The 72,089-nt window shown below is 39.3% G+C and overlaps 1 long non-coding RNA gene across 1 annotated transcript; it reads right to left on the bottom strand.

Annotated features, from left to right (window-relative positions):
* Window positions 1-52,173: 52,173 nt before the first annotated feature.
* LOC122441035 lies at window positions 52,174-71,248 on the bottom strand. The gene is made up of 3 exons (XR_006269180.1): window positions 71,180-71,248; window positions 62,367-62,375; window positions 52,174-52,215 (listed from the first exon to the last, which is right to left on the bottom strand). It is a non-coding gene; the product is annotated as an uncharacterized LOC122441035 (long non-coding RNA).
* Between the last annotated feature and the right edge of the window lie 841 nt (window positions 71,249-72,089).

Raw genomic sequence — 72,089 nt, 5'->3', positions numbered from 1 at the left:
ACTGTTGACCACCTCCGCGCCACACCCCCTCCCATGCTCTGCTCACATTTACTAGAACAAACTCCATAATTTAATCTAGTACATCAGTAAAGTTGCTCCAAACAATTCAGAAAGTGTATCTGAGTTTCTAGGTAACCATATAAACAATCTAGGATCCCAGCAGGGAGTTCCAATCATCTGTTTTATCAGCTTGATTAATAAAGAAACAAACAAAATGAGCAATCAACAACAAATAAAAAAAAGATGAAGAGGAAAAATGACCCATATCCATATGACCTCAAAAATATATAGCTTTTAAGACTCCATATTTGTTAGAGGTGAGAGGAACCATTAAAAAAAAAAAAAAACAACAAACCTGCAAAGAGATCTGAATTTTAAAGTCAAATGAACAGTGATTAACTTAAATCCAAAGCACTTATTTTGCTTTTTGTTGAGCTGCTTTAGTAAATCCCCTGAATGTGGCCTTGCCCTTGAGAGGATGTCTTATGCTGAAATTCCCAGTGAAAGGAACCTCTCTCCTGAAGCCCAGATTCCTTCCAAAGCAAAGCAGTTCACCCAAAGGGCCAAGTCAGAGAAGCCATCAATATTCGCCTCTCAGCCCCCTGCATAGCTCAGAAGCCAAGGGGAAGACCGACTGGGTGAGGAGGAAATGCAATCACTCCTCTCGCCACGATGATCAAAATCCCTTCCATGGATATCAAACAGGCAGCTGCTGGGGAAAAGTTCATTTAATCATTTAATCCAAAATTCATTACTTACATTTAAGGTTATGTAAACCACAACATTCTGCTGATGGTACAGGCTTCAGGCCACGGAGGGGAAATGTGTCATCTTCTTACCTTTCCCTTTCCTGAAAATGAGTCATTGTGTTCAGTTTTGAAAGTCATCAGCATACTCTGTTTTCACTTTCCCCACATTTTGATAGGGTTAGTTGCTCAGTCGTGTCCAACTCTTTGCAACCCCATGTACCATAGCCTCCCAGGCCCCTCTCTCCATAGAATTCTCCAGACAAGACTGGAGTAGGTTGCCATTCCTTTCTCAAGGGGATCTTCCCAACACAGGAATTGAACCCACAAATCCTTTGCTGAAAGGCAGATTCTTCACCGTCTGAGTCACATGGGAAATCCCTGGTGGCTCAAATTGATAATTTGATAAGGGTTATGCCCGATGTCTGAATCCCCGAGCGGGAAGAGAGAAGGCCTCCAAGACAATGCAACTCGCAAAAAGGGAAGTTTATTGCTGACTCGAGTCAGGGCTCCTGCCGCATCCAACACAGTGGTGTGGGGTCAGAGAGCCCCGAGCCCAAGCTGTTACACAAATTTATAGGGTGAGCACACGCCGTTGGTAATTGGTTTAAGCGGATTGCAAAGCAATTTCATTGGTCAAAACTTTCATGCACGCGGGACTTTCCCGGGGGTTTCTGCCCTGTTCCTAATTGGCAAACAGCGGTCAGTGTTAAACAAAATCTGATCCAGGTGGCCTGATAATCTTATCACCCAGAAGTAGGAAAGCCTACTCCTAATCTAAGCTGCCTGCCATGGCATTACTTCTGCTCGCCTCACAAGATACAATCAATAAAACGTCTGTAATTTTGACTGAGAATGAACACCCTTCAGACATGATGATTTGTGTCAGATAATTCATTTGGCTCTAACAGTGTGATGTGAGATCACAAGCAATGTAAGCAATCAGTCTGCAAAATGGAATATCTTCAGGTCCAGTTGCTGCTCAGCCACTCAGTCATGTCCGACTCTTTGCCACCCCATGGACTGAAGCACTCCAGGCTTCTCTGTCCTTCACCAGCTCCCGGAGTTTGCTCAGACTCATGTCCACTGAATCTCTATCCAACTGAATGCCATCCAACTGTTTCATTCTCTGTCAGCCCCTTCTCCTCCTGCCTTCAATCTTTCCCAGCATTAGGGTCTTTTCCAGGGAGTAAGTTCTTTGCATCAGGTGGCCAAAGTACTGGAGCTTCAGCTTCAGCATCAGGCCTTCCAATGAACATTCAGGACTGATTTCCTTTAGGATGGACTGGTTTGATATCCTTGCAGTCCAAGGGACTCTCAAGAGTCCAGCACCACAGTTTTGAAGCATCAATTCTTTGATGCTCAGCTTTCTTTATGGTCCAACTCTCACATCAGGTCCAGTACTATTCATCAACTACATATAGAAAACAGCTCATGCACAAAACAACTCTAACTACAGGCAAGCAGTTCAGATTATGATTTTTGTTTGTTGATAGCATCACTGTGATAGTTGTATCAAAATGGAGAAGTGGACCTATGAAGAGACTACAATTTCAGTGTTAAGAACTTTTAGAAGCTGTTTGAAAGGACACTGAATCTGCTATTCAGAGGACAGCTTCTCGGCCTAATTCCATAACAATGCTAGGAAAGTCATCTGATTTTTTCTGAAAATTTAACCTCAGTTCTTACCTAGAATGTTGCTTTACACTGAAACCATGAGACTTAAACCACTAAAACTTGTTATATTCTCTCTCTTCTCCATAATAAATGAGACTTTCTTTAAAAAAAAATCATTTATTTAATTGGAGGCTAATTACTTTACAGTATTGTAGTGGGTTTTGCCATGCATTGACATGAATCAGCCACGGATTTACATGTGTCCCCCATCCTGAACCCCCCTCCCACCTCCCTCCCCATCCCATCCCTCTGGGTCTTCCCAGTTCCCCAGCCCTGAGCACCCTGTCTCATGCATCCAACCTGGACTGGCGATCTGTTTCACACTTGATAATATACATGTTTCAATGCTATTCTCTCAAACCATCCCACCTTCGCCTTCTCCCACAGAGTCCAAAAGACTGTTCTATACATCTGTGTCTCTTTTGCTGTCTCACATATAGGGTTATCGTTACCATCTTTCTAAATTCTATATATATATGTGTGTTAGTATACTGTATTGGTGTTTTTCTTCTGACTTACTTCACTGTATAATAGGCTCCAGTTTCATCCACCTCGTTAGAACCGATTCAAATGTATTCTTTTTAATGGCTGAGTAATATTCCGTTGTGTATATGTACCACAGCTTTCTTATCCATTCATCTGTCAATGGACATCTAGGTTGCTTCCATGTCCTGGCTATTATAAACAGTGCTGTGATGAACATTGGGGTACACGTGTCTAAATAAGGCTTTCTTCGAAGAAGCTCTTCCCTCCCAATCCTGATGCTTCCTTCCATAAAGGTCCACCGGTATGATAAGCCTGGACCTGCTCCACCCATCTGAGTCATGGTGGAGACTGGTACAGTTGAAAAGAATAAATGAGGCATAGCAGGCTGAGTTCCTCTTCTCTTCTCAGGCTGAGTAGCTTGCAGAGGACTGGTGCTTTCTTCTGATGCACCCACTCTTACTCTTATCTGGGACAGCCCCTCTAAGTGCAGAGGACTAACCTGAACCAAAGAGGTTCCATGACTATGAAAACAACCCTTTCTTTCCATTCCCTCCTCTCTTCTTATCCCCCCCACCCCCATCCTCCTCATCACTGGCTTCCCCACAGGTAGCAGCAATTCTCTGCACTGCCTTCAGGATTAAATATCATGTCGGGCACATCTATGACTATTAAAGCTGTCCAGTCCTGGGGTTCGATATTAGGAAATTCATTTGCCTTTCACACTAAGCTGCACCTTACACCTTACCTTTATCGGCAAACTGGGGTTTAGTCACTAAGTCGTGTCCGACCCTTGTGACCTCGTGGACTACAGCCCACCCACCAGGCTTCTCTGTCCATTAAATTTTCCAGGCAAGAATACTGGAGTGGGTTGCCATTTCCTTCTCAAGGGGATCTTGCCAATCTGGGAATCGAACCCTGGTCTCCTGTACTGCAGGCAGATTCTTTACCAGCCATGCTACCAGGGTCAGAAAACTAGGTAATATTAGTATTTAGATTTCCCATCCGCTTTTTCCTTGCCTTATTTCTCAATGAGTTACCCAGCTAGGGAAGAAAGATACTTTTTATTTGAAACCCAGAAATCTCAAGACTTATACCTTTGTAAAAAAAAAAAAACTATATGAAAACGCTAAATAAGAAATCTAGACTTTTGATTAGTGATATTCTATTATAAATGGCCACATGCATTAGTTCTCTAAATTTCCTTTGCTTTGCTGCACTTGAGATCTTCACATTAAGAGAACAATATGAATTGGTGTTGAACTCAATGGCCTCTAAATGGATGGTCATTTAATTCAAACCAGAAAATATTTGATAATTAAGGGATTGGGGATTGGGAGAGTTAATAATGATCTGGGATAAGTCATGTACACCACAGATATCTCAGGAAATAAGGTCCTGCTTATATGGAAATTTCCAACCTCACATTCTATGAATTCTTCATCATTTGTCCTTTTTGCCTTATTTTTTTTTCACTCCTCCTAAAGAAATTTTAATGCAGCTGCCTAACTTAAATAAGAAATTTTATTAACATAGTTTTTAATTAACTCAACACTGTCTCGAGTGGATTAAAATATCTGAACCATGTCTTTGTCCATGCATTTATTTATGTCACTGTCTGTTTCTCTATGAAAATTCCCTACAAGTGAGTATTTGACTTGTCAAGAAGAGCATTTAAAAGGTTGGCGGTCCCATGCAACAGCAAGATAACTATGTCCCAGGTTGTTTTGTGATTAGCATAATCTGGAAAGCTGTCTCAGTCCCCCAGTCCATTTTGAACACAGCCATCACTTGTGGTTTTGAGAACATCTGTTCCCATTAATTCCCAAGAAGAAAATGTCATGAGTCACTGATCTCCCAAAAGATTTGCATTTTGCTAAAAGTTGAATTCAGTTTTACTTGAGGTCTTAAAAGTCTCAAGGTATACTTGAAATTCACTGCCAGGGAATTTGCAGTAAACAATTGATGTTTTGTAAACAGCACAATACTGATAAAAGCTACCCTGTTGTTTCAGAAAAGCAAAATCAATGGAGATTTTCTAGGGCAGTGGGTTATTATTTCATTCCCCCTGTCTGAAGACTCAATATTTTTTGGAAAATTCTCAGGGAATCTGAAACTCAGAAAAGTTATTTATGCCATCAGTGAAGTTCCAGTTCTCTCCTCTAAAGGAAGTTGAGTGAGGGAGTGAAAGTTGCTCAGTGGTGTCCGACTCTTTGCCACCCCATGGCCTATACAGTCCATGGAATTCTCCAGGCCAAAATACTGGACTGGGTAGCCTTTCCCTTCTCCAAAAGAATTTTCCAACCCTGGGATTGATCCCAGGTCTTCCACTTTGCAGGCAGATTCTTTACCAGCTAAACCACAAAGTTAGAAATCTTTAAAAAGAAAAAGACTCTATATTTTCATGCCCTTGAAAAAGTTTATCTTATTTCATGGAAATAAGAGTTGCAACCCTCCATAAAGTTTGGTAATCTAATAATTTCCTCCATCCTTTGGATAAGAAAGAAATATCTTCAGTGAAAATATTGTCTGTATATTGAATTAAAGTGGCAACACCAATGAGCCAAAGCAGGTTGCTTAGATTTTGAGGACTTAATATGATGTGGGATGAAAGAGAAAGTTTGTCTTTAAATTTATTTTCCTTTCCCCTGTTATAATTTCCTTTCTAGATTAATTATAGACAGTATCATTTAACTTGTCTAGCATCAGACCCTTATCTGATATAGAAGTACAGCAAAATTAAAAATAAGATATTGTAAAAGTTGTTCTGCCCAGTTGTCTCCATATTTCTGTCCCAAAATAAGATTATTATTTTCATTTCTTCTATTTGTTGATGCCACTTCAAATTTTCTCTAATTTTCAGGAATAATTTTAAACAGAAAAGTGAAGATTTTACCTAGTTAATTTTTATAGAAACTTTAATATTTGGAATAGTTTTATAGTTCTATAAATTTGTTGAGACAGGACTCAGTGTTTGTGAATAACTTGCTTGAATTTTATCTAGTATTAAACTCATATGGTTTATTTGATATAGCTTATAATACATATTGGTACATTACTATTAACTAAGCTCCAGCCATCATTTGCATTTTATTTAATTTTCCTCCACTACCCTTTTTTTCTGTCCCAAAGTCCCATTGAGATATCACATAGTATTTTATTCTTCTTGTCTCTTTAACCTTTTCTGGTCTGTAACAGTTTCTCAGACTTTCCTTATATTTGATGATTTTGCTAAGTCAGTGACTTTGGGGCATTCTGGTCATATGTTTTGTAGAATGTTCCTCAGTTTTGGGTTTGTCTGATATTTTCCCTATTAAGAAAGGTAAAGGTTTTTGAAAGGAAGACCACAGATGTGAAATGCCATTCTCCCCACTTCACATTAAGGACATAGATCATCAACATGAGATATTAACCTTGATCATCAGGCTGAGGTAGTATTTTTCAGATTTCTACACTGAAAAGTTAATACTCCTCCTTTTCATACTCTACCTTTTAGAAGCAAGTCACTAGGCACAACCTACACTCAAAAGATGGAGAATTAAGCTTCACCTTTTGAACGGGTACTATGGGGTCACAAAGAGCTGGACACAACTGAGCAATTTCCATTTCACTTCATAGACTCCTATGAATATTTGAAGTTCTTAATTATAGGAGATTTGCCTCTTTACTTCCATTTATTTATTCCCTCAACCATTTGTTTCTATTGGTAAGGACTCATGGGTATTGATTTTGTAATCTGGGTTAAAATCTAATAAAATGGATTTACACTGTTCAAACTCTTTCATCTCTCACCATTGTGACTCGATCAGTTACCTCTTATATCCCTTTTGCATACCCCCATCATTTTGTTTTGAGAATTTCCTTACCTTCTCACACGATCAGGTGTTTCTAGTTTGTCTCGTGCATTCCCTCCTATGGCTCTGGAATCAAAAATCTCTCAGAGGAGACATGATTTCTTTTCTTGGATATTGGTATTAGAAACTAATACCGTGAGCCTGGGTGAACTTGACATGACTACTAGAGTGTCACAGTTTCAAGGTCCTCTCAGCAGACAGAGCTAAGAAATGGATATATGCTCTGATATATGGATATATCTATAATTAGCTTTTTATTTATCAATTTGTATCCATATTAAGATAAATATAAATTCCTACTGATGCCTTCAACTTTAATCCAATACCACATGGTTCATACTAGCCTTACTTACTCCTGGATTTATCTGCAAGTTCCCACTCCCACCAATATTAATTTTTCACTTATTTGTTCAATCCCAGCATATGTGTGTAATGGTTTGAGAATTAGATTAACATGTACTCACTTAAGAAAAAAACTTTGTTACCTAGAGTACAGTGTTTGTGTATATTTCCTTTTGCATTTAGTCTTACAATTAAAACTCAAAGTTTCAAAGTTACTTAGATCAAAGCCTTTTTGCTCACCTTCAGTGAGACTATGTCATATATGTATAACACAGCTAGTCTTATATCACAGTCTGCATTCCCTCTTGGGACCTGAATCTCCCGATTGACTTTTTTCAGTTTGTAGATACTAAGGTACACTATTTGGTACTGTTAAGTTCTCACGGTTGTAAAAACATAGTGGCATATAGGCACAACAAATACCATATAAGTAAGTACCACTATTGAAAGGAAGGAAGAGTAAGAGAAAGGAAGAAAGAGGGAGGGAGGGAGGAAGAGAGAGGGAAGAAAAGAAAAAAGAGGAAATGGCAGGACAAAAGAAAAAAGGAAAAAGAAAGAAGGGAGAGAAAGAAGGGAGGGAACATGGGACAAAGATAAGGAAAAGAGGGCAAGTCATATAAATAAGTTAACTATTGAAACCCATGATCTTATTAGACATTTCGTCACAATTTCTTCCACTGAATCACTTTACCAACTCAGACATTTCAGCTACATAAACTTCATTGTGTGTCTTTTTTTTTCTTATGTCCAGTACTTATGTTTTATGTCTCAATAATAGTTCTCTTCAAGGCTGTCATTTTACAAAGGAAACCGTTCTTAAGACTGATCTAAACCAAGTATTAAATGGTGGCCAGACTGAGGCATCTTTTTCCCTTGTTAGATGCACTGTTTCTCTTATTTAGTGTCAGCCTCAGATAGACTGTATTTTCAACAAATGAAATTTTGTACAAACTCTCACTTCAGGGTCCAGAAGAATTTATCTCTTTTAGGAAGCAATTTCTAACCTCAAGATTAGAGTTTATATCACTTATATCCTTTTCTTACTAGGATAGAGAAGGCATCTGGGGCATAAGAGTAGGTGATTTGTTTATATGGATCAAGCAATCATTTTGAATTTTCAGTTTCCAATGTACACTCTGCTACAGCTAGACTAAGAATTTGTAGAGATGAGCCAGCACTCTGTTCAAAGCTTCAAAATGACAGAGACAAGATTAAAAATATATTTACTTTATTTGGATAAAAGAAAATTAGAACTACAAAATTATATAGATTGTAGTAGTATTTAATTTTGTGATTTTTTACTTTTAATATCAGTGGGCCTGAAAGTATTTTACCAACTCTTCACCAACAATAATGTCTAAGAAAGTAGCTGGCTGCTTACCTGAATTTATCAAGCAATTATGTATGTAGATGAAACTTAATTTTATTCCACAGAATGACTATGAGTCATAAATTCTCTTTCACTTGAGCCACTCTCTCAGGTAATTCTATGTACTGAATGCAAAAGTATTCAGTGAACCTGTGGCACCAAAAATAGACAGATCCCTTCTCTAAAAACTATGCTCCTTTGCCAAGCATCAGCTTGAGTTTTGCTCTCTGTCCTTTCCATCACTGGGATTTTTCCCTTGTACTAAAATGCACAGCACTTTCATGACCCTCAGTTCTCCCAAGCTTTTCATGACAGAAACCATCATGATGACTTGCAAGTATTTTGCAGAGGACCTATTTTCCTTTTGCTAAACAAGGAGCTGAAATCATATTAATTTTAACCCAAAAGCACACTAGATGGAATGTCAGTAATCTTTGTTTCAAGAGATCAGTCTGCTCCAAACTGGCTAAGGAACTTGAGTTGAGTCAGGCAACTTGAATGTCTTGCCTTTTATTTTTAAAAATATAGAATTTAGACTAATTATTGGATTTCCTTTTGGCTCCAACATTCTAAGACTGTAGTGTTTTTATACAATTAAATATTAGGAGTTATATGAGTAAAAGAGTATTTTCTCAAAATGTGTCTGCCGAAACAATGCTTAAGTGTGCCGTGTTAACCTAATGTAACATATGTTGTTTATGTCACGGTGCTTGTCTTGCCTCTGCTCCTGTTCCTAAACCATCTCCATTATCAGTTCAGTTCAGGTCAGTCACTCAGTCGTATCTGACTCTTTGTGACCCAATGGACAGCAGGACGCCAGGCCTCCGTGTCCATCACCAATTCCTGGAGCTTGCTCACACTCATGTACATTGAGTCACTGATGCCATCCAACCATCTCATCCTCTGTTGTACCCTTCTCCTCCTGCCTTCAATCCTTCCCAGCATCAGGGTCTTTTCAAAGGATTTAGTCCTTTGCATCAGGTGGCCAAAGTATTGGAATTTCAGCTTTAGCATCAGTCCTTCCAATGAATATTCGGAATTGGTTTCCTTTAGGATTGACTGGTTGGATCTCCTTGCAGTCCAAGGGACTCTCAAGAGTCTTCTCCAACACCACAGTTCAAAAACATCAATTCTTTGGTGCTCAGCTTTCTTTATGGTCCAACTGTCACATCCATACATGACTACTGGAAAAACCATAGCCTTGACTAGATGGACCTTTGTTGGCAAAGTAATGTCTCTGCTTTTTAATATGATGTCTAGGTTTGTCATAGCTTTTCATCCAAGAAGCAAGTGTCTTTAATTTCATGGCTGCAGTCACCATCTACAGTGATTTTGGAGCTCAAAAAAATAAAGTCTGTCACTGTTTTCACTGTTTCCCCATCTATTTGCCATGAAGTGATGGGGCCAGATGCCATGATCTTAGTTTTCTGAATGTTGAGCTTTAAGCTAACTTTTTCACTCTCCTCTTTCACTTTTATCAAAAGGCTCCTTAGTTCTTCTTCACTTCTGCCATAAGGGTGGTGTCATCTGCATATCTGAGGTTATTGATATTTCCCCCCGGCAATCTTGATTCCAGCTTGTGCTTCATCCAGCCTGGCATTTCACATGATGTACTCTACATATAAGTTAAATAAACAGAGTGACAGTATACAGCCTTGATGTACTCCTTTCCTGATTTGTAGCCAGTCTGCTGTTCCATGTCCAGTCCTAATTGTTGCCAGGAAAAGGTGAATTTAACTCAGATGACCATTATATCTACTACTATGAGCAAGAGTCCCTTAGAAGAAATGGAGCACCATTTCATATTCAACAAAAGAATCTGAAATGCAGTACTTGCATGTAATCTCAAAAATGACAGAATGATCTCTTCATTTCCAAGGCAAACAATTCAATATCACAGTAATTCAAGTCTATGCCCCAACCGGTAATGCTGAAGCTGAAGTTGAATGGCTCTATGAAGACCTACAAGACCTTTTAGAACTAACACTCAAAAGACATGTCTTTTTCATTATAGGGGGCTGGAATGCAAAAGTAGGAAGCCAAGAGATACCTGGAGTAACAGGCAATTTTGGCCTTGGAGTACAAAATGAAGCAGGATAAAAGCTAACAGAGTTTTACCAAGAGAACACACTGGTCATAGCAAACCCCCTCTTCCAACAACACAAAAGCTGAGTCTACACATGGACATTACCAGATGGTCAATACCAAAATCAGATTAATGATATTCTTTGCAGCTGAAGACGGAGAAGCTCTATACAGTCAGCAAAAACAAGACCGGGAGCTGACTATGCCTCAGATCTTGAGCTTCTTGTTACCAAATTCAGACTTAAATTGAAGTAGGAAAAACAACTAGACCATTCAGGTATGACCTAAAACAAATCCCTTATGATTATACAATGGAAATGACAAATAGATTCAAGGGATTAGATATGATAGACAGAGTGCCTGAAGAACTATGGACAGAGGTTCCTAACATTGTATTGGAGGCAGTGATCAAGACCATCCCCAAGAAAAAGAAATGTAAAAAGACAAAATGGTTGTCCGAGGAGGCCTTACAAATAGCTGAGAAAAGGAGAGAAACAAAAGGCAAAAAAGAAAAGGAAAGATATACCCATTTGGATGCAAAGCTCCAAAGAATAGAAAGGAGAGATAAGAAAGTCTTCCTCAGTGATCAATGCAAAGAAATAGAGGCATACAATAGAATGGTAAAGACTAGAGAACTCTTCAAGAAAATTAGAGATACCAAGGGAATATTTCATGCAAAGATGGGCACAATAAAGGACAGAAATGCTATGGACCTAACAGAAGCAGAAGATATTAAGAAGAGGTGGCAAGAATACACAGAAGAACTACACAAAAAAGATCTCATGACCCAGATAACCACGATGGTGTGATCACTCACCTAGAGCCAGACATCCTGGAATGTGAGGTTAAGTGGGCCTTAGGAAGCATCACTACAAACAAAGCTAGTGGAGATGATGGAATTCCAGTTGAGCTATTTCGAATCCTAAAAGATGATGCTGTGACAGTGCTGCACTCAAAATGCCAGCAAATTTCAAAAACTCAGCAGTGGCCACAGGTCTGGACAAGGTCAGTTTTCATTCTAATCCCTAAGAAAGGCAATGCCAAAGAATGTTCAAACTATCTCACAATTGCACTCATCTCACAGACTAGCAAAGTAATGCTCAAAATTCTCCTAGCCAGGCTTCAACAGCATGTGAACTGTGAACTTCCAGATGTTCAAGCTGGATTTAGAAAAGACAGAGGAACCAGAGATCAAATTGCCAACATACTCAGGATCACAGAAAAAGCAAGAGAGTTCCAGAAAAACATCGATTTCTGCTTTATTGACTACACCAAAGCCTTTGATTGTGTGGCTCCCTACAAACTGTGGGAAATTCTTCAAGAGATGGGAATACCAGCCCACCTGACCTGCCTCCTGAGAAATCTGTATGCAGGTCAATAAAGAACAGTGAAAACTGTCCATCTCCATCATAGCGTGTCCTAAAAAATGCCTGTGCATGTGTGCTAAGTCACTTCAGTCATGCCCAACTCTTTATTACCCTATGGACTATAGCCTGCCAAGCTCCTCTGTTCATGGGAATCTCCAGGCAAGAATACTGGAGTGGGTTGCCATGTCCTCCTCCAGGGGATCTTCCCAACCCAGGGGTCAAACCCATATCTCCTGCAACTCCTGAACTGTGGGCAGATTCTTTACTGTCTGAGCCACCGAGAAAGCCCAAAAGATGCCCATCACTTAGCGATAATGAAGAAGTGGAGCCCACCTGGTGAAATGTTAGGAACCCTCTCTTCCAAAGTGACAGGATGTACAGGTAGCCCATATAATATTTTACAACCATTTCTTATCCTTTTCAAGAGCATCAAAAGGAATAAAAAGAGTTGAGGAGCAAGTGACCAGACCACCTGCAACTTCAAAGAGCAGGGAAAGTAGAATTTAGTTGTAGGATTATAGAATTTAGAACCTCCACATCTTCCAGAAAATAAGACAATGAGGTGAGAGTATGGCAGTCAATTACAACAGAAACCAGTTGGCTGTTCCCTGGCAAATGAGCGGGTAAGACCCCAAAACTGTGGGAACATTCCTGGGAGAGGTTGAAACTGCAATTAAGTCTTTGTTTGCTGTCCATTTTAGGCCCGTTGTTTCTGGTATTTTTTGTTTGTTTGTTTGCTTTAACATGAGAAAATGAATTATTTCTATTGTTTAAGCCATTCAGTTTGTGGTACTTCGTCATGGCAGGCCTGTAAACTAACATATATGAATTCCCCAGAAGAGTACTAAGTTAGGTTCCTGGACTCAGTTCCAGTGTGTGTGTGTTTGTGTGTGTGCATGTATGTTGTAACTTTCTCCTAAACAACAAGCAATTCTCAGACACCTGGAGATGATACTAGATTCCATAGGTAAAGGGCTCAGTTCTACAAGACCACCCTCCACTTTAGATGCAAGTCCCAAGGCTCTACAGGTTGTTACTTGTACCCCTGACTGGTTATAAATCAGAGGTTTCTACAACCTCCTTGGGTTCAATTAATTTTCTAGAACAGCCCACAGAACTCAGGAAATCTCACTTACTTACTAGATGACTAGTATATTATGAAGGATGTTGTTCTTCAGTCGCTAAGTAGTGTCCAATTCTTTGTGACCCCATGAACTGCAGCAAACCAGGCTTCCCTGTCCTTCACTGTCTCCCACAATTTGTGCAAACTCATGTGCATTGGGTCAGTGATATCATCCAACCATCTCATCCTCTGTCGCCCCCTTCTCCTCCTGCCCTCAATCTTTCCCAGCATCAGAGTCTTTTCCAATGAGTCAACTCTTCATATCAGAGGCCAAAGTATTGGAGCTTCAGCTTCAATATCAGTTCTTCCGATGAATATTCAGGATTGATTTCCTTTAGAATTGACTGGTTTGATCTCCTTGCAGTCCAAAGGACTCTCAGAATCTTCTCCAGCACCACAATTTGAAAGCATTAATTCTTCAGTGTTTTACAGTCCGAGTCTCACGCCCACACATAGCTACTGGAAAAACCATAGCTTTGACTATGTGGCTCTTTGTCAGCAAAGTGTTGCCTCTGCTTTTTAATATGCTGTCAGTTTGTCATAGCGTTCCTTCCAAAGAGCAAGTGTCTTTCAATTTTGTGGCTGCAGTCACCATCCTCAGTGATTTTGGAGAGGAAAATAAAGTCTGTCACTGTTTACATTGTTTCCCCATCTATTTGCCATGAAGTGATGGGACCGGATGCCATAAACTTAGGTTTTTGAGTGTTGAGTTTTAAATGAGGTTTTTCACCCTCCTCTTTCACCTTCATCAAGAGGCTCTTTAGCGTCTCTTCACTTTCTGCCATTAGGGTGGTGTCATCTGTATACCCGAGGTTGTTGATATTTCTCACAGCAATTTTGATTCCAGTTTGTGCTTCAGTCAGCCCAGCATTTCACATGATGTACTCTGCATAGAGGTTAAACAAGCAGGGTAACAATATTAAGGGTATTAAAAGATATCCCCAAAGGTATTAAAAGATATTCCCCAAAAAGGGGGGGGAAAGCTAAAGGAGATGATGGCTTTCTGCCTTTTGCCTGAAATAAAAGGAAGAGATCTGCATGGATTTGAAAAGGTTATTTTTTTTTAAGCCAAAATAGTGTCGAGAAAAGTATGAAACTTTTATTCTATAATCAAACTCTAAAAATGTGTCAGCAAACACATGACTATTTTAAACCATCCAAAATGAGCTTAGAATAAATCATTTAGGCAAAAGAAATAGGATTACTGAGTTTAATACAGCTATCAGGAAGTTGTTTTTTATTATCTAGAAGCTAAATTCTGAGTGACACAAACTTGGAATATATCAAATATTCAATCAAATGAAAATGCTATAGCTTCAGAGAATATTCTTGTTGGCACTTATCTTTCCTGACCAGCATTTAATCAAGTAGGATTATTTTTAAAGAAATCATGTATTGCAGTGAAAAGATCTGTTACAAGTTTAAATCTCAGGATGCTTCCTCCTGGGCATAGCTAAAGTTCCAATCACCTTTCTTATCTTATTCAGATAAGATATGTGGCCTGCTTAACACTAATATTCATCTTGTTCTTCCACCATCATTCTCTCTATCCACAACCCTCATTCTTTTGAAGAAGAGTCTATTATTTTCCAATTTCTTCACCTGACTTGTCTGAAGCAAAGCTCAACCCTTTTACATTTTTGAATAATTTCCTTAAAGTTCCAAAGGCAAAGAAAAATATAAGTAGTAAGCAAAGAAGAAGTTATAACAAACTGTTGAAGTCCTGGTATTAATGGTCCCTGGCCTCTATGTACATTGGAATGGGATAAGGGGGCTTCATTTGAGGCTGCTTTTACCATCTTCCAATTATTTATTCCTTTCTACTTTGGATGTTAACCCAGTCCAGAATGAAATTGGCATAGGCTCAAGGTACTTCAAGGTACTGAGTAGAACTAAGAACTTCCAGTCTCTTCCTCCTAGTCTTCTATCTGCATATCATTCCAAGGAAACTTCCTCTGAACTGGGGTAGGCTGCATATCTCTTATGTCAACATTTTGATACTCTTAGCTCCTGCCTTAAAGACCAAGTTCTTAGGAAAAGAAAGGCAATTCTCTGTTGACCGAGTAAGATTCCTGGCTTGTTTTTTTTAATTATTATTAAGAATTTGCTTTATAAAGAAGTTTTAGGTTTACAGCAAAATTGAGGGGAAGATGTAGAAATTCCCCATGTACTCCCCTGCCCCCAAACATAAATAGCTTCCTCCATTGTCAACATTCCCCATCAAAGTGGTCATTTGTTGTAATTGATAAACTTATATTGATACATCATAATCAGAGTCCATAGTTTATGTTTATGGTTCATTATTAGTATTGCACATACTGTAGATTGGACAAATGTTCAATGACAAGTCCATCTTTATGGTGTCACACAGAATATTTATTTTTTCAAAGCAAGAGTGCTTTGGACTGCAAGGAGATCAAACCAGTCAATTCTAAAGGAAATCAGTCCTGGATATTCATTGGAGGGACTGATGCTGATGTTGAAACTCCAATACTTTGGCCACCTGATGTGAAGAACTGACTCATTGGAAGGGACCCTGATGCTGGGAAAGACTGAATGAGGGAGGAGAGGGGGATGACAAAGGATGAGATGATTGGATAGCATTACCAACTCGATGGACATGAGTTTGACCAAGCTCTGGGAGTTGGTGATGGACAGGGAAGCCTGGTGTGCTGCAGTCCATGGGGTTGCAAAGGGTTGACCACGACTGAGTGACTGAACCAAACTGAAAGATCCATTATGCTTTGCTTATTCATCCCTCCCTTTTCCTCTGCAACCTTTGGCAACCACAGATCTTTTTGCTGCCTCCAAATTTTGCCTTTTCAGAAGTTAATTTAACTGGAATCATTCAACATGTAGGCTTTTCAGACTGGCTTCTTTCACTTTGTACCATGCATTTAAGTTTCTTCCATGTCTTTTCCTGGTTGGATATCTCAATTCTTTTTTAGCGTTTGAATAAAATTCCTTTAGTATGAATGTTTCATTCTTTATCCATTCACCTACTGAAAGACATTTTGGTTGCATTCAGGTTTTGACAACTATGAATAAACCTGTAATAAACATATGTGTTCACGATTTTTAGTGGACATGTTTTCAACTCTTTTCAGTAAACATCAAGTATTGTGAATTGTAGAATGTGTGACCAGCATTATGCTTAGTCTTATAAGAAATAGCTGCCTGCTTTCCAAAGTGGCTGTATCATTTTACATTCCCACCAGCAATGAAAAAGAGCTCCTGTTGCTCAATATCTTTCCCAGAATTTAGTGTTGACATTGTCTGGATTTTGACCATTCTGACGGGTATGTGGTAGCATTTCCTTGTTTTAATATACATTTCCCTGATGACATATGGTGTGGAATATCTTTTCATATCCCTTTTGTCACATGTATATCTTCTTTAGTGAGGTGTCTAGAAGGTCTTTGGTCCATTTTTTCCATATTTTTTCATGTTTCTTATTGTTGAATTTGAAGATTTCTTCATATATTTTGGATAACAGTTCTTTATATCAAATGCGTGTTTTACAAACATTTTCTCCTAATCTGTGGCTTATCTTCTCATTCTCTTGACATCTTTTTTAGAGCAGAATTTTTTAATTTTAATAAAACCGTGCTTACCATGTATTTCTTTCATGAACTATGTCTTTTGTTTTTTGTCTAACAAGTCATCAACATGCCCAAAGTTAGGTTTTCTCCTATGTTATATTCTAGAAGTTTTATGGTTTTGAATTTTTCGTTTTGGTTTGTGATCCTTTTTTGTTTGTATTCAGTGTTTTATTTTGTATTGGAGTATAGCTGATTAGCAATGTTGTGATAGTTTCAGGTGGATAGCAAAGGGACTCAGCCATACATATATATGTGACCATTCTCCCCCAAACTCCCTTCCCACCCAGACTGCCACATAACATTGAGCAGGGCTCCCTGTGCTATACGGTAGGTCCTTGTTGGTTATCCATCTTAAGTACAACAGTGTACCTGTTGAGTTAATTATTCTGAGGGTTGTGAGACCAGTGTCTAGAGTCATTTTTGTTGCATGCAGATGTCAAGTTATTCTAGTACCAGCACCATTCATTGAAAAGTCTGTCTTTGCTACTTGGTGTTGCCTTGGGCCCTGTGGCAAAAATCAGTTGACCATATGTATATGGCTCTATATCTGTACCCTCTAGTCTGTTCCAATGATATACTTATCTATTATTTTGCCAGTACCACACCATCTCGATTACTATAGCTTGTCTTAGTAAGTCGCCAAGTCAAGTCCTTGAACTTTGCTTTTCTCCTTCAGTATTATATTGGCTGTTTTGTATGTTCTGCTTCTCTACATAAACTGTAGAATCAGCTTGTCAATATCCACAAAATAACTGGCTGGGATTTTTACTGAAATTGTACTGAATCAATAGATCAATTTGGAAAGAACTGACATTTTGACAGTACTGAGTCTGCCTGTCTGTTAACATAGATTCTCTCTCTGTTTTGTTCTTCTTTAAATTCATCTATCAGAGTTGTGTTTCCTCATATAGAGCTTGTAAATATTTTTTTTAGATTTATATCTAAGTATTTAATTTTGTGGGGTAGTAGTATAAATGTTCAGAGAAGGCAATGGCACCCCACTCCAGTACTCTTGCCTGGAAAATCCCATGGACAGAGGAGCCTGGTAGGCTGCCGTCCATGGGGTTGCTCAGAGTCAGACATGACTGAGCGACTTCACTCTCCCTTTTCCCTTTCATGCATTGGAGAAGGAAATGGCAACCCACTCCTGTGTTCTTGCCTGGAGAATCCCAGGGACGGGGGAGCCTGGTGGGCTGCCGTCTATGGGGTCGCACAGAGTCGGACACGACTGAGTGACTTAGCAGCAGCAGCAGCAGCAGCAATATAAATGTTATTGTGTTTCTATTTCAAATTCCACTTGTTTATTGCTGGTCCTGCCTTGATTTTGAAGTCACCTCTTTTGTCCTCTCCAGGCAACAACAGACTGCTGAAAATTCTAGCTTCTCCAATGTACTCTATTCCCGAGAATCTGTTCAGTTTACTCACTTGGCCAGCCAGTTATTAAGGTAGTGCTTATGCTCAGTCATTCAAACATTCTGACTGTTTGTGACCCCGTGGACTGTAGCCTGCCAAGCTCCTCTGTCCTTGGGATTCTCCAAGCAAGAATACTGGAGTGGGTTGCCATTTCCTATTCCAGGAGATCTCCCCAATCCAGGAATCAAATTTTCATCTCTTGCATCTGTCTGTTGCATTGGCAAATTACAGAAAGTGGTTTATGTGCCAAGCACTCTACTAGGCCTGGAGTTTGCTATAGTGAACAAGTTTCTTGGAAGGAAAACCGTGACATACCTAGACAGTATATTAAAAAGTATAGACATCACTTTGCCAACAAAGGTCCATATAGTCAAAACTTCGGTTTTTCCAGTAGTCAGGTATGGATGTCAGAGTTGAACCACAAAGAAGACAGAGCACTGAAGGATTGATGCTTTCAAATTGTGGTCCTAGAGAAGACTCTTGAGAGTCACTTAGACAGCAAGGAGATCAAACCAGTCCATCCTAAAGGCAATCAACCCCGAATATTCATTGGAAGGACTGATGCTGAGGCTGCAATATGCTGGCCACCTGACATGAAGAGCGGACTCACTGGAAAAGACCCTGATGCTGGGAAGGATTGAAGGCAAAAGGATAAGGGGGTAGCAGAGGATGAGATGGTTGGATGGCATCACCGACTCAATAGGCATGAATTTGGGCAAACTTCGGGAGACAGCAAAGGACAGGGAAGCCTAGCATGCTGCAGTCCATGGGGTCACAAAGAGTTGTACAGAACTTAGTAGCTGAACAACAACAAATAGTGAACAAAAAGACATAGTGCTAATGGGACCTAATAGGAAAAGCATATAGAATGATAAATGATATTACAAATCACATACAATGAAAGACAAGAAAAAGATCCTATGAGAGAGAGTAACAGGAATCTACTTCAAGTTGGTTGTCTGAGAAGAACTTAACCGACAAAGTAAGATTTTAATTGAGACATTAAAGATAAGAAAAAATATTCGAGAAATGAATGGAAATTGTGTCGGGGCATAGTGAACATCTGAGACAGTGCTAAAGCACGTATGGTGACTTCATACAGTTACTCAGGTTATATAGTGACACAAGTTCCTAGGGACAAAGTTTATTCCATGAATAGGTCTCATTGTCTTATACTGGGTCTTAACCTGACTCTAAGTCAGGGTTTGAAACTATCCCACACGTGGACTTGGGATTTCTGACGGCTCCTACAGTAAAGAGTCCACCTGCAACGTGGGAGACCTGGGTCTAATCCCTGGGTTGGGAAAACCCCCTGGAGGAGGGCATGGCAACCCAGTCCAGTGTTCTTTCTTGGAGAATCCCCGTGGACAACTAAGCACACAGACACGCGTACCCGAACTTGATACCTGTGCCCCCATCCACGATATCAGGCTACTGTAGTCCTTTGAAAATGCCAATAGCTCTGTGCCCCACTGTTTCAAAGCTTTTACTTCTAATAGACCTCTGCTGGACGTTATTTCTAAACACGGAGGCACGCCTAGCCTCAGCTCATTTTCAGAGCAGACATTTGTGAACCTTTCTTATTCAGGATGTCAGCTCTGCTCCCTCCCCTTTCCCTTCCAGAGGACCTAGGTCTGAGGACCTGTCTATGGTGTCAGTAAAATATTGGAAAATATGAGCGACACTTTAAAAAGTAGATTTTTGTGGAGAACTAAATATACATTTTAACTTGAAAAAATCCTAGTTTTCATTTCTTTTGGAGAAGGTTGCTCTCATTGCTATAAATTAGTTCCTATAACAGGAAATTTAATAAGAGCACAGAGACCATGTCTCATGGGCGATAGTCTAAGGACTCAGTTTTTTCCCAGTAATTTCCCTCCAGCATACGAAAATTGAGTTATAATAAAAATTTTCAGTGTCACAAAATAGAATTTCAGAGTGACAGATAAGCATAAGAAAAAAAAAAAAGATAGGAAAAAATGGTTAATGCAACTAGAATTGTTGATTCAATTTGAAAATGGATAATAAAATGTTTAAGCAATCAGTAAACACAAAAGGGTATTTTTCTAATTCCTCTGTGTGAAAGTGTCAAAGAATATGTCAAATATAAAGTAGAGACAATCTTAAATTATAAATATAGTTAGTTAACAGAGGTGTTCTTATAAACTGATTCTAGAAATGCAAGTGAGTCATATCTAGAACTACTGGCACGTTAAAAATCCTGTTAATGATAGTGTGAGTGATGTTGGCATATTTATATTTAAGAATGACACTTCTCAGCATAAAGCGTGAATTTTTGCATTTCATGCTTATGAGTATTGGTTTCTCTAGTTCCTCATGCCTAGACTATACACAGATGCTATCATAACAGAGTGAAACCCTAAGGAGATTATTGATTAATTAGCCTTTCTGTTTATTTGTAAATACGAATTTTGTTTCCAAAATAAAACCAGATTGAGTATGCTTACTAAATCTCTGAAATTGAGGAAACATAATTTATAAAATAGCTACCATTGTATACAAGTTTATTTTAAAATGAATGTACCATTCTTGAAATATTTACTTCCTATAAAATTGAACTACGAATAGGTCATTTCCAGATTTAGTAGATTTCTTTAAAGGCTCTTTATCATTAAGACTGTAAAAATCTTTTAAATTAGTTAATAATATACAAGTAACACATGAGGAATGGAATGACGAGAATAGCACTCATTGGCAATATTCCTGTAATATTGTAATCAGGAAATTTTCTAGACATACCAGCCTAGGTAGTAAACACTGCTTATGTGTATTTAAGCTGTATTTGATGACTGTATAAGAGCTTCCCTTGTGACTCAGACGGTAAAGAGTCTGCCTGCAATGCAGGAGACCTGGTTCGATCCCTGGGTTGGGAAGATCCCCTGGAGAAGGAAATGACAACCCACTTCAGTAATCTTGCCTGGAAAATCCCATGGACAGAGGAGCCTGGCAGGTACAGTCCATGGGGTCACAAAGAGTCGGACACAACCGAGCGACTTCACTTTCACTTTGATGACTGTATGTTTTCCTTCTGTTTCTTTTGCCCTGGAATCCCCTGTCTTTTGCTTGTTTTTTATTTTTTACATTTGGCCTTGCAAAGTCTTAGTTGTGGCATGCAGGATCTAGTTCCTTGATTGAAGAGAACCAGGCCACATGCTTTGGGAGTGCAGAGTCTTAACCACTGGGGTGTCCTGGAAGCCCCAGTCTTGAAGCTAAAAACCTTGCCCCAACGTTGAGAAACCCCTTGACTATCTCACGTGCCAGTGCTAAACCTGAGTTACAGTGGAGGTGATTCCTGCCTCTGTGTCTTCATATGAGTTAGGTCTCCATCTTGGACTGCTTTCCTTTCTAGTTTTCATCTGTTTTTTATTTCTCTGGTTTGCAGGGATTCTTTTCCCACACACAGTGCACCATTTTAAAAAAAATTCTCCTTAATCCCAAAGGTTGAGACACGAAATGAAAATATGTGACTTTTGACAACTGACTAGGAGCTCTGATTTTATCGAAACAAGATTTCCATATGGAAACGGGGAAGAAGTGAACAAGATACAAATTGCTCCCCGTTCCCCCCACCAGAAACCATGAGCCTTTCTCTGGCTCCCTGCGTACTACTTGAGGCAGATCTGCGGGCTTAAGGGGTTTAGACCTCCCGTATTTCAGAGGGGAAGCCCAAGGGGAACAACGCTGCTGAAGCTTGATACAGCACATGTGGTGGCCTCATGGCATTAGTCCCTGGATGTCTGCGGCACCAAATAATAGCTCACACATTAAAAGCAGGTTCTTCATTGAATGAACTTTGTGAAAAGACAAATAGGATTGATTAATGAAGATTTGGGTATATAATCTTTCAAATCAGTGAATGGCATGCCTGGGGCTGATTATCCAAATAATCATTTGGTCACATCTTCTAGGCTGCAGAGTTCTACCCAATGTTTATTTCCAGGAAGGCAAAACATCTTCACTACTGATGTGCCCCAGCACAGTCTTGGCAGTACCAGAGCCTGAATATGACTTTATAGCAACTGTGAAAAGTGTGGATAGTCACGTTTAAACTTTCTGAGCCCTAAAATCTGGTTGCAGTTTTATAAATATGACTTACTCCTCTGTTGGAGAAGGAAATGGCAACCCACTCCAGTATTCTTGCCTGGAGAATCCCATGGGCAGAGGAGCCTGGCTAGCTACAGTCCATGGGGTCGCAAGAGTCGGACACGACTGAGCAACTAAACCACAACCACCACTCATCTGTAATGCAATCATCTTCATCCCAGCACTTCTGATCCTTCTGACTTCCCTCCACACCAACTTTATTTACCAATTATATCACCCTCATGCAAATACTGAGTCATGGTTTCTCACATTTAATAGCCTAACGCATAATTTGTGAAGTTGGAAATAATTACAACTCTAAGGCAGGGTTTTAGAATTTACACTATTTCAGATAGCTTATAACAAGCCCATGAAATTTGAGAGTGCCTATTCCGAGGTTGATTGAGTAAAAAGGTATGCCTCCAAGCAACAATATTTTAATTCTAGACCTGTAATATGTGATATCATTACAATTTAAATGATGTCCAATGTTATACATTTCAAGGGCTTATAATCAAAATTAGTTAATGTCATCAATTAGAGAATCTCTTGCCATATTTTCCTCTTTTAAAGGGAAAAGCTAAATACTTGTGAAATATCCAGGATAGCATTCTATGTGAGGTTGCTCCTAGCCACATTCCTATGCAAAAATCCTCGATCTATCATTTACTAGCTGAGTAACCATAATCATCAAAGGCTGGGATTCTTTGGATTCCTCACCTGTGAAATGAAAATATTAAGAGTGTTTGCATCACAGGTTTCTAGGGTGTTGAATGAGTCAATGTAGAAGAATACTGGGTTCATACCACACACTTAACAAATGTTAAAACAGCATCAATATTTGGAAACATACAATGCTATGTATTTCCATTTTTCAAGTGGCAAAACAGTGTAAGCAGCTGGTCAATCAAAGGCTCTGTAATTGTGTGTCTGATATCAGTAAGAATAAATTAAAGATGGGAATCGGGAAGTTTAGAGTTTAAAAAGTGATTCAGGCAAATTTCTAATCTATAGAAACAGCTAAAATATATAGCACGGGATTTAACAATGGCTGGCATGTTTTTGTTGAAGAAGGCATCATTTTGTAAATATCTAAAAATAAATTCCCTGCAGGTAAGATGGTAAGGCACTTTAACTTCCATAATATTTTCTCATTCAGAGGAAAGCTGCTGAGTATCCTATCCAATGCATCTCCACTTTTCAAACAATAAGCAGGAGCTGGAGGTATCTCTATCATCCTTCTCACCTTGCCTTGTCCTAGCTTCTCCCCTTCCACAGCAGCGACTCTGCTTCAGCAGCAAGTCTTTCACATTTTGGAAATGTCCAACTCTTTGTGACCCTATGGACTATAGCCCACCAAGCTCCTCTGTCCATGGGATTCTCCAGGCAAGAACACTGGAGTGGGTTGCCATTCCTTTCTCCAAGGGATCTTCCCAACCTAGAGATCGAACCCAGGTCTCCCCCACTGCAGGCAAATTCTTTGCTCTCTTAACCACCAGGAAAGCTCAATATGTATTATTATAAATGACTTATTTTATGGAAAAAAAGCATATTCTTAAAACCAAAAATATTTAGCAAGAGGAGTGTTATATTTTTCCAATCTTGTAAATGTGTAGCTAATAGACATTTAGCTAGATTTTCATATCTGCTTAACATTTACTCTGTTACAACACCACTAGTTATATAGCCTCTGGAAAACTCTAAAGAAACTCGAAAAAGGCAAATATTTTATTATTACTCTTAAATTATTTGAACTCTCAGGTCTCCTCCAAGATTTCCTTAACTCCATTTTAAAAATCACTGTCCTTGAGAATTAATTTTTCCTCTAACAAGCATTTACTAAGCAGTGCTATTCAGTGTGGGGTATACAAGAAAAATAATATACACAAAACCTCTTCAGATATGTATATTCTTGCTAAGGAGATTCAAAATATACATTTTCAAAGCAAATAACACTTTAAGATCATTCCTCTTCTTCTTTCCTGTTCTATAATATACTAATAAATTTATATACAATTTTTCCTTCAATGATATTATCAATTTATGTCATAAAATTAGGGGTAAACCCATAGTAATTCAAAGTAGAAAAATATCAGTGAGGCCAGACGAGACTTCAGGAATGGAGAAAGAGCCTGAATTGAGCCTAGAATAATCAGTAAGAAATAAACGAAATTAAACCTTGGTAAAGAGATTTCAAACAGCATGGCATAATATGGTACATATTGTATACTTTCAAGAAAAGGTTGGAAAGGAAAATGTAGATAGAGGCAAAATGAAAGATAGATTAGTCTGAGACTTAGTTGTGGAAAGATTTGAATTTTTCAATGAGAATATAGAGGTTCCCTTATGTAAGTAATGGGACTCTCAAATGCTTCTGAGAAAAGGCATAATATGAAAAATGTATGTGGAGATAGGAAGGAAAGAGAATTGGAAAGTGAAAGACCAAGTTGGGAGGGGATGGAGTAATGTAGGCACTGCACAACCATTGGAGAACATTTCAAGGAATTTTAGATTAAGTGGAATTAAGCGGGATGGAATATTTCACTATCAACTCACTCCACTCTACCAGTATCCCTGAAAAACCCCTTGCTATATACAAGGCTGAGAGACACTGGAGAGTAAGTATCACAAATACCCACATAAATTCTGAATGGCAACAGCTTGAAGAATCCATGTACCTCCCCATAATTTAGTCCTCAGTGATTCTTCATCAATCTGAAAATGCCACAGCAAGTTATGGCTTTAGTCCTTGCCATGAAACTTCCCTGTCTAAGATGGACTAGATATTCTTTGGGAGACTTGCAATAAGATATGGTTGCAGTTGGCACCATCTGCTAGTTTCTATGATGTGCTATCATTAAAGAAAATCTATGCAACTATTGTGGTTTCCATGGCAGGCAATGTGTTTTGAATCCAAGGAACAAGCAGGAAACGGAAAGTTAACGCTAGCAGTCATCACTTTATTCTATGTTCTCTGATCTTTCAATAATAAAATTAGTACTAACTATCATTTATTGAGTGTTTTCTGTGAGTCAGCCATTACCCTAAGCACAGGGAAGCAAAACCACCTTCTTTTTAAAAATGCTTTTACAGACATACTACCTACTGAGTTTTTTTATATCTCATCAGCTGAAACTCAACACATGCCACTCTTAACTGCAAGAGAATCTGCAGAGTTTGAATGAATCTTCTAGTTTTTGAACTTTTCAAATACAGTTAGTCAGGGGAAGAGGTGGCTGTGAAGGACTTTGGTGCCAACAATCACAGAGTTTGTCATAGGACAAGGGAAGGCCACATTCCGACTTTTGTGGGCCCATGGTACTTTTGCTTTTGTGGGTCTCTTCTTATTTGCCATTAAATGAATAAATATATGCATAAGTAAAATTATATTTTGTGAGTACATTGGTATAAATACATTAATATTGTACATAAATAAAATTTTTCAACCTAAAGGTTTGCTTTCTTTCTTGATTTAAAAAGAAATTAAAATTTTTAGTGAGCTCCTGAAAGCACTGTCAGTCATAAATCTACTTCATTTAATGTATCTGATGCATTTATATAACTTACTCGCCAATATCTTCCTCCCTCTCCTCTCCTATAAACTCTACTGGTTTACCTTTATCCCAAATTCCTACTTTCCCCCCTAATAGGAGATAATTTGGGCTTCCCTGATGATTCAGCTGTAAAGAATATGCCTGCAATGCAGGAGATATGGAATCGATCCCTGGGTTGGGAAGATCCTCTGAAGGAGGCAATAGCAACCTACTCCAGTATTCTTGCCTGGAGAATCCCATGGACAGAGGAGCCTGGCGGGCTACAGTCCATGGGGTTGCAAAGAGTCGAACACAACAGAGCAACTGAACACACACATTTGATTTCCAACTTTGTTCTGAAAATAATGCAATCCTATCTAAAAGGAACTCTAGGTCAAAAATCTTGTCTCATTCATTTCAATACTAGCTCTATTTCTATTAATTAGGATTCTTTCTTATTTTTTCAAAAAACCCCTCTGATCCTGGACCAGTTTGACTCTGTTATGATTGGTGGATAATTCTTTGTTCCAAAGGGCCATGTTCTCAGTCTTTACAGAATAGAACCTGGTTTGCTTGTTCTGTTTTTTCAAAAGTAACAAACCTAACCTCCCTATCCCCGGGCCCATGATTTCTGCTGGCAAACTTCTATTTTATTGTTGTTCAATTGCTCAGTTGTGTCCGAATCTTTGTGACCTCATGGACTGCAGCAAACCGGACTTCCCTGTCCTTCACCATCTCCCAGAGCTTGCTCAAACTCATGTTCATTGACTCAGTGATGTCATCCAACCACCTCATTCGCAACCACAGATCGTCCCCTTATCCTTGCTTTCAATCTTTCCCAGCATCAGGGTTTTTCTGAGTCAGCTCTCTGCATCAGGTGGCTAAAGTATTGCATCAGGTGGAGCTTCAGCATCAGTCCTTCCAATGAATATTCAGGACTGATTTCCTTTAGGATTGACTGGTTTGATCTCCTTGCAGTTCAAGGGACTCCTGTATCCCTTGACCAGGTCTCCGGATACTGCCTTATTCCAGATTTGTCTGCTTGTGCACTTGTTTGAAAAACTAAGACAAGATTCTTGGTTATATTTCACTTAACTTTAAAAACAGGATTTACTGGCTAAAGTGGACAGATGAATTTAACATTTGGTTAACTAGTGCCAGGAAACTTAAAGGATTTCATCTACATACTGCCTTTCTTTTTGACCTTTGGCTCTGTCTATTTTGATGGTTTTATTCCAAGGCAATCTCTCTTTACAAGGATTTTATAATCCATGAATTTAGCAACCAAGCAAAAAAGAAAAATTTGTATCAAAATCAAGGATACTTTTATTGGTTCACCAAGATCCCAGGGCTATACCCAAATCATTCACTATCCCTAGGTAAGTATAGTACTTCTTTTGCTCAAGACTGAAATCAAGATAAAGGTCATCTAACCATGAATTGGGAATGTGGATAAGATGGTTCCACAAAGGAATATCAGGTAGATACTATTACCATAGAGAGGACTCCTAGTAAGCAAACAAATAAACTAAAAAAAAAAAAAAAGTCTATTCAGTTATTTCTTCTTTGCTCACTTTTTTACCTGGTTACCCATCTATTGTCTAACGCTGAATTATCTGGATATTATATGCTACCTATTTAGTTAGATTTCCTTTGGCAACTTGCAGATTTATCTACCTAAGATGTTCTCTACCCTAGAAAAGCTAGTCCTATCCCCTTCGGTCCTCTACAATGCTATTGTGATCTTAACTTAGTTTTATTATGAGAAAGAACGTGTATAAATTTCCCTACTGCTTATCATTGACGAAGCAGTGTGCAGGAACTCCATACATTCATGGCATAATTCAGCATGGGGGTCCTGGTCAAAAAGCAGTGAGAATTACAAGCATTCATTATGAATGATGGAGATCATTGTGGAAGCTAAATGATGAACACATCCTGAGAAAGATGAAGCTTGTCTGTGGCACCAACCATCAGATCCCAAGAAGGATGACAGCAAACGAATACAATTTCTGAAACTTTGAGAGATGAGTTGTAAAGGAGGTCAGAGATTTACGCCCATAACCTAGGAGATGACACTTTTGCAGTAAATAGAATAGCAAAAATTAAGAGGGAAGCTTATATTTAATATATCTGTAGAGTATTATGTTAAAATTCTGGGCTTCCCTGGTAGCTCAGTTGGTAAAAAATCCATCTGCAATGCAGGAGAACTGGATTCAATCCCTGGGTTGGGAAAACCCCCTGGAGAAGGGCGTGGAAACCCACTCCAGTACTCTTGCCTGGAAAATCCCATGGACGGTGGGGCCTGGTAGGCTGCAGTCCATGGGGTCGCGAAGAGTCAAACACAGCTGAGTGACTAAGTACAGCACAACATATTAAAGTTCTATGGAAAATTTTCAAGAATGTGTTATTACATTTTATAGAATACATTGGGTTTACTTTTTATCTTTTGATTAAGTCTAGGGCTCATGACTCAGGAGTCAGACCAAAGGCTTTATGTGCCAAAAGGCCATGTCCTTCACCTGCAAGGTCCATGGAGGAATGCGCCAAGCTGTTCCAGAGATTTTCTCATCAAAGAGAATAGGAAACACAGTGTTGCTCAGAGGTCAAAAATGAGCAATAAATCAGCCTCCGTCATATACATATTTCACAGAAGTGCACTCTGAAAGGCTGAAATAAAATAATGTTAGTGCTGAAGAAAAAAAAAAACTTTCTGCATTAACATGTACACTCTCCTGTGTCATCAGGCAGAAAGAAGCATGAAGGGAATAAAACCATGTAAAGCACTAAACCAGGAATTCAAACTCCATATTTTGAAATCGGGCAAAACCCTGATGATGACAGTTGAATAAAAATTAACAACTGATCTTCCTCTAAGTTTACAAGCTATTTGAGGACAGAGGAATATGTTAAATGACAATTGGCAAATTTCTTCAACAAATGACTTGTAAGGAAAATAAAAAAGAGAGAGAACCTTTGGATTACAATATGGGATGTAGAGGGAAAATTGAAAAAGCTGAGAAAGTTGGGCACAATTGAACACTAGATGGGAGAAGGCAATGGCACCCCACTCCAGTACTCTTGCCTGGAAAATCCCATGGACGGAGGAGCCTGGTAGGCTGCAGTCCCTGGGGTCGCTAGGAGTCGGACAGGACTGAGAAACTTCACTTTCACTTTTCACTTTCATGCATTGGAGAAGGAAATGGCAACCCACTCTAGTGTTCTTGCCTGGAGAATCCCAGTGACGGGGGAGCCTGGTGAGCTGCCGTCTGTGGGGTCGCGCAGAGTCGGACACGACTGAAGCGACTTAGCAGCAGCAGCAGCAGAACACTAGATGACATTAAGAAATTAATGTGAAGTCTGATAATATTTTGTTTACAGTGAAAATAAATGAAAGGACTTCCCTGGTGTTCAGTGGTTAAGAGGCCACACTTCCAGGGCAGGAGCTTGGGTTAGATTCCTCCTCTGGGAATTATGATCCCACATGCCTTGCGGCATGGCCAATGAATAAATGAATGGATGAATGAAACAGAATCTCTTATATTTTAGAGATTCATACCAAAGTATGTGCAAATAGTTTTATACAGTCTTGTATTTACTTTAAAATCATGCAATGGGACTGAAATGAGTGGAAGTTTAAGAGAAACAAGATCAGCTGTGTGTAACTAATTTTTGAAGTTGTTTGATAGGTACCTAGAAATGCTTTATACTGTTCTTCCTTCTGTAAATGTTTGATAATTTTTTAAACATAATTCAATAAATGTAAAACTCTAAGCATTCTGTCTAGCATGGAGTAAGCAATCCATAGATGTTAGCTAATAAAACCCACCCCCTCCCCCAAATAAAGCACTATATGACTGACATTTTCATGGGTCTGTTCACTTTGTACATGTGTATGTGTATATATAATGTATCTTCATTTTTAAGAGTTTACATTCATCTACTGGTAATGGCAGAATAGCTTGTATCAGACTAACTCTCCCACTGATAATTGATATAAACTCTGAGCAGTACACTTTTTCTAAAAAAGCAGTTTGAATGTGCTGAAAGAAAGATAAAAGAGGGCATATACTGGAGGGAATACAGTCCTTGAAAGAAGGGAAGTAAATTAAATGGGCACGTCATTTAGCCACAGTTCCTCTGAGAGACCATCCCAGTTCCCCATGGATCCAGTGGAATAGAGCTCATGCAGAAAGCAGCAACCCTAATAGGCTAAGGAGGAATCAGTTGAGCTGATAGGAAAATCCTGGAAAGGACAAATCAAAGAGGAACAAAATCTACATTTAAATTGCCTTTAAATTATTGACTGATTGTTGAGCTACTTGTGTATAAAATATGACTCAGAACCTCTCCCCCCACCCCAAAATCAACAGCAATATCTCATCTGCTCCCCAAGTCAAGGAACATATTGGGTTGGCCAAAAAATTCATTCAAGTTTTCCATAACATCTTATAGAAAAACCCATATGAATTTTCTGGCCAACCCAATCATTTGTTGTTTAAAAGTTCTATCAAATTGGAGAGGTTTGATCACAACTTCAGGCTTTCCATTAAAGCCACACCTTAGAAATAAGGCCAGGTCTAAGGACTGTGTCCTAGGACTGAGGACAAAACCATGAGAAGGTCAAAATCACTGTCAACAACATCGAAAAAGCAAGAGAGTTCCAGAAAAAAACATCTATTTCTGCTTTATTGACTATGCCAAAGCCTTTGACTGTGTGGATTATAACAAACTGTGGAAAATTCTTAAAGAGATAGGAATACCAGATCACCTGACCTGCCTCTTGAGAAACCTATATGCAGGTCAGGAAGCAACAGTTAGAACTGGACATGTAACAACAGACTGGTTCCAAATAGGAAAAGGAGTACATCGAGGCTATATATTGTCACCCTGCTTATTTAACTTATATGTAGAGTACATCATGAGAAACGCTGGGCTGGATGAAACACAAGCTGGAATCAAGATTGCCAGGAGAAATATCAATAACCTCAGATATGCAGATGACACAACCCTTATGGCAGAAAGTGAAGAGGAACTAAAAAGCCTCTTGATGAAAGTGAAAGACAAGAGTGAAAAAGTTGGCTTAAAGCTCAACATTCAGAAAACTAAGATCATGGCATCCGGTCCCATCACTTATGGCAAATAGATGGAGAAACAGTGAAAACAGTGAGAGACTTTATTTTGGGGAGCTCCAAAATCACTGTAGATGGTGACTGCAGCCATGAAATTAAAAGACGCTTACTCCTTGGAAGAAAACTTATGACCAACCTAGACAGCATATTAAAAAGCAGAGACATTACTTTGTCAACAAAGGTCTAGTCAAAGCTATGGTTTTTCCAGTAGTCATGTATGGATGTGAGAGTTGGCCTATAAAGAAGGCTGAGCACCGAAGAATTGATGCTTTTGAACTGTGGTGTTAAAGAAGACTCTTGACAGTCCCTTGGACTGCAAGGAGATCCAACCAGTCGATCCTAAAGGAGATAAGTCCTGAGTGTTCATTGGAAGGACTGATGTTGAAGCTGAAACTTAATACTTTGGCTACCTGATGTGAAAAACTGACTCATTTGAAAAGACCCTGATGCTGAGAAAGATTGAAGGCAGGAGAAGGGGACAACAGAGGATGAGATGATTGAATGGCATCACTGACTCAATGGACATGAGTTTGGGTTAACTCCAGGAATGGTGATGGACAGGGAGGCCTGGTGTGCTGCAGTCCATGGGGTCGCAAAGAGTCGGACATGACTGAGCGACTGAACTGAACTGAAGAATAAAACTTAACACCTTTAGAGAAAGATGAGGAAATTCAGACAGACCACACCTTATCAATCATAATATCCAGTAGATAGTCAAATAAGGCAAGGAAGCAGCAAAATCTGACCCAAAATCAAAAGAAAAGAAACGTTGATAAAAGCTACCCACTAAATGGCCCAGCTGTTATAATTAGCAGGCAAGAAACTTAAAATGTCTGTTATAATTATGTTAAAAGATTTGTAGGGTAAGATGAAGAAATGAAAGAGAATTGGAAAATATTTTAAAAAATAAAATTGTGTTTTATTCACTTACCAGTTAATTTACTGATTTAATTTATCAAGATTAATTACCGGTTAGCCAATCAGTAAATAAATATACAGCACACTGCATATGAATGGACATGTATGGCAGCATATGCAGAAAACAGGGCTGAACATAGAAGTTATACTGCTATATTATTCAGCCAGAGTAGCTTCGATTCCTTCTTCTCTTCCTGCCAGGCAGGCTGGTCTTAAATAGGACTGGGACAAATCCAGGTAGATAATAGCTTATGAGTTCCAAACCAGGCAGGTGGCTTTTATGCTATCATAAGCGATTGAAATGAAATATGAACCATATCACTAATAATTATAACAATAGACCCTTACATCCTTATACTAGTTTATATTTAGCAAAGGTATCACATACATTTGCCCAGTGTTCCTAGAGAAACAGACATAAGTACCATTGTCTCTTCATAAAACAACTATGTCCCTCAGATTAGAAGGTTTCAAAAACATGTTCATATCTTCAGTATCCCAAAAGGATTGCTAGACAATTAATTGGTCAGAAGCCCAAGCTTCATTATAAAGAATGGCGTTAGCTCTGAGCTTGGGGACCCTGAGCATATGGGGGTACCAGGTGATCTATTTACTTTGCAATTATCCAAGAGTCCATTGCTAAAAGGTAATTGACAATCCCCCAGGCATTAGATGTTGATTTACTTCACAATTTCAACTATAGAATCTGGCCTATGCCCAGCTCTGATCTCAGAAATCATGGAAATAATAAATCATTATAAACTGACCTACAAATCAGCACGTTTACGAATCTGAATTTTACCATCTTCCAGAATTTCTAAGCCCGTCTTAAAATTTTTTAATTATTAAATGCTTTTTAACAAAATAATTATTAAAATTCAGTATTTCATTTGTAAAGAACAATATAGAGTTCACAAAATAACACCGCTTATGATGCCTTGCCTTGCCATTGTGAGATGAAAGGGCATATTCTGAGTTAGATTTCTGGTAATAGTGACAGTGCGTGAGGAGATCTAAAAGACAAAATGTCACATAGGCTGATTTTATATTTATATATATAAAGTGAAAGTCGCTCAGTCATGTCCGACTCTTTGAGATCCCATAGACTATACAGTCCATGGAATTCTCCAGGCCAGAATACTGGAGTGGGTAGCGTTTCCCTTCTCCAGGGGATCTTCCCAACCCAGGGATCAAACCCAGGTAGATTCTTTACCATCTGAGCCACAGGGAAACCATGTATATATACGTGTAGGAAAAGCTCAAATGAATTACAACTGAGAAAAGCAATGTGCAATAATTTACTACATTCGAGAGTGACAAAAAGAGCATTGCCTGGGAAAGATCCTGCTCCTTTGCATGGCATTTGTAACTGGCAGCTGCTGCCGCTGCTGAGTCGCGTCAGTCGTGTCCGACCCTGTGCGACCCCATAGACGGCAGCCCACCAGGCTCCCCCGTCCCTGGGATTCTCCAGGCAAGAACACTGGAGTGGGTTGCCATTTCCTTCTCAGTAACTGGCTAGATATAGTTTATCTTTTCTCTTTGTAATGGGACAAGATGTCACTCAGAATGTGTCTTTCAATCCACGTGCAATATCCAGGTTGAAATGAATTTATGTTTGTCTACCTCAGGCTGAGCAAAGAATGACTGTGTAAGAGTCTACATATGTAGGATCTACATAGAGCAATGGCCACAGCATTACTGGTCATGTCTCTGTGTCGTTTTCAAAGAGGAAGGTTTAAAATGAGGCTGGGACAGGGGCAGGAAGAATGGCCAGCCTTGCTGCATGTTTGGAGGGCTCAGTCTGGGAAGTGATGGGCCACAGATCAGGCAGATAACAGAAGGTAAGAAAGTACTCTAACTGAGGGGTTACTTGACACTGGAAATTTGAGAAATATTTAGAAACTTGGGACATTTTCCCGCATCTTCCAGCAAACTGGAATTCAAAATAAAGGACAAATAGTTGGTCACAAAGTAACAATAAACTCATGCTTAATATGTGGGTAGCTGTGCGTACATTTAATTTCAGTTTAATTCTTACTATGTTTCTGCAGTGTGTTAGTTTCCTATTGTAAAGATGAGGAAATTGGAGCTTGGAGAGATTAAACGGTGGCTCAGGATGTAGAACTGGTGATCAAAAGGCTTAAAAACAGAACTTCTCTTTCCAAGTTCATACTTAGTGCACCATAGCATAACTGCATCTTAAGGAAGGAAAAAAAAAGACTCAAAACAGCCCTTCTTCTCTTTTTTCAATCAAATTCAACTCAATAGTTATTTATTAAGCAACAAATATATTTTTAAATATGTTGTTATATACTAGTAATATATTAATAAAACATAGTCTCTTTCTTCTTTTAAAGACCTTGAAAATAATTCTGGAAAGAGGAAAATACAGACAAAGTAATTGATGTAAGTGTAGATATAAACTCCAAATGTAAGCATGAAATATATACATACAAATTAAATATAGAGATTTATTTTTTATAAACTTTATGTACTTGTAGAGAACCTCCAATTTTGAGTTGGTTGTAAAGAAATTTAAAATATATTTCCCAGACTTCCAGAGTGATAATAATAGGAATAATAACAATGGCTGATATTTATCAAACGCTAACCATCAACTCATTTAATCTTCACATCTCACTAAGGAGGCTAGCATAAGACTTATAAGTGAAGAGGCAAAATAATTTGACCAAGATCATATAGCTAAAAATTGCAGAGTCAAATTTACTTGAGTAAATAAACTCAAATTTATTTATTTGGGTCCAGGATTCAAGCCCAGACAGAATGATGGTTTCATAGATGAATTTGTCTTACAAAATATTAAATCCCAAATAGCCAGTATTTACAACTAAAGTTGTATTAGCTTCTCTTCTCTTACTAAAATCAGTAATGTAAATCTCCATATTCTGTATTTAAGAAAGGTTGAAGGCCTGCCAGACCCCACTCTGAGGCAGAAAAAAATCAGTCACATTATTTCCTTTTTTATTCAAATGACCATGCTTTGTAACTTGGGAGTCAGTGTTCTGACCTGCGATCTCAACTGAATGGACCGTAGTTGGTGGCTGTGTCAATGTGTCAAGAAAATCCTAAACACTAAGCATGCAGACTGCTGGACACAGGTGCTTAAACGAGAAACGTTATGAGAAAGTGGTCAGGAGAACAATAGTATGTGCATGGACTTACCCAAGGAATGAGAGAGATTCTTTTGCTAGAGATGGTTTTTGAGGACTTTCCCTTGCTACTTTACTTTTCATACATCCTTAAAATACATCTTATAACTGGAGACCAGAAGTATGTTTCTGTCCTTGAAACCTGAAGCAGTCCAAGTAGCGTAACCTTAAGAAAATTATTCCAATAAGACACATCAATTTTTTCTCAAGAAAACACCATTTCTTTTAGGTTAAATTTTATTTTAAATGTATCTACAATTCTCAGGAGGCACACAATACTGAGAATATAGATAGACAAAATATAATGCATACACAATATTACATATTTCACTGGAATGCTCACTATTCTTTCATTTTTTGAAAAAAATTAAGATGTTCTCCAAAATAATAGAATATAAAGTATTTCTCATTTAAGAGAATGCTAATCTAATTTCTACTCCTGTTTATGAATTCTAGAGTGAATAAAGTAAAGAATAAGATCCACTCACTGGTCAGGCCTAGTTTTTGCTGCCGTTCTTCTGTCAACACCACGTATTTCTGCTTTTCAGTGCTGGAGTCACCTACCCACCATACTTGGTAGTTTAGTCACTAAGTCATGTCTGACTCTTGTGACCCCATGGACTATAGCCTGCCAAGTTCCTCTGTCCATGGGATTCTCCAGGCAATACTGGAGTGGATTGTCATTTCCTTCTCCAGGAGATCTTCCTGACCCAGGGATCAAACCCGGCCTCCGGCATTGCAGTCAGACTCTTTCCAACTGAGCCACCAAGAAAGCCACCTGCCATATTTGCACTTGCTCATTACTGCAAGGATGCCTTTGATGTTGTGGATTCCTGCAGAGGCCATAATGAAGTCTCTGAGAATCCCAGCGTTACACACCTCTTTGGTTTATATGCACAATCCCACAATTGTTCTTGAAATACATCAGTCGAACCAAGAAGTTGTATCAGCAGAAGGTTTCCAATTTATTTACCTTTACTTCGAGGAAATTTAAAAAGGCTGCTCAAGTGATTCTTTTTTTTTTTTCAAGTGATTCTTTACAAGACAAAGAAGTGTTCCAAGGTGACATGAAATTTCCATCCAAAGGGAGAAGAGTCTGGTTCTTCTTGCTTAACCAGGTTCTGCTGCTGCTGCTAAGTCGCTTCAGTCGTGTCCGACCCTGTGCGACCCCATAGACGGCAGCCCACCAGGCTCCCCCGTCCCTGGGATTCTCCAGGCAAGAACACTGGAGTGGGTGCCATTTCCTTCTCCAGTGTGTGAAAGTGAAAAGTGAAAGGGAAGTCGCTCAGTCGTGTCCGACTCGTAGCGACCCCATGGACTGCAGCCTACCAGGCTCCTCCGTCCATGGGATTTTCCAGGCAAGAGTACTGGAGTGGGGTGCCATTGCCTTCTGCTAACCAGATTCTACCTCACTGAAATTCTGCTATTCAAGGATGTCCATGTAACAAGGGGTTATTTTCACAAATGTGGTACTTATGAAATACTAAACTTGACTCATTGAACTCTCAATTATAGACATTTCCACAGCAAAAAGAAACTTAAAATGCAAATTTTACTTCCATTATGGCCAAGGTATGATAATAGGTACTAGATTTTTTTTTTCATTTATTTTTATTAGTTGGAGGCTAATTAATTTACAATATTGTAGTGGCTTTTGTCATACATTGACATGAATCAGGCATGGATATATATGTATTCCCCATCCCGATCCCCCCTCCCACCTCCCTCTCTACCCGCTCCCTCTGAGCCTTCCCAGTGCACCAGGCCCGAGCACTTGTCTCATGCATCCAACCTGGGCTGGTGATCTGTTTCACTATAGATAATATACATGTTTATTGGTTATCTGAAACAACCAGAAAACTGAATGAATTATATGAAATAGTAATTTTCAGGACACTGGATATCAGGCAATGGAAGACAGTCTTCTCCAAGAGATGGGAAATGAATAAGGCAATCAATATGATTGGCCCAAATTCCTGCTTTGGGAGAGAATCTAGGGCTTGACACAGAGACAAATAACTAAAGTGGAGGCTGAAGGACTCCCTGAGCTTGAGGATGTGGACCTGAGAATCTGAGATGAAGGAGGCTAGAGTTTGCAAGACAGGATACCTGAGAAGACAGAAGCATAGAGGGCTCCCGAGATCTTTTCCTTTTTTCCCTTGAGTTTCATTTTGGATAGTTTTTATTGCCATGTCTTCAGACTCACTGATCTTTTCTTTTGCTGTGTTTAATCTGCTGTCCCTGTATTGTCCATATCAGACACTGTTGTTATAATTTCTAAAAGTTTGATTTCAATCTTTTTCTTTTAAATGTATCTCATGCCTCCACTGAAATTGCTGAATACACAGAATGCAGCTACAAAATCTATTTCAGCATTCTCATTTTCTAACATCTGTGTTGGTTCTAGGGTGGTTTTGATTGACTGTTTTTTCTCCTTATTATGGATCATATTATTCTGCTTCTTTGTATGCCTAGTAATATTTCACTGGATACTACACACTGTAAATTTTCCTTATTGAATGAGATATTTTGTAGTCTCACAAATATTCTTGAGTTTTGCCTTAGGGCACCTTTAAGTGACTTGAGAACAACTTGATCTTTATGCATTTTGTTTTTAAAATATGATGGTTGAAACCAGAGCAGTTTTCAGCATAAGAGTAATTGTATTATTTCCTGTTACTGAGGCAAGACCATTTTGAATACTCTATTCGTTGTCCCATGAATTATGAGGTTTTTCCATTCTGACATATAAGGAAAAAAGTATCATCTTAGCTCTGCATGGATATCAGGTACTAATTCCGTCTTATCCTTTCTTGTGGTTCTACTCTCTTTCATGGACTGTAACTTCATAGGTATATGCTAGTAAGTAAATACCAGCACTCTTCAGAAAATATAACAGATTGCAGAGTCTCCACAGTGCCTGCCCATGATACAATCCAAAATTTTTCAACATACAGAGAGCCAGAAAAATGTGAGTCTCAAAGAAAGGCAATCAACAGCTCAAACTTAAGAAAACTCAGATGTTGTTGGAGTTATCACATAAAGACTTAAACCAACTTTTCTAATCATGCTCAGGGAGATAAAGGAAAATATTCACATAATGAAAAGGATCAGAAACCCAGAGAAATGGGAAACATAAAAAGGCAAATGAAAATTTTAGGACTGAAAAAATAGAATGGATGAAATTTTTAAAAATACTGCTAAAAGAGCTCTGTAGCAGAATGAAGATGTCAGAGGGAAAAAAAAAAAATCTGTGGACATAACAATAGATCAAAAGAAATCCAGTCTAATAAATAGAAAGAAATATAAAAAATAAAATTATGAATATATATTGCTCTGTAAATTAGTTGTTCATATGTGTAGCTCCCTTGTTAGGAGGAGATCCTAAAATGAGGAACAGCTTCTTACTTACCTGTGAGTTGCCAGACCCTAGCACAGTGCCTCGTACATGAGTTGTTCAATAAGTTATTGTCAAATATAACGAGTTCTCTATCTATTTATGTAGGACTTGCAACATAATTTGAGAGTCCACAGCACAATATGGGGTCACCTATATTTAAAATTATTAGGAATTTTGAAATGGTGACTGCAAGCCCAGATTCCTTGTGAACATGGGGCCCTTTCACTCCCATAGTCCACGTACCCGCTAAGCACACTGGATATCCATGCAGTCAGTTACTCATGACTTTTACTTCTGCTCCTGAGTAGGAAGTTATTTAGAAATGACTCTGTTCCATAATGGTCTGTTTTTTTTGTGTGTTTTTTTTTAAATGTTGACAAATATGCAAAAACAGCAGAAGACAGTAACTTTTGGCCTCTTTGTTACCTTAGCTCAGTTCAGTCACTCAGTCACGTCTAATTCTTTGTGACCCCATGGACTGCCTACAGTGTATTAATAAGAAAGAATCTCCAAATAAGGTTAGAAGTGTAAAACAGTGTAAATTGCAGTGAGTTAGCAGGAATAAATGTTCAAAAGCAAGCCTTGTAGCTTTTTTCTTCCTAAATCTACCTTTTTAAGAATACTTCATAGTTCACTGTAATATTTGATTATCTTAAACATTTTCAAACAATTTAAAATAAGTTGCCTATATTCACATACAATAATTTGATGTCAAATATTTAGTGTATGATAAAATGGCACTGATACTAAACACACTTATGATATCTTGGGTGATTCAAAAGGCCCTTCAGTCTCTTTCAAGGTCATTATTATGAGATATCATTTTCCCTTGACCCTCAGATGCAGAGGATTGAGTTAATCAGGCTCCATAGTTCATGGCATGTTATTAATGCTGGGCTATAAAAAGGCCTCTTTTGTTTTATTCATTTAGTTCTTTTTATTCCCTTACCTGCCTCGCACTCACTACTTCCTCTCCAGGAAGACATTTCATTTCATTCAGTGCATTTTTTCTTTGCATGTCTTATTCTAAAAATGTGATTTTTGTTTGCTTGTTTTGAATGAATTGATTAAAATAATGAATTCAAATATATGAATTCAGATAGGTAAATAATTTTGTGTTACTCAGATTCTTATTTCACTAAACACTATATTTTAAAAATTCTTATATATTTGCTATGTGAACATAGTTTCTAACCTCTACATGGTATTCTGTGGCATGCACCCACTATTTTATTTTTTTTAATTATTTATTTATTTTTGGCTGTACTGTATCTTCACTGCTGCACGGGCTTTTTTCAAATTGCAGTTGGGGGGGTGGGGTATTCTTTAGGTGCCTTGAGCAGGCTTCTCATTGCAATGGCTTCTCTTGTTGCAAAGCACAGGCTTTAGGGCATGCAGGTTTCAGTAGCTGTGATACATGTGCTCAGAAGTTGTGATTCCCAGGCTCTAGAACACAGACTCAATAATTGTAGTGAACAGACTTAGTCACTCTGAGGCATATAGGATCTTACCAGATCAGGGGTCGAATCCAAGTCTCCTACATTAACAGGTGGATTCTTTACCACTGAGCCACCAGGGAAGCCCTACCCACTATATTCTATTATTTCTTTTCCCAGTGATGGGCTCCAAAGTTGGTTCAACTCCCACCACTACAAATAATGCAGCGATGAACATCCTTGTACATGTTCCTTAATGGATCTCTGTGAGACTTCCCTTGGGATATATATTGAGGAAAAGAATAGGTTACACATAAGGTATGAGGAAGTTTATTTTAACTAAGTCAACTCAGATTGTTCTTTTGAATGACTGAATCAGTTTTATCCCCCACCAGCAATAAATACAGACTCTTCTATTCCTACAACCCTGTCAATAGTTGGTACTATCTAGCTTTCTAATTATTTCCAAGAGTATAGGTATGAAATAATAGTGCATCATGCTTTTGATCTCCACTCTCAGTATTGCAAATGAATTTGAGAATCTTTTTGTTTGTTAATTTCTTGAGTTTCTTTTTTGTAAATTGATTTTTAAATCTTATACCTATTTTATTGAGGCTTCTGTCTTCTTGTTAATTTGCAAAAGTTTCTCTTATATTATTACAGTTAAAAAGTTTACCACCAGTAAACAATCTATTTTTTCCCATTGATTTGTGCTGCAACATCAAAATATGATTGCATTCATTAAATGTTAGAATGTACAAAAACTAAATATCAAAGTGGTCTCTACATTTCAGATAGAATAATGTATTGCTTTCTGATTTGCTTCTCACTGAGAAGGAATAAATTTTTACTTTGTAAAAGGAAAATTTGTGTAGCAATTTAAAGCATTCAAATGTGGTGGTAGGAGCCACAAGAAAATTGAGCTCTCTTTTACCAGAGATGTTTAAGCAGATGTTGAGCATGTATGGAGCCCATATAATAATAAGTATGTGGTAGATATCTTCCTTGTTCTCAGTTCTCAGATCTTTCATGTGCGAAAAAAGAAGATCAGGCTGTCTACTGTCTAGAGTCCTATAGGAGATTAAGTGCAATGATTCTGTAATCCTGTGCCATTTAAAGTTTCTTCCATCCTAAAGAAACTGTTAGGTAGTTAGAATAGGAAAAAGGAATCCAAAATGGTGGTGGCTAAAAGATAAGGAAGGGAAAAGCCCATGGAAATAGAACAAAAGAAGGTCCAGGACTGGAGTGACGACCTCAGGTAAAATAAGCAGCACTCCTGGCTAGCCCAGTTTACATAGGGCAGGCTCAGGGGGAGGAGTAAAAACATATTAAAAGAGGGGCCAGAGGGCCGGGTGCCTCTCTTCTCTTTGCGTCTTTTGGGTCTGCATGCCTTCACACCTCGAGGTTGTATTTTCCTTTATTTTCTAAATAAAACTGAGCTGTAACATGGAGCTGTAACACTGGCCCTTCACTTCAAATTTTTGTTGTAACAAGACAGAACCGAGGAAATTACACACTCCCTTGACAAAAGGAAAAGGGGTTTGAGACTTCTTGGAGGAGGAAGCAAGTTATAGGAAGGCAAACAGGAAAAGTGTGGCAAAGATTGTTTAATGGAGTTTGCTATGCCTTTTTATTAAGGCCCGCCTTTCTATTAAGAAAGCTCTTATTCCTGGTGCTGGGGAAGACACCTTTACAAATAGAAATTTCCTTTACAAAAGGAAAATGTGTGACCTGTTTTTAGAGCTTTTCCTGCAACTGATGATTTTCAGTGGGCTTTAGCCCAAAATAATCCTCATGGCAGAGACATAATCCATAAAGAAGTAATATTATTTTGGTATCTGCCTCACATATCAAGTATACCCAATAAATATATCCTTATTTTACTACTTTTTAGGTTGTTAAAAAAAAAATAAACCCTGACTATAGGCAATAATTCTATATACTGTGGCAAAGAGAAAAGTCCAGTTTTAATTTCAAATGTTATTCCTGGGTCAAAAGATATCTCTCAAAAGTTGATGTCACTAGCATGAAGATCATGCCAAAATATTGCCTGATCTGCCTCTTGCAAAAGAATTCCTTAATGTAAGTATACTGAAAATTGCATCCAAATTAAAACTCACATTATTTTATCTCTGCCAACAACCTTAGTGATAAACAGCTCATGCCAGAGAGGTGTCCATAGGAAATTCTCAGGACAAAGAACCCATTACTAATGAATAAGTGCATTTGCACAATAATTGTGTTGAGGAGGTTGTATTATAGCAATATATTACTCTGCAGCACTGTTTGAGCCAGGGTTATTATATTGCACTGAAATGACTAGAACAACAGTAAGATGCTGCTTGATTTTCTAATTATTATTGAAAAATGCCTCCTGAGCCCAGCCTCAAAGCCTTCTTTTTTGAATCATCTTCAACTCACACTGCTTCTCATGCATTATACATTAAACCCATATGGCCATTTGAGGGGGGAGGTCTCTGGAGGGAAGTTCCATACTGCTCTTTTCACTGTAGGAGGGAGAAAGGTAGAAAAAACAAGAAAGAGGGGAGAAGGATGGGACTAGTGAGACAGAAGGAAGAAACACCTCTGGGCAAAATTCAGAATTCAGACAAAGGTGAGTCGAATTAATAAACATTAAAAAGAGATGGGAATCACATCCAGAAGATTTTTTTGTATGTTTAGGGCTTTGTTGCTAAGCTTGAGGGAGCTCCTGAACAAGATTGCTCTTTGAATTTGTTAACTTCTAACAAGTACCTCAAGCCTATAATTTGCTAGGGTGAGAAAGAGATGGAACAATTTGGCAAAATGGATCTATGCAGGTAGAGCCTGATTTTTATAGAATCATAATAAAATTGATATTTAAAAGTATCTATGCAAAAATATTTTAACATTGATCAAATATATGTAACTTATTTTAAAAAGAAAATGTAAAACTTTTCCAGTATGCTCAGACTATCCCCCACAGTTCTCTTTTTAGAAGATAATTTATTATTAATTTCTCAGAGATAAACTGCAAGAAAAAATTCCTTCAGCTCTTCTTAACAGAGTAATGCATCTAAACTCTATGAAAATCTTGAAAGTTATACCTATTTATTAGTTATATTCATCTTTACCTCTCTGCCCTGGAGTTTGTTATATTTTTCAAGTTCCTTAGACTTAATCACTTACCATGTATAAGACACAATGCTAAGTATTTAAAACTCATTATTTTGTTTATTGTAAAAATTCTATCAGATAAATGTATATATTACTCATTATTTCCACTTTATGGATGAGAAAACTGAGACTCATAAAGCTTACATGCTTATACAACACTCAGCTCTGTATATTACATGTTATCATTTAAATAGTAAAGATTATAAAATGCAGGTTTTTCTTTTGCTCTTGCAACTGGATACACGGATTAATGTAATTCTACTTTACTTTGATTAGTCATAATTTGTCTACAGAAATAAAGACAACCTTGAAACCTTGATAGGTCGTTTTCATGGTCTTTTCTTTTTCACAGAAGAAAAGCAGAATCAAACAACTACAATTAAAAACAACTATGTGAATTAAAGTATTAATGACATTTCAGCCAATGAGGTGTTAAATGTCATCCAACTCACATTTTAATTATCAGTGCCTCTTTATACATAAATTGGTTAACTTTGTTTCTTGCCTACAAATGTTAATTTTCCAATTAAATGTCTGCCATTTAAAAAACACTTTTTAAAGAATCTGATATAAGTTAGTAAGCACAGGGTTGATGGAAGAGAAGCCTGCAAATAGCTCTGAACAGTTTCTCCACATTTTGAAATGGAGCAGGAATCCAAGGAGACATTACATTTTACCATTTCCATAAAGATGGTGTTTTCTCTTTACAATTCTGGCTTCTTGCCCCTGTGCTTCTATATAGTTAGGAGCCTAAATGAGCTCCAGATCTCATTTTCTCACCCTGCCTTTTGTCAATGACAGACGAAGTCTCTCCCTTATGGCCAGTCTATGATTCAATCTGTGCCTGATGCATCATCTACCACTTATTATTCAGGATGAGACATGCACCTGCTGCCCAAAATTACCAAGCATATGAATTACAAGAGCTAAGTAAAAACTGAAAATAATCATTTAAAATATTAAGCTGTCTCCTATGCAAAGCCCTAAGCACTTTTCCTTTTGAAATAATATACTAGAATTTGTATTTATTTGTTTCTTTCACATGAGGGCAAATGTCCCTTAGAAAATATTAGCTCAATTACAATAAGAAAAAAATAAAAATTTAAAAAGAAGTATATACATTTTCCACAGTTCCACTTTTTAAATTAGGAAACAAGAGCTTGAAACTCAATTTAATAAGTATAATTATATGAAATTGTAGGGGAGGGAAAGCAATTTTCCCTCCACCCTCAGTTCTTAGCTGACCTAATTTCACTGGCCATGCTTTCTACTATTTCACATTTAAACTCTGAAGGATACCCAATGAACCTTGTAAGAAAAGTCAGATTAGTAAGAGAAAAACAACAGAAGTTTGTTGGTGCATATGCCTCCTGGGTACAAGAGATACACCCAGGGAAAAATGACTATCTCCCTCAGGTGGCCTAAGCCACTAGCTTAAATGTCATCTTCAGTTAAAGAGAGAAGAAAAGGGGTGTATATTTGGGTTACAAGAAGGCCAGTTTTGAGAGGTTACTGGGAAAAGCATGAATGAACAAGGTTTCCTATACAAATTTAAGTCTTTGCTTCCTGCATTAATAAAATTCTCTCCTGATTTAGTCATCCTTCCTGGTAATACAGCTGGTAAAGAATCTGCCTGCATTGCAAGAGACCCCAGTTAGATTCCTGGGTTAGGAAGATCCCCTGGAAAAGGGATAGGCTACTCATTCCAGTATTCTTGGGCTTTCCTGGTGGCTCAGATGGTAAAGAATGCATCGTGGGAGGCCTGGGTTCCATTCCTGGGTCGGGAAGATCTCCTGGAGGAGGGCATGACAACCGATTCCAGTATTTTTGCCTGGAGAATCCCCATAGACAGAGGAGCGTGGTGGGCTACAGTTCACGGAATCACAGAGTCAGATGTGACTGAGTGACTTAAGAACAGCAAAGCACAGTTCCTCCTAATACACCACCCTTACAACTGGAGATTTCATTTATAAACGTAAATTTCTCTTACAAAAGAGTAACTTGCATTTTATTTTCCAGACTTATTCTGAGTCCATTGTTTCTCAGAATTGTTGTTATTTTTCAGTCACTAACTCATGTCCAACTCTTTGTGACCCCGTGGACTGCAGCACGCCAGGCCTCCCTGTCCATCACCAGCTTCCAAAGTTTACTTAAACTCATGTCCATCAAGTCAGTGATGGCATCCAACCATCTCATCCTCTCTCGTCCCCTTCTCCTCCCACCTTCAATCTTTCCCAGCATCAGGGTCTTTTCCAGTGAGGTAGCTCTTCGCATCACGTGGCCAAAATATTGGAGCTTTATCTTCAGCATCAGTCCTTCCAATGAATATTCAGGGTTGATTTCTTTTAGGATTGACTGGTCTGATCTCCTTGCAGTCCAAGGGACTCATAAGACTCTTCTCCAGCAACACAGTTTGAAGACATTAATTCTTCAGTGCTCAGCCTTTTTTATTGTCCAGCTCTCACATGCGTACATGACTACTAGAAAAACCATAGCTCTGACTATACCAACCTTTGTAGGTAAAGTACTGTCTTTGTTCTTTAATATGCTGTCTAGGTTTGTCATAGCTTTCCTTCCAAGGAGTAAGCGTCTTTTAATTTCATGGCTGCACTCACTGTCCACAGTTGACTTTGGAACCCAAGAAAAGGTCTGTCACTGTCTCCAATGTTTCCCATCTATTTGCCATGAAGTGATGGGACCATATGTCATGATCTTAGTTTTTTGAATGTTGAGTTTTAAGCCAGCTTTTTCACTCTTCTCTTTCACCTTTGTCAAGAGGCTGTTTAATTCCTCTGCTTTCTGCCATAAGGGTGGTGTCATCTGCATATCTGAGGTTATTGATATTGCTCTAGGCAATCTTGATTCCAGCTTGTGCTTCATCAAACCTGGCATTTCTCATGATGTACTCTGCATATAAGTTAAAAAGCAGGGTGATAATACACAGCCTTGATGTGTTCCTTTCCCAATTTGGAACCAATCCATTGTTCCGTCTCCGGTTCTAACAGTTGCTTCTTGATCTGCATACAGATTTCTCAGGAGGCAGGTCAAGTGGTCTGGTATTCCCATCTCTTTAAGAATTTTCCACAGTGCGTTGTGATCTACACTATCAAAGGTTTTAAGGTAGTCAATGAAGCAGAGGTAGATGTTTTTCTGGAGTTATCTTGCTTTTTCTATGATCCTGAGTACGTTGGCAATTTGATCTATGGTTACTCTGCCTTTTCCAAATCCAGTTTGAACATCTGGAAGTTCTCAGTTCAGATACTGATAAAGCCTAGCTTGAAGGATTTTGAGCATTACTTTGGTAACATGTGAAATGAGTGCAATTGTGTGGTAGACTGAATATTCTTTGGCATTGCCTTTCTTTGGGATTGGAATGAAAAATGACCTTTTCCAGTCCTGGGACCACTGCTGAGTTTTCCTAATTTGCTGGCATATTGAGTGCAGCACTTTCATAGCATCATCTTTTAGGATTTGAAATAGCTCAACTGGAATTCTATCACCCCCACTAGCTTTGTTCATAGTGATGCTTCCTAAGGCCCACTTGACTTCGCATTCCAGGATGTCTGACTCTAGGTGAGTGATCACACCATCATGATTATCTGGGTCATGAAGATCTTTTTTGTATAGTTCTTCTGTGTATTCTTGTCACGTCTTCTTAATATCTTCTGCTTGTATTAGGTCCATACAATTTCTGTCCTTTATTGTGCCCATCTCTGCTTGGAATGTCCCCTTGGTATCTCTAATTTCATGGAGTTCTCTAGGCCAGAATACTGGAGTGGGTAGCCTTTCCCTTCTCCCGGGGGATCTTCCCCACCCAGGAATCAAACCGGGATCTCCTGCATTGCAGGTGGATTCTTTACCAACTAAGCTATCAGGGAAGGCTGGAGAGATCTCTAGTCTTTCCCATTCTATTGTTTTCCTCTATTTCTTTGCATTGATCTCTGGGGAAGGCTTTCTTATCTCTCCTTGCTATTCTCCGGAACTCTGCATTCAGATGTGTATATCTTTCTTTTTCTCCTTTGCCTTTCGCTTCTCTTCTTTTCTCAGCTATTCATAAGGCCTCTTCAGACAACCCTTTTGCCTTTTTGTGTTTCTTTTTCTTGGGGATGGTCAGTGATTGGGAAGATGTAGATTCCACCCCTTGATTGAGGAAAGGCAAGCCATGTTATAGAAGAATTTGTCCTAGGGGAAGTATTGCTGTAGCCAACTCTGAAAAATCTCATCAGCCACACAAAAGTGTCTTCCAGCTCTGACACTGTGCACTCATTGGAAGTAACTGTGTTACAGTAGAAGGACCACATACTTTAATTGGAAAATCAAGTCCTAGTTCCACCTTTTAATGACTTTATAACTTGTCATAAGAAATTTTCTTTAATAATTTTTCTTGACCCAAATACAGAAAATACTGACTATGCAATAATTTTGAAAATTTAAAAAGCTAATATAAAATTACCTCATGGCTCTATCCTTGATAAATCTCACTTCTTGCTGTCTCTTTCCACGGGGAACTCACTTATACTATTGGCTTAGTAATATCACTGGCATGCTAGTGAGTTACTCTCAAATCTACATTTATAGCAATGAATTAGTGCTATAGATCCATTTCAGAATCTCAATGTGGATGTCCTTCCAGCAAAATAAAAGTTATAAAAGAAATTATTGAGAATATTGGGGGAAATGTATAGATTATATATTAGTATAATAATTAGTATATAATTAGTGTATTAGTATTATGGTATTAAGAATACCATAATATTATTTGATAGTGACAATTGTGTTTTGAATGTGTAAGAAAATGAACTGGTTAGTACGAGATATACACCAAAATATTGAGGGGTGAAGCTTCTGTCTGTGTGTGAGAAAGAGAGAGAGTGATATCACATAGACAAAACATTGACAATAAGTGAACCAAGTAATTGGTAATTTATCGTTATTTTTTGTACTACTATTGTAATTCTTCTACCATTTGAAATGTTCAAAAATAAAAGGAAAATAATAATGCTGTATCTTTCCTTTCTCCTCTAAACATATGGCTCAAAAATGGATTCTTTAATTTTTATAGGTTTGGTCAGTAAAACCATCATCTCTCACTCCTCATAGTTAACTAGTCATCAGACTATGATGACTGTTTAATTCCCATTTTCGTTGCCCTAACAAAATCTCAATGGTAACTCACTTGGATTATTGATGCTAACCCATTTTAAATCATTTTCCCATTCTTCTTTTTCATCCTAGATTGCTTTAGTAAAATGGAAATCTAATCATGACCCTCTCTTGCAGAAAACACACATACGCACACACACACTGTCCCACATATGCTTAAAAAAACAAAGTCTATACTCACATGTCTCCTTCTACATCCCTCCTTCTTAGTGTATGAACTATCCAATCAATCAATATCCATAAATATAGATAGATAGATAGATAGATTTCCAAGTGCCTTTGGCTTGTTTCTGTGATAAATTCATGTAGTGCTGTTACAATGAATCAAGAACCAGTGTGTTTATAAGTTTTTTTTTTTTAATCCATTAATAAACACTTAAGAAAAATTAAAATTCAAACCAAGAAAATCCATTTATGTGCCCAGTGGGTTGCTTAGGAAATCAAAGTAGTACAAACAGTTTGTAATCTGAATGAAGGAAGGTACAGATTTCTGATATGCTACATGGGATTAGGAAATATGGCCTGGTAGCATAAATCAAAGCTAATCAAACCTAAAAAAATTACCTAACAAGACCCAGAAGTCCCAAACGTCAACCACCTATTTCTTTACTATTGTTGTTTAGTTGCTAAACTGTGTCCGACTCTTGTGACCCCATGGATTATAGTGTGTTATGCTGCTTTCTTGTAAAAACATGCCACTGTGAATCTGATTAATAAATTCCTCTAATCTCTCTGTTCAATTCTACCACCTGTTTTATAAATTATTATTATTAGCAATCAGAGATTAGGATTGGTTTTTCTGTTCCAGGTAAATAGATGCATGGGGAAGGGTTTTCTGGCCTACTAACATGTTTTTCAAACAAGTGCACCCACACAACCGTATGGACTTCATTTCATTTCAGTTGCTCAGTCGTGTCCGACTCTTTGCGACCACGTGAACCTCAGCATGCCAGGCCTCCCTGTCCATCACCAACTCCCAGAGTCCACCCAAACTCATGTCCATTGAGTCCGTAATGCCATCCAACCATCTCATCCTCTGTCATCCCCTTCTCTTCCTGCCCTCAATCTTTCCCATCATCACGGGCTTTTCAAATGAGTCAACTGTTCGCATTAGGTGGCCAAAGCATTGGAATTTCAACATCAGTCCTTCCAATGAACACTCAGGACTGATCTCCTTTAGGATAGACTGGTTGGATCTCCTTGCAGTCCAAGGGACTCTCAAGAGTCTTCTCCAACACCACAGTTCAAAAGCATCAATTCTTCGGTGCTCAGCTTTCTTTATAGTCCAACTCTCACATCCATATACGACCACTGAAAAAGCCATAGCTTTAACTATATGGACCTTTGTTGCCAAAGTTATGTCTCTGATTTTTAATATGCTGTCTAGGTTGGTCATAACTTTCCTTCCAAGGAGTAAGCGTCATTTAATTTCGTGGCTGCATTCATCATCTGCAGTGATTTGGGACCCCAGAAAAATAAAGTCAGCCACTGTTTCCACTGTTCCCTCATCTATTTGTCATGACGTGATGGGACCAGATCCCATGATCTTGGTTTTCTGAATGTTGAGCTTTAAGCCAACTTTTTCTCTCCTCTTTCATTTTCATCAAAAGGCTCTTTAGTTCTTCTTCACTTTCTGTCATGAGGGTGGTGTCATCTGCATATCTGAGGTTATTGATATTTCTCCGGCAATCTTGATTCCAGCTTGTGCTTCTTCCAGCCCAGCGTTTCTCATGATGTACTCTGCATATAAGTTAAATAAGCAGGGTGACAATATACAGCCTTGCCGTACTCCTTTTCCTATTTGGAACCAGTCTGTTGTTCCATGTCCAGTTCTAACTGTTGCTTCCTGACGTGCATACAGATTTCTCAGGAGGCAGATCAGTTGGTCTGGTATTCCCATCTCTTTCAGAATTTTCCACAGTTTATTGTGATCCACACAGTTAAAGGCTTTGGCATAGTCAATAAAGCAGAAATAGATGTTTTTCTGGAACTCTCTTGCTTTTTTGACGGACTTAGCAAGCTTTTTCGCCTGTAAGTTGTGATGTTCTGATATGCAGTGAAAGCATTTCACTCTGAAGTAACTGTAGCTTGAGCCATTTATCTCTGAACGTCAAGTGCTACCTTAAAAGTCAGAATGAATCGTGGCTCAATTGTGTAACTAATTTCCTAAAAACGGAAAGCCCTTGTCAGTCAGGATTACTCATACACACACCCAGTCCCCCTCAACTAGACTCTAAGCCTCTGAGGTGAGGATTACTACCACATTCGACACACACACACACACACACACACACAGCTCCTAGCCTAGTGCCATGGACATAGAAAATGCTCAATATATATTTAATAAATAAATAAATTTCTCCACCTTGTCTTTTTCTTTAGTATGTGCTGGATATTTTCCCCTGAATTATCATATCAAGTTCAATTTTCCAGTAAACTTTACCTGTCAGGTCATAGCACGTTGGAATTATGGAATTACAGAGCTCACAGGCAGCTTTGGGGCTTGTAGCATGCAGCTCTTTATTTTCCAGTTAACAACACTGAAGTTATAAGAGGCTAAGACTGTTGTCTAAGGTCATGCACCTGCAGAGTGCCAGCTCTGGACCTGCCTAAGTCCTGAGCCCCAGTGCTCTCTGCTGCACCACACTGAACCATCTCCCATCAAAGCAGTCTAATTAATTATACAGATAAAATGCAACCACACAAACCTCAGAATGTGTGCTGATTATTGTTCAGAAAATGTCTCTTTCACCTTCATAGAGGAAAAAATATGAATATTTGTCTAAGACAGACATTGAATAATCTGTATATACAAAGAAAATCATTGACTTAAAGACACCAACAACCTTTGATATTATCACCATAAATAACAGAGAGAGAAACTCTTGGAGATTTTCCTGACTTTGATCAGTGTGAAGGCTTATTAGGCAAACTTATTATCTTGCATAGAATTTTAATTGAGTGCAAAAACAGGATGGTAAAGAAAAAATGTGTACATTGACTTCATTTAGTTGTTCAGATACCTTAATTGAGAACCACCATTGCTAGGCTATCCAGAACATAGGTAAAGAAATAGGTAGGCATCTTCAGAGGTTTAACAACCTGGCAAGATGAAATCTAGGAGCATTTCTTCCCTGTGAAGTACATAATGACTTTCATCACAGTCCACAAAGGAGAAGAGCGACATTTGGATAGCCACACCTTAAATGCATAATAGCAGCTGAGCATAACACATAAATAGCAGCTGAGCATGCACATAAAATTGTTTATGTGTAAATAACTAATAAGCTCCTCCATATCCCTCAAAAAGTGTTTAACAAAGAAGAGAGGAAAAGAGCAATTTCGACTATAGTTACAACAATTAAAAAAAAAAATCAAAGAGCAATCTTCGGAGTCCCTTGGGCTGGAAATCATAGACAAAACAGTCTTCTGATGATCAGTGGTATGACCTTTGTCTGGATAAGCAAGTGTCCTTCAGACAGGCTTTGGGACACTGGGTTGACAACCTAGGGCAATTTATGGTGAAATCTCTGAATTTAGGAAGAGAGGAAAGGTGATGGTGAAAAAAAGTTCTCTAGGGGAAATCAATGAAATTAGCTTTGTTACTGACCCTTTTGAGTCTGTCCCCAACAAGTGCCAGTGTACTTCCAACTAATTGTAGGAGACCTCGTTTGGAAGCAGTTTTATGCTTCAATCAAACGATGGAGAGGTGCCAACCAAGCTCTTAGAGTAAACACTCCCTGACAGGCCTTAGGTTGGGCTGCTTCATAAGGTCTCCTCAGTAGGGACCAGAGAGGGTGGAGTTTCACGGATCTGGTGCAGATCAGCTCACGCTCCTGCCTGAAGTGCCAGGTGCAACATCTCTGCACATGGCCCAATGCATCTCCCGCAGCCATCTAGAATTGCAGTATCGTGCTCAGCGTTTGTGTGCTCCGCCACCCTGCTGAAGTGTTGGGAGCAACTGTTTCACTCTAGGCGGTCTGGTCTGAAGCGCTGACTACAAAGCCTCAGCACGCTGCACCCTAAGTGAGTGAAAGTTGCTCAGTCATGTCCAACTCGCTGCGACCTCATGGACTATACAGTCCATGGAATTCCACAGGCCAGAATACTGGAGTGGGTAGCCTTTCCCATCTCCAGGGGATCTTTCCAACCCCTGGGATCTATCCCAGGTCTCTGACATTGCGGGTGTATTCTTTACCAGCTGAGCCACACGGGAAGCCCAAGAATACTGGAGTGGGTAGCCTTTCCCTTCTTCAGAGGATCTTCCAAACTCAGGAGTTGAACCAGGGTCTCCTGCATTTCAGGCAGATTCTTTACCAGCTGAGCTATGAGGGAAGCCCTATGTGCTAGTGAAACTCCATGATGCACATAGGGGAAAAAAAAAAGATTAGACATCAATCCCCAGCCCAGGAGTTGTTAATGGGGTTTGCTGGTGTCAAATCCCTTCAATGTCTTTTGTCATGTCCCGCAGTCTTGAGGGGCACAGTTCTGCCTCCTGAAACTGCTTTGTGCTAAGTCTATGCATCGTCAAAACCCCGGGTTGAGGAGCAGATCTCCCCAGCCACTTTTAGATGTGTTTGCTTGTCCCCAGGGCTCAGTCCTGACTGCTCATATCCCTGAGAAGCCACCATCTGTCTTACATTTTGGAGACAAAGGACAGCAGATAATTTAAGATACTGAGTTGTTGTTCAGTCATTAAGTCATGTCCAACTCTTTGTGACTTGAACTTCAGCACACCAGGCTCCTTTGGTCTCTGCTGTCTCCCAGAGTTTGCTCAAACTCATGTCCTTTGAGTCGGTGATGCCATCCCACCATCTCATCCTCTGCTGCCCCCTTCCGCTTTTATTTTCAATCTTTCCCAGCATCAGGGTCTTTTCCAATGAGTCAACTCTTAAAGATAATGAATATGCTGCCCAAATATTAGCAAGAGAATAACAGCCACACGTGGGATGGCATACGACTACTGGGAATCTGTGTAAACACTTAAGATCTTTCCTGTCCCACACTTTAGGCTCAGGTGAGAGCTATTAGCTAGGATTTTGGGCAGACGTCTCTGGGGTTATGCTTCCTGCCTCTATGACTTGAGTCTGAGAAGTCACTGCATATCCCTCTGGTCTTTTTCTCCCCCTCATAAAATCACTGAAGTCTGTGAACCATTCCTTTTCAGTGTTTAGAAGAGGCTCACTTTCTAATTTCCTAGGTCAGGTCAACTGGAATAGATCGTATCTGTAATATCTATCCAGTCATACTATCCAGTCATACCCCATTTCTTTGGGTAGGAGGGTGGTAGAATTTAGCTTGTGACAGGTTTCTATGGTAGCCACTGGGTTGTCTAACATCATAGTCTGACTTAAATCGACCTTCCAAGGATACTGCTCGATTCCCTTAGAACTTACTAAAGTCTGAACCTGGCATGGGGCCCATGTAGTGATTGGCTGGCCAAGCATTATCTTTTCATCCTTTTTTCTGGGCTGTAGTAGCTGCTACTGCCTTTGGGCAAGGAGGCTACTCTCAGCAGTTTGAACTAATGGTTTAGAGTAATAAGCAGTCACCTAAGCAAGGGCTCCCAGTTTTTGAGCTGATGCCCAATGGGGGATTCCCCTTCTTTCATGAATGTGAAGGTCAAAGGGTTTAGTTAAATATGGGAAGGGAAGGGCAGAGGCCTGAAGTAATTGCATTTTCAATTTTTGAAAGGCCCCTTTGCATTCTAAATTACATTCAAAAAGATCATCATCATCTTGATTTTTCATTTAGAGGCATAGCTATTAGACCATAGTTAAGGATCCAGATGTGGCAACAATTGACCATCCCCAAGAAACCCCAAATGGTCTTCTAGATTTGGATCAGGTAAAACTGCAAATAACCTCTTTTTGTTACTGGGGTAGGCTTCTCTGACCTTCTGTGAGAATGAATCCTATGTAGATCACCTGAGTTTGTGACATTAGAACCTTTCTCTTGACACCTTATGTCTGTCAACTGAAAAATACATGCAACCTAAAAGTTGAGAGTTACGTTTTATTTGATGGGAATTTTTAGGACTTAAGACTAGGAGGCAGGATCTCAAGTAACCCCAAGAGAGCTGCTGTGAGGAGGTGGGCGGGCAGGAATCAGGTTGTATAGAAGTTTGCAACAAAGGACAGGTTATGTGAACACTAGCAGTATTTATGTGGACTAAAGAAAACCAGATATCCCAAGTTAAGCAATTCAGCACTTTTCTGTGTATGGGAAGATGTATGAGTCTGGACTCACTGGAATCATTCCTTTCATATTCATCTCAGCTGGTTGGGGCCAGTATCCTGCGTTTGTCACATCCTGGGTTTTGCAGAGCTCATTGTAAGGAGTCACTGCAGCCTGATGGCTGGCAGGTATTCACAGGTATTCTTCTCCTTCCTAAGTAACCTTAGGGCTCAGGAATTCACATTTGGAAGGTCGGACTCACCCATGACCGTGACATGCTTGTTTGCTGATATGACAGGAAATATTCCATGTCTCATGTCTTAGATGGTTCAAAGTGGTTACAGTACTTTTGTCAGAGACCTCCTTAGTAGGACTATCAATCAGAATGTCATTTTCATACTGGAGGATGGCTAATATTTATTGGAACTTGTTATGTCCCAGTTGCTCTTTGTGGATTATTTCATTTAAGCTCGACAATAACTCCTCTAAGATATACATTATTATTGTCTATTTAAATCCATGCTGTTACTTTTTTCTGTTTAAATAAGCATTTCTACAGTACTTTGTGAAAAGGTGGCATAAATCTTCACAATGCAGATAACCACAATGGTGTGATCGCTCACCTAGAGCCAGATATCCTGCAGTGTGAAGTCGAGCGGGCCTTAGGAAGCACCGCTATGAACAAAGCTAGTGGAGGTGATGGAATTTCAGTTGAGCTGTTTAAAATCCTAAAAGATGATGCAGTGAAAGTGCTGCACTCAATATGCCAGCAAATTTCGAAAACTCAGCAGTGGCCACAGGAGTGGAGAAGGTCACTTTTCATTCCAACCCCAAAGAAAGGCAATGCCAAAGAATGCTCAAACTACCACACAATTGCACTCATCTCACACGCTAGTAAAGTAATGCTCAAAATTCTCCAAGCCAGGCTTCAGCAATACGTGAACTGTGAACTTCCAGATCTTCATGCTGGATTTAGAAAAGACAGAGGAACCAGAGATCAAATTGCCAACATCTGCTGGATCATTGAAAAAGCAAGAGAGTTCCAGAAAAACATCTACTTCTGCTTTATTGACTATGCAAAGCTTTTGACTGTGTAGACTACAACAAACTCTGAAAAATTCTTAAAGAGATGGGAATACCAGACCACCTGACCTGCCTCCTGAGAACTCTGTGTGCATATCAGGAAGCAACAGTTAGAACTGGACATGGAACAACAGACTGGTTCCAAATAGGGAAAGGAGCACGTCAAGGCTGCGTATTGTCACCCTGCTCATTTAACTTATATGCAGAGTACATCATGAGAAACGCTGGGCTGGAAGAAGCACAAGCTGGAATCAAGATTGCCAAGAGAAATATCAATAATCTCAGATGTGCAGATGGCACTGTTCTTATGGCAGAAAGTAAAGAAGAACTAAAGAGGCTCTTGATGAAAGTGAAAGAGGAGAGTGAAAAAAGTGGCTTAAAACTCAACATTCAGAAAATGAAGATCATGGGATCTGGTCCCATCACTTAATGGCAAATAGATGGGAAAACAGTGGAAACAGTGAGAGACTTATTTTGGATGGCTCGGAAATCACTGCAGATGGTGACTGCAGCCATGAAATTAAAAGACACTTGCATCTTGGAAGAAAAGTTATGACCAACCTAGACAGCATATTAAAAAGCAGAGGCATTACTTTGCTGACAAAGGTCCATCTAGTCAAGGCTATGGTTTTTCCAGTAGTCATGTATGGTTGTGAGAGTTGGACTGTAAAGAAAGCTGAGCCCCAAAGAAATGATGCTTTTGAACTGTGGTGTTGGAGAAGACTCTTGAGAGTCCCTTGGACTGCAAGGAGATCCAACCAGTCCATCCTAAAGGAAATTAGTCCAAATATTCATTGGAGGGACTGATGCTGAAGCTGAAACTTCAATACCTTGGCCACCTGATGCAAAGAATTGACTCATTTGAAAAGCCCCTAATGCTGGAAAAGATTGAAGGCAGGAGGAGAAGGGGATGACAGAGGATAAGATGGTTGGATGTCATCACTGGCTCAATAGACAAGAGTTTGAGTGAACTCCAGGAGTTGGTGATGTACGGGGAAGCCTGGTGTGCTGTAATCCATGGGGTCACAAAGTCAGACACGACTGAGTGACTGAACTGAACTGAACTGGTAGTACTTTGCTGATAATCTCTTCTAAATCTCTTGGTATAATCCACCTTGATTTCCAAATTGTGTGGTTGTTTATCTCTTTGTCCAGATTATAAACACCTTGAAAACAGAAATCAAAAAACAAAGCAGCTATACTTACCACTTAAATGAGAAATGATAAATATCTGCTGGATTGGATTGAATTAATTTGAATTAATTGTAAGTTGTAAATGTGTAAGAAAAACCTGAGTTACCAAGGAGTTAATTAGCAAGTCACTTCAAACTCTGGGCATTTTTCATAGTCACCATGGCATCCCATATGGTTCTAAATTCAAGCCAATTTGCTCTTACTAAATTTCTTTTCTACCAAAACTTTAAAGTTTGACAATATTATCACCCATTTCTATCCTGTCTAAGGATTCAATTCAGTTCAGTCACTCAAGTCGTGTCCGACTCTTTGCGACCCCATGAATCGCAGCACGCCAAGTCTCCCTGTCCATCGCCAACTCCCAGAGCTTACTCAAACTCATGTCTAGGGGTTGCTGACTAGGAATCTGAAGCTTTCAGGGTATGAAATGGAGGGCAGATACCAAACCATATTATTTCTACATAGCCAAATATGGATATACAAAGCTATAGATGCAGTAGTTAATGTAAATATAACAAGTCATGAGGGAAATTTATATACCAAATTCATAAAAAATATTACTGTAAGAAGCATTTTTTATCCTTTCTCCCTCATGATTGCTTTCATTTCATAGTTATTGTCCTTAATTATAACTTTTACTGGCTTCATGTCAAATAAAATATAGTGTGCTTTGGACTGAATTATAGAGCTGGATAATTTCCTGGTAGAGATACAGACCTAAAGAATGAAGGTAACTTTCTCAGGAACTTGATTGAAATTGGCTACTTCAATGCTAAATATATTATAGCCAGAAAATGTTTTAGTCATTTTGTGTCCCATCATGTAACAGTCTTTGGAAAAGATAAAAATTAATGCTATTTTTTAATACTGTTTTTTAGATGAAGAGACCTGTATTGACAGATTTGTATAGCTAGCCCCAGGTTAGTAATTTGATCATCTTTGGAGCTAACCCTGGAATTATAAACTTTTATTTTGTATATAACTACAGGTCTTTGGACAACTTTTACCAGTATGAAATAATCTCTTGTATATACTTATATTAACTCTATTTTCCACTACATACTATTTCTAATTTAGAAGAAAGACAAATTACTGAGCAAAATATTTTTATGTTTGGAAACCTTCTTAAATGTTGAAATTTGTATGACCAAATATCAGTAGCTTTCAAAAATGTTAACTATGATCCAAGAGAAAAGGTAATTGTGCATTGTGACTTGTGTACACAAAAATGTATACAAAAGTAGAACAAAAGTTTTGAAAAATAGTACTTACCCTTATGATGTAAAATGTTTTGGAGTTATTTTCTATTAAATCTCTCTTTTTTTTAAAAAATCCTTGTCATACACTGAATTGATTTCACAACTATAAATGAGTAACAAGTATCAGGTAATTTTTTTTAATGCCATAAACATTAGAATAAAGACAGCCTTAATTAGACCTGAGTGGTCCTTAAAGGGGGCTTCCCAGGTGGTGCAAGTGGTAAAGAACCAGTCTGCCAATGCAGGAGACATAAGAGACGTAGGTTCAATTCCTGGGCCGGGAAAATCCCCTGGAGGAGTGCACAGCAACCCACTGTAGTATTCTCTCCTGGAGAATCCCATGGACAGAGGAGCCTGGTGGGCTGCAGTCCATATGTTGCACAAAGTCAGACACAACTGAAGCTACTTAGCACACACACGGTCCTTAAATATATCCCTTCCTTCAGAAATTTCTTACATTTCCCCAAATCAGTACTTCATACTTCAGTGAAACTATAAGGTTTACGGTTATAGAGATCAATGTTTTGCATGTAAAAAAAATTCAGTACAGATATTTTACTTTTTGGGCATGTGGTACATTGACTTTGAGTCAGAACTGTACAATCAGACAACTGTTATTTACAGAAAACATTACCTGAAATTTCTTCCCCCCAAAAGATGAGAGTTCTTGAGATATGTTTATTTCAAGATAGATAGGAGGTAGAGATAATGGGGTGGGGGGGCCACTATTAGATGCAACTGAACAAAGATAATAGTAGTATAGCTAATCTCTCCTTGCCCAGTCCTAGCAAACAGGATCATCTGGCCAAGCCTTTAATTTAATTCAGTACCTATTCTTATTTTTTTTTAATTTTCTCTATTTTTTTTTAGTTTTACTTTATATTTTATTTTACTCTTAATTGAACTATAATTGACTTATTATACTGTATTTGTGTACAACATAATGATTTGGTATTTTTACAGATTATACACCACCCAAAATTCTTATATTGACGGTAATTCCTGTGCTACACAGTACATCCCTGTGACTTGTTTCTTTCAGAATTGGTAGTTTGTACCTCTTAATCCCCTTCACTTATTTCACCCCTCACCCAAGCCCTCTCCCTCTGGCAACCACTAGTTTTTTGTCTGTATCTGTGAGTCTCTCTCTTTTTTTTAAATTAACTTTTATTGGAGTATAGTTGATTTATAATGTTGTGTTAGTTTCTGTCCTACAGCAAAGTAAATGTTAGTCAATCAGTCATGTCCCACTCTTTGTGACCCCATGGACTGGAGCCCACCACACTTCTCTGTCCATGGAATTCTCCAGGCAAGAACATTGGAGTGAGTTGCCCTTTCCTTCTCTAGGGGATCTTCCCAACCCAGGGATGGAACCTGGGTCGCCTGCATTGCAGGCAGATTCTTTACCGTCTGAGCCACCAGAGAATCAGCTATACAAACACATATATCCACTCTTTTAGATTCTTTTCTCATATAACTAATTATGGAATATTGAGTCGAGTTCCCTGTGCTTTATAGCAGGTTCTTATAAGCTACTTATTTTATTTACAGGAATGTGCATATATCAATCCCAATCTCTCATTCCTCCCTGCCTTGGTAAGTTTGTTTTCTTCATCTATAACTCTATTTTTGTTCTGTAAATAAGTTCATTTGTACCATTTTTTTAGATTCCACGTATAAGTGGTATCATATGATATTTGTCTCTGACTTACTTGACTCAATATGACAATATCTATGTCCATTCATGTTGCTGCAAGTGACATTATTTCATTCTTTTTTATGGCTGAATAATCTTCCATTGTATGTATGTGCGACATCTTCCGTTTATCTATTCTTCTTTCAATGGACATTTAAGTTGTTTCCACATCCTGGCTATTGTAAATAGTGCTGCAGTAAGCATTGGAATTCATGTGTATTTTTGAAATAATGTTAGAAGAAGCAAGGAAAGACACTACATAATGACCAAGGGAGGCCACCTGTGTGCTGAATGTGTTCAAGGTGGCAACCATGCCATGCTATATGTTGTCTGTATGGGCAGGGAAGAATCCAGAGTGTGTACACACTCTGTTAAGTGGGTAACAAACTCCCTGTGAGTTCAGACTCTGATGAAGGAGCTTTTTCAAATCTTACCTGGTTCCTCCTAGCACTCAACCTGAGTGTTTTGGGGCTCAAGGACAAGCTGAGTGACAGGCACCATTCCATATGAATAAAGACTCTTGTTCTCCAATACTGATGATATTGTTGTGTACAAATTATATGCCAGATTCCCTTTTCCCTTGTAATAGTTATTTCCCTGGAGGCTTGCCTTCTCATAAAAATCTGCCTTGGTAGACCTCTATAACAGGAGTCCTAAAGTGCATTCAATTTAGGACTGGGACTCCTGCTACATTCTTCGAGTAATATCTTTAAAAGGCCTCTATCCCCGGGGATGGACAGTCTTTTTTTCAGAAAAAGCTGAGCCTTTTCCTAGGCTTGATTCTGAGAGATGCTGAGCCCCACATAGTAAATGGCTAAGAGCCACCTGTGTAAAAACTTTCCAGAAGTTCTGTTGACAGAAGCAGTGTAATCAATCTTGATTCAGTCTGTTGCTGTCAGCCTGACCTGTGAAAAGTTATTTCCTTTTAGAACCTTCTTCACTCCCTCACAGTGGTACCACTTAGGGAGGCAGAAAAACTGATGATGTAGCCCACAAAATTTGAAGTCAGACAGAGATTAAAAGGGTAATTAGTTCACATAGTAGTTAAGTAAACTTGGTCAAGTTACTTAATCTAATTCTCCTCATCTGATAGCATGTGTTTATTATAAGAATTACATAGGATTGTTTGGGTCTGTGCTTAAAAAATAAGTGCTTAAGAACATTAGCCATTATCATTTTCATCATGATCATTATTCATGCTGGCCTTTAACAAAGCTCCTTGGCATTCTGGAAAACTCCTCTTCAGGGCTTGGGACTCAGAGTGAACCAAAGTCTATCCCTGAGCTGATTTTCCAGGCCATATCATCAGCTATATCTGTTTAGTCTACAGAGTCAAATAATTAGAAGAGTATATTCCAGCTTATCCCCCGTCCTTATTGTGGGTTGTGGAACATTAACAGCAGATTTCTGTCTATATATCAATTTCAAAGACAGATTACTTCCTGGTGACGTTTACAGCTCTGTACTTTCCTTTTCAGATGTTTATCTTTATCTCACTACCTTTCCTCAGAATTCATCAGTCAAAACGATCCTAAACTGCATTTCTCAAAGCACAGTCCCAACATCAATTTGAGAAGGGAAATATATCTGTTAAAATTTAGATTCCTGGACTCTACCCTGAACTTGTGAATCAGAATACTAAGAGGTAGTCCTCCAGAATAAACATATTTTTGAGCATTCTCCTATCATGATTGAGATGCCAGGATCTTGTGTCTAACTTTGAGCAGCACCATCCTACTGCACGAAAAGGTTGAGAACCAAGAAATCAAACCATCACTAACTCAGCCTTATTTTAAAAGGGCCAGAAAAGCTAAAGCTAAGCTTGACATAGCTAACTAGGTACAACTGGCCTTCTAAGATCTGGCTTTTCCTATTGTCACATGTTATGAGGAAAAAGGGTATGAATGAAGCAGCTACAAAGTGGTTGATATTTCCACTCACAGTCCCATATATTTATTACACATAACGCTGGGAAGGGCTTAAAGACCAACTGCCAGTTTGAACGGCCCTCAAATTTACTTCTAGGATCCTGTGTAGAAATGCTGGCTGATTTGGTAGCTGTTCTAATGATTTCTGCTCCCCACAGCCTGCACCCACCAGGATTTTGTCCATCTTAATGCTAAAACTGGCCTCCTCTTCTATTAGTGTGTCTTAATTATGGGAATCTCGGTTGCCATATCTTTCTTTCCCTTGCAATCTAAGCCACCATAAAACATTTCACTATGGCAACCATTTGTTTGCAGTGAGCCCTGATCTCACGCCCTGTGTCTATTACTGTCTGTGAAAGCTTTCATCCTTACAACACACAAGCAGAACTTTTCTACACTCTGATATATCTTAAGAAATTTCATTCTTATTGTCATATAACTCTCCCTGGATTTAAGCACCTGTTTATACATCACCAAGCATCCCCCATTCCCAGTTGTAAACATTCTCTGCCCTGAGAGGCTAGATGTTGTTTTCTACGGTACGTGCAGGCTTCAAACAACACCCTTGTCCCTCTTCTTCCCATTCCTACCCCCTTTACAATACCTGAGTGGGACATTCCAACCAGTGACAAAAGGCATTTCCCCTAGGCTAATAGAGACCTCTCTGATCTCTCAGAGAAGACCATCACTTTTCTCCTAGAGCCAGACAGCTTTTCCGACTACCTGCAACAATGTCTTGAACCCAGTTTTCTAGTGCCATGCCCAGGTTTGTGAAGTGAAGTTGCTCAATCGTGTCCGACTCTTTGTGACCCCACAGACTGTAACCTACCAGGCTCCTCTGTCCATGGGCTTTTCCAGGCAAGAATACACGAGTGGGTTGCCATTTCCTTCACCAGGGGATCTTCCCAACCCAGGGATCAAACCCAGGTCTCCCACATTGCAGGCAGACGCTTTACCATCTCAGCCTCCAGGGAAGCTACCATGCCCAGGCTTGGAGCTTTATAAATAAACTCTGACAGCGTGCAATATTTTCTTCATGGCCCTGCCACTAACCATATGGAAATTAGTTTCTAATCTGGGTAGGAATTAATCCATGCTGCAAACAGATGTGTGCTAGTAATCCTGTGCTAGGATTACTAATTATCCAAAGCAGCCTGAAGAATAAAATTCCTGTCTCATAGGCCACACCAGCCTGTAGACTAACAAAGCGTCATAATGGCAGTATATTATTTCTCCACTTTGGCTTCCTCTCCTGACTGTGGAATTTCCACACTTCCTTCTAGGTGCTCATAAACAGACATCTCAGTCCTCAAGCTCCCATGTTGCTTCTGCCGGTTCCTCTTTTCTTGCTCTGGTCCCGACATCTGGTCCCAGATGGCTTAGGAGCACCCCTCCCCACCAGCAGGGAAGGCAGGGCTATTTCACACCAATGCCTCCTGGAATCTGAGGTACTTTAGGTGTTCCAGTTGGCCAGAGAGGCCCTTCTCCCCTATGGCAGAGTCACAGCCTGGGAGCAGGAGGCTGCTGCCTAATGGTTAATATATCATCCCCCAGAAATTTTGGCAAAACTTTTCTAGAAGCACTTTGCTTTTGTTTTGCTCAAGGCGTTCTACTCCACAGTTCTATTTTTTTTTTCTGGCCAAGCAGTCCATCTAAGGGATGCACCAAGCTGTGTTCCCTCCTTTTCTGACAGTAAGGCTTGGCTGATGGAGCAAGGAGGCTGTTAAAGTTTCTGTGCAAATATATTCTCAACACATCTACCCCCTCAATGTCATAGACATATTCAGTCTTTTTAAGCTTTGAGAATAAGCAGAGTTTTGTTCATGCTTAACTCTCTCTTTCCCTCAACTCAGCTTTTGCTGACTTCCATAAAGGACAGTCAACCCTCTGTGTCTGTGGGTTCTGCACCCTCAGAACTCCATCCAAGTTTGGTTGAATTTGCTGACTCAGCACCCCGATATGGAGGGCCAACTGAACTACCCCACCTTATCATATGTAAGGAACTTGAACTTCACACATTTTGATATCTGTAGGGGTCCTTGAAGCAATTTCCCAAGGACACTGAGGCAAGACTGTACACCAAATCCAATACTTAGTTGAAAGTACAGTTGACCCTTGAACAACACAGGTATGAACTGCATAGGTCTATTTATACATTGATTTTTTTCAGTAGTAAATACTATAGTACTGCATGATCTGTGTTTGGTTGAATCTGCTGGTGTGCAATCATGGCTATGATGGAGGGCTGACTATAAGTTTGATGAGAGAAATATTCACATGCTGAAGTACGGAGAAGTCATTCTGACTTACATACAATTTAACTTAAAATGTTTGCTGCCTAGAACAGCCTGTTATGTGGACTGTCAAACATGCATTGAAGAAGAGGCTGTATTTAAAAAGTCAAAATGGAGTACCCATGATTCAGACATCCAAAATGGAGACAGGTGACCATTGTAAATGTGATTTCAGACACACTCCTCTATCACTTAGATAAAAATTTTCTGAACTCTATCAGACTCAGACACTACCCACTGTTCTCAAAACATTATGGTCCCAAGGTCTCCCCTATAATAATGCTGTTATTTGCCCTCAGTTTGGGAGAAAATAGTAGCAAATGAAGCAACAGACAAAGGATTAATCTCAAAAATATACAAGCAACTCCTGCAGCTCAATTCCAGAAAAATAAATGACCCCAATCAAAAAATGGGCCAAAGAACTAAACAGATGTTTCTCCAAAGAAGACATACAGATGGCTAACAAACACATGAAAAGATGCTCAACATCACTCATTATCAGAGAAATGCAAATCAAAACCACAACGAGGTACCATTAACGCCAGTCAGGATGGCTGCTATCCAAAAGTCTACAAGCAATAAATGCTGGAGAGGGTGTGGAGAAAAGGGAACCCTCTTACACTGTTGGTGGGAATGCAAACTAGTACAGCCACTATGGAAAACAGTGTGGAGATTCCTTAAAAAACTGGAAATAGAACTGCCATATGACCCAGCAATCCCACTTCTGGGCATACACACTGAGGAAACCAGATCTGAAAGAGACACGTGCACCCCAGTGTTCATCGCAGCACTGTTTATAATAGCCAGGTCATGGAAGCAACCTACATGCCCATCAGCAGACCAATGGATAAGGAAGCTGTGGTACATATACACCATGGAATATTACTCAGCCATTAAAAAGAATTCATTTGAATCAGTTCTAATGAGATGGATGAAACTGGAGCCCATTATACAGAGTGAAGTAAGCCAGAAAGATAAAGACCATTACAGTATACTAACACATATATATGGAATTTAGAAAGATGGTAATGATAACCCTATATGCAAAACAGAAAAAGAGACACAGAAGTACAGAACAGACTTTTGGACTCTGTGGGAGAAGGCGAGGGTGGGATGTTTCAAGAGAACAGCATGTATACTATCTATGGTGAAACAGATCACCAGCCCAGGTGGGATGCATGAGACAAGTGCTCGGGCCTGGTGCACTGGGAAGACCCAGAGGAATCGGGTGGAGAGGGAGGTGGGAGGGGGGATCGGGATGGGGAATACATGTAACTCCATGGCTGATTCATGTTAATGTATGACAAAACCCACTGCAATGTTGTGAAGTAATTAGCCTCCAACTAATAAAAATAAATGAAAAAAAAAATAATGCTGTCATTTCAAATGGCAGCAGTACTTACTTAATAAGCATACTTACTTCCTGCCAGCTCCAATCCTAATACTTGACAAATACCATACATAATTTTATGAGTTTTGTCTTTATAAACCAAAGCTCCCCCCAGTCTTATAGTTCAGCAGAACACCATTCAATTGCCTCTTGTATTTGTGCTTCCTGGGCATAGTCCTCAGTTTGGCTCAAATAAAATTCTTTTCTATTCCTATTGTAGATTGCTTATTGATTATTTTCATCAAAAAGTTATATGTAGATTTTAGATTTTGTGGAGGGTTGGCACTCCGAACACCTGCATTGTTCAAAGATCAACTGTACAGTCTTGAGTAATTTTCTTTATTTTTTAGAGTATAAAATGCTCAAAGCTGGTACATTAGTTGATCTATTAGTACATGCGTGCTCAGTCATATCCGACTCTTTGTGACCCCATGAACTGTAGTCTGCCAAGTCGTCTGACCATGGAATTTTCCAGGCAAGAATACTGGAGAGGTTGCCATTTTCTCCTCCAGGGGATCTTCCTGACCCAGAGATTGAACTTGTATCTCTCGTGTTTCCTGCATTCCTTATTTATCACTGTGCCACCTGGAAGCCCTAGTTACCTATTGGTGTGTAGCAAATTACCGCCCTCCCCCCCACTAGTGATTGAAAACAACAAACATTTGTTATCTCAGTTTCTGGGGGTTGGGAATCTGGGGGCAGTTTAGCTGTGTGGGTCTATATTATAGCCTCTCCTGAGGATACAATCAAGGTGTTTCCAGGTCCACAGTTATCTAACAGGTCAGCTGGGGAGGATCTGCTTCCAATTTACTCACATAGCCATTGGCAGATTTCAGATCTTTGCTGACTCTTGGGTGAAGATGTCAGTTTCTCATCAAATATATCTCTACATGAGGTTTCTTCCAGGTCAGCTGGCCTCCAGTGAGGTCTCCAAGAAGCAGAGAGAGAAACAGAGAGACAGACTCAGACAGAGACAGAGGGAGAGACAAAGACAGAAAGAGAAATGAAGGGAGGTATTCGGAAATCCTATTCCTGCTTACAGGGGCTTTATGTATATATGAGTTAATTATAATTTGAAGATGTTTCAAGATAGAGTTATTTTGTATGTTTACTAGGAAATGCTAACGAGTCCTGAGCTAAAGTAAAACTCTTAAATGACACATGACAACTATGTGAATATTAATTTATTGCCATAACACTGAACAGCTAAATCCCAAATATATCCAAAGTAATTGGCTGTTTTAAACCACATGTTTGCAAAACAGTCTGTGGTTAAACTGTAAACTGTTTGTGGGCTTGGCATTGGAAAAATTGGATAATTTCATACTGAAATGTTTTTACAAAATATTTCTGCTAAAAATAAGGACTTTTCATCAAATATTTTGTAAAAGCTATGCCACAAAACAGACCCACCAACTTCATGCTTCAAAATTTCTGCTTTATTGTGGTAGGCTAAAATATGTCCCCCACCAGATTTGTCACCCTCTAATTCCTGGAATCTGGGAATGTTGCTTTACACTCAAAGTTCCTGCAAAAGGAACTTTGCAGATGTGATCAAATTAAAGATCTTGAGATGGGAAGATGATTCTGGATTATCTGAATTGGCCCAATGTAATCACAAGAAAAAGAAATGCAAAAAGGCAAAATGGTTGTCTGAGGAGGCCTTACAAATAGCTGAGAAAAGAAGAGAAGCTAAAGGGTAAGAAAAAAAGGAAAGATATACCCATTTGAATACAGACTTCCAAAGAATAGCAAGGAGAGATAATAAAGCCTTCCTCAGTGATCAATGCAAGGAACTAGAGGAAAACAATAGAATGGGAAAAACTAGAGATCTCTTCAAGAAAATTAAAGATACCAAGGGAATATTTCATGCAAAGATGGGCACAATAAAGGACAGAAATGGTATGGACCTAACAGAAGCAGACAATATTAAGAGGAGGTGGCAAGAATACACGGAAGAACTATACAAAAAAGATCATCATTATGCAGATAACCGTGATGATGTGATCAATGGACACAGGATCACATTCCAGGATGCAAAGTCAAATGGGTCTTAGGAAGCATCACTATGAACAAAGCTAGTGGAGGTGATGGAATTCCAGTTGAGCTATTTCAAATCATAAAAGATGATGCTGTGAAAGTGCTGCACTCAAAATACCAGCAAATTTGGAAAACTCAGCAGTGGCCACAGGACTGGAAAAGGTCAGTTTTCATTCCAATCCCTAAGAAAGGTAATGCCAAAGAATGCTCAAACTACTGCACAATTGCACTCATCTCACACACTAGCAAATTAATGCTCAAAATTCTCCAAGCCAGGCTTCAATAGTAAGTGAACCATGAACTTCCAGATCTTCAAGTTGGATTTAGAAAAGGCAGAGGAACCAGAGATCAAATTGCCAACATCTGTTGGATCATCAAAAAGCAAGATAATTACAGAAAAGCATCTACTTCTGCTTTATTGACTATGCCAGAGTCTTTGACTCTGTGGATCACAACAAACTGTGGGAAATTCTTAAAGAGATGAAAATACCAGGCCACCTCACTTGCCTCCTGAGAAATCTGTGTGCAGGTCAAGAAGCAACAGTTAGAACTGGACATGGAACAACAGACTGGTTCCAAATCGGGAAAGGAGTATGTCACGGCTGTATATTTTCACCCTGCTTATTTAACTTACATGCAGGGTGGTGGTGGTGGTTTAGCCACTCAGTTGTGTCCGCCTCTTGTGACCCCATGGACTGCAGCCCACCAGGCTCCTCTGTCCATGGGATTCTCCAAGCAAGACTACTGGAGTGGGTTGCCATTTCCATCTCCGGGGGAACTTTTCAACCCAGGAATCGAACCCAGGTCTCCTGCATTGCAGGCAGATTTTTTACCGACTGAGCTATGAGGGAAGCCCTCATGCAGAGTACATCATGTGAAATGTAAAGCTGGAGGAAGCACAAGCGGGAATCAAGATTGCCAGGAGAAATATCAATAACCTCAGATACACAGATGACACCACCCTTATGACAGAAAGTGAAGAAGAACTAAAAAGTCTCTTGATGAAAGTGAAAGAGGAGAAGTAAAAAGTTGGCTTAAAACTCAACATTCAGAAAACTAAGATCATGGCACCCAGTCCCATCACTTCATGGCAAATACATGGGGAAACAATGGAAAGAGTGAGAGACTTTATTTGGGGGGCTCCAAAATCACTGCAGATGGTGACTGCAGCCATGAAATTAAAAGACGCTTGCTCCTTGGAAGAAAAGCTATGACCAACCTAGACAGCATATTAAAAAGCAGAGACATTGCTGACAAAGGTCCATCTAGTCAAAGCTATGGTTTTTCCAGTAGTCATGTATGGATGTGAGAGTTGGGCTATAAAGAAAGCTGAGTGCATAAAAATTGATGCTTTTGAACTGTGGTGTTGGAGAAGACTCTTGAGAGTCCATTAACTGTAGGAGATGAAACCAGTCAGTCTAAAGAAAATCAGTCCTGAATATTCACTGGAAGGACTAATGCTGAAATTCTAGTACTTAGACCACCTAATGCAAAAAATTGACTCATTTAAAAAGACACTGATGTTGGGAAAGATTGAAGGCAGGAGGAGAAGGGGATGACAGAGGCTGATATGGTTGGATTGCATCACTGACTCGATGGACATGAGTTTGAGCAAGCTCCGGGAGTTGGTGGTGAACAGGGATGACCGTCTATGGGGTTTCAAGGAGTCAAACATGACTGAGGGACTGAACTGAATTTTCTGAATTACAAGGGTCCTTATAAAAGGGACACAGGAGTTTCTCAGTGTGAGAAGACAGTGATATGAGGACAGTAGCATGGATCAAAAAGAGATTGAAAAAGCTACATTGTTGGTTTCAGAATAGAAGAAAGTGGCCACAAATCAGGGAATACCAGCAGGCTCTAGAAGCTATAGAAGTCAGGTAAATGAATTCTCCCACAGAACCTCGAAAAGAAACCACTCCTGCTGATCCCTTGACTTTACCCAGTGAAATTGATTTTGAACTTTTGACCTAAATTGTAACAGAATAAATGTGTGTTTTTTAAGCCCCCAAATAATTTATAATCGATTACAGAAATGAAAGGCTATGAATACACTTCTAAAAGAAAGAAAGATCTTTCAGTATTTTTCTAAGTATTTCATTGTGGATGGCACATCTAGAAGTCTTTACAGCCCTGTTCTCCACACATAAAAAGGACAGCTCTTCTCCATGATTAAAGAACTGGACAAGCAGGCTGTTCCTCCTCAAGATGATCTGACCCCCCTACGGGTGGAAGGGCTTCCCTGCTAACTCAGATGGTAAAGCACCCACCTGCATTGCAGCAGACCTGAGTTCAATCCCTGGGTGGGAAAGATCCCCTGGAGGAGGAAATGGCAACCCACTTTAGTATTCCTGCCTGGAAAATCCCATGGACAGAGGCTACAGTCCATGGGTTTGCAAAAGTTGGACCTGACTTTGAGACTAAACCACCACTACCAGTTGAAGGCGGGCTGGGAAGAGAGCAGAGCCTCAGCTGTGGCTCAGATCCTCCGTCAAGGGACAAAAGTGGAAGAGACTCTTGCAGAAACTCGTCTTTGAACCTCCCAGTGGAACAGCCCAGGGAACACAAACCCCACTGTATCCATAACAGCCCATGGATTTTAGCAGATCATACAGTGGTTCTATCCCTGAAGAGAATTAGGAGAACAGAATGTATCCATGTCTCCCATGGCCCAAGTTATGCACTCCAATTCTTCCATGAATTATTCATTACATGCTGAATTGACCATGAAATGAAATTTCAAATGAGGTTTCTGAAACTAAAGTCAGAGAGAGAGACTTGGAATAGGAAAATACTTGGAAGATGAAAGTACTTGAAATATGAAAGTCCATACAAAATATATATACTTCCCCCAAAAGCCTTCTCTACAGTCTCAGAGAATCAGAACTAATTTATGAGTTACACTTAGCCTAGCCACTGTGGGCTTAATTATTTTATTTAGAAGTAAAGACATTTTAGTAGACCATTTAGAGATCCAGTTATTCATGGGAGACAAATGGTAGAGAGATCCGTTCTAACAAAAAAAGACCTGTCTTCAAGGGAACCTCATAAAATTTCCAGAACTGAAAGTGTGTGACAGCCTTGAAGGATGCAGCTAACCACCAGGGAGTGAGGTTGGTAGGCAGAGGGCATATTCAATGGCATGTCTCTAATAGGTCCAGCTTAGGGAAGGACTCAGGGCACACTGAGTGAAAGAATCTAAAGCTCAGCCTGGAGATACGTGCGCTGCCTCCAGCCATCTGCTCCTCCTTCTAGCTGACACTGCAGAGCTACTCAGAGATAGGACGGCTGTGTCCATTCTGTGGCAGGACACACACTTCAACTGTGGCTGCCCAGCGTGATCACCACCACTTCACCTGAAGAAAATTCTTGTTTTCTTCAGAATCTGGCAGGGCCTTCTCCTGAATCCCACAGCACAATGTCCCTTCGTCTTTAGGTGACTCCACTCACTCATGATAAACCATGATAAACTGAAACCTCTGCTGGAAGCACCTATCTTCAGAGAGACCTGTTCCCCCATACAACAGCCCTTATGAAGACAGGCTCAGGGACCATGATGCCTGTCCATCATGGTTTTCTAAATTTTCCCTGGTCCTCAGGGTGTCCTTCCTAGAAATCCATGACATCATCATCACCTGAGGGACCCATAAGCTACATTTCTTCTCTGAGAGTAGCCATCATCTGAACCGCTTAAAGCCCCTAAAGGATGCCATCTCAAGGCAAGAGACTAGTAGTTCTGAATTTAAAAGCCCAAACTCTCAAGGATGTCTAGTGGCTCCTGAGTTTTCCTTAAGGGAGCACCTTCAATGCTCAATTTCTCATGTCACTTACAAATTCTTTAGAAAAACATGTTATTAACTGGTATCCATATCTGCTTTACCCTGACTTTAGCCTACTCTGATCCAACCTAGGACATCAAAGTGAGTGAAATTCGCTCAGTCGTGTCTGACTCTTTGCTACCCCATGGACTACACAGACCAAGGAATTCTCCAGGCCAGAATACTGGAGTGGGTAGCCTTTCCCTTCTCCAGGAGATCTTCCCAACCCAGGGATCAAACCCAGGTCTCCCACATCATAGGCGGATTCTTTACCAGCTGAGCCACAAGGGAAGCCCATCAAAGGTGAACCTAATTGTTCCAATTTTGGAGTGGAAAGGATCCTACCTCCACACTGGGTCTGCATGGTCAAGACCTTGATTGCAGCCCTGGACACCACCCTCAAGAGGAAGCAGGAGTTTCTGGTCATTAGAGACATGACCCTCATTAGAGGGTCCTATCTTCTATTTATAATACCTGCCAAATACTGTGGTTGCCTGCCAACCTGGCCAAGGATGAATGTGAAGGCGAAAAGGCCAACAAAATGTCTTGCTGTGACTACTTGCTTGTCAGATATCACCATAGTCAACTCTGGCAGAGATCTACCTTTCCTCCATGATTTGCTATTATCTGGGTTGTGGTGCGCCTCTCACCAACATGCTGCCTTCATCCTGAACCTTATCTCCTATCTGTTCTCACTCCACTGTTCACCAAGGAAGTCTCCTTCTTCCATGTGCCATCCAGACATTCGAGCTATTATTATGGCTCCCAGTTTAAGATCTACTCTGACAGGCATTGTTCATATCCCTTGGCTTTCATATTCTTCTATCTACTAACCTTGAGATATTAATACAAACCTAAAACCAGATGGAATATATTAGCCCAGCCTTGTGGGGAGTGCTGAAGAACTGATGCTTTTGACCTGCAGTGTTGGACAAGACTCTTGAGACCCTTGGACTGCAAGAAGATCCAACCAGTACATTGTAAAGGAGATCAGTCCTGGGTGTTCATTGGAAGGACTGATGTTGAAGCTGAAACTCCAATACTTTGGCCACCTCACACAAAGAGTTGACTCATTGGAAAAGACCCTAATGCTGGGAAGGATTGGGGGCAGGAGGAGAAGGGGACGACAGAGGATGA

Source organism: Cervus canadensis, chromosome 4, assembly GCF_019320065.1.
Source record: "Cervus canadensis isolate Bull #8, Minnesota chromosome 4, ASM1932006v1, whole genome shotgun sequence".
Lineage (NCBI taxonomy): Eukaryota > Metazoa > Chordata > Mammalia > Artiodactyla > Cervidae > Cervus > Cervus canadensis.
This window is presented reverse-complemented; position numbering and strand designations above follow the sequence as displayed.